Source organism: Coturnix japonica, chromosome Z, assembly GCF_054131305.1.
Source record: "Coturnix japonica strain WE chromosome Z, WE-NBRP24, whole genome shotgun sequence".
In the NCBI taxonomy this organism is placed as follows: Eukaryota; Metazoa; Chordata; class Aves; order Galliformes; family Phasianidae; genus Coturnix; species Coturnix japonica.
Genome location: NC_140702.1, coordinates 39,977,071 through 40,049,159, shown reverse-complemented (window position 1 = coordinate 40,049,159; position 72,089 = coordinate 39,977,071). Strand labels below are relative to the sequence as shown.

General features: G+C 34.9%; 1 protein-coding gene across 2 annotated transcripts; it reads right to left on the bottom strand.

Annotated features, from left to right (window-relative positions):
* Positions 1-15,612: 15,612 nt before the first annotated feature.
* On the bottom strand, positions 15,613-59,302 carry ALDH1A1 (aldehyde dehydrogenase 1 family member A1). 2 transcript variants are annotated; one of them, XM_085529713.1, is made up of 15 exons: positions 59,208-59,302; positions 46,419-46,489; positions 46,003-46,121; positions 37,856-37,960; positions 35,352-35,492; positions 31,938-32,067; positions 30,773-30,834; positions 28,720-28,848; positions 27,219-27,332; positions 25,489-25,591; positions 24,934-25,118; positions 21,901-22,065; positions 19,792-19,949; positions 17,538-17,612; positions 15,613-16,216 (listed from the first exon to the last, which is right to left on the bottom strand). In XM_085529713.1, exons 3-15 carry the CDS (start codon positions 46,090-46,092, stop codon positions 16,144-16,146), a joined length of 1,530 nt encoding a protein of 509 aa, XP_085385839.1. In that variant the 5' UTR covers positions 46,093-46,121; positions 46,419-46,489; positions 59,208-59,302; the 3' UTR covers positions 15,613-16,143. The 2 variants fall into 2 exon arrangements, with proteins under 2 accessions (XP_085385839.1, XP_015704634.2); XM_015849148.3 differs by lacking the exons at positions 46,419-46,489; positions 59,208-59,302 and having other exon boundaries at positions 46,003-46,160.
* Positions 59,303-72,089: the final 12,787 nt, after the last annotated feature.

Here is a 72,089-nt window from a genome sequence, read left to right as displayed (position 1 = left end):
TATTTATTTTATTTATAGCTGAGCATGTTCAGCTTGGAGACAATAAAGTTTCTGAAAGGCTTTGTTGCAGCCTTTCAGCATTTAAGGGGATCTTATAAACAAGGGATAATGATTATAAACTAAAATAGGAGACATACTTCCCTAAACTGCAGTGTTACACAGGAAAATCATGCATCTTTGTTAACAGAAGTATAAAAAAGATATTTTTTTGGTATGACAAAAAGTTTCTGTCTTATTGCCTAAGGCTGAGTGGTAAGAGTGATAATCATAGATTACAGATTCTATTGGCAACTTGTATCATATCTGAGTAAAAGCATTCGCTGTTGAGTGTTTATTTGTATTAGGATATTTAAAGTTCATGTAGAGAGCCAAAAGATGTCTGGCTTTAACAATAGTGATTCATGGAAAAAATAAATATCAGATCCCTAAATGCCCAGACAGAAAGCATCTGAATATCTGTGTGCTGTAATTCAATGATCTGATTAATCTATCATGTTTAGCATTATTTTTTTTTTTCTTTGTTGGAAGCCTTATTTTTTTTTTTTTTTTTAAATTTAATATAATATTGCATTTATGCACACTAAAAGAAATATTGGGGATTTAATTTGGGAGTTGCACCGGCAAAAAGAATTTCCAAACCTTGCAGTTCATTTCAATAAATAAATTACCTTAAGGTCTTTATTATCATGTGAGCATTTACATCATGTAGTAACTAATGATATTGCAATAAATTGTATTTAGCATTTATCTTTTGTCTTTTTTTTTGTCTGCCCCTCTCCAGCTCTCCATGGCTGCAAGAAGAGCTTTCAATACTTCAAAATTTAGAATCACTGTGAATAAGCATAGCATTCTCTACCTCTCTTGCCTGGAATTAGATTAGAAAAAAATAATCCAATATGTAATTTCTAGTCAATAATTGCTATAAGCCATTACTCAAATCACTAGAACAGGAATCAAAATATTTAAATTGGACAAATTTAAATTACTAAATCTTAGACCAAACAGTTTGCAGTCAATGTAAATTCTCTTCACTAAAGCTGTTAATCACATTTTTATTGTTCTCACTACAAAATTGCACCTGTGCTCATTAGAAGTGATCATCTCTGTAAACATAAGGCTATTTTTATGCAGTGAGCTAACCATAAGAGAGTCAGATGTGGAAGAAAACACCAAAGCCATGTTTTAAATCTCAAATAAGGAGCGAGTCCCTGTTTTGTTTTTTCTTTTATTAGATAAAACCTTTATAAAGATCCAGATAAACCTTGTCTTGACTATTTAAAAGAAAAAAAGAAGTGTTAACAACAAGAGACAAAATGTAATATGTTTGAGGAAATGTTTCTAAATTCCTTTCAGCAGTTCTCAAGACCTGGGGGCTAAAACAGAACAGCATAACCCATCAAGCTTTCAAGATAATATAGCAGAATCACAGGATTGTAGGGATTTGAAGGGACCTCTAGAGATCATTGACTCCAGCTCCCCTTGCAAAGCAGGCTCCCTACAGCAGGCTCCACAGATAGACGTCCAGGTGGGTCTTGAATAACTCCAGAGAGTCCACAACCTCTCTGGACAGCCTGTTCCAGTGCTCCATTACCACCTCTGTGAGGAAGTTCTTGTGTACATTTATGTGGAACTTCCTATGCTTCAGTTTGTGGCTGTTTCCTCTTGTATTGCCACACACTGATGAAAAGAGTCTGGCTATGTCCCTTTGCTTCCTGCACCTTGGATATTTGTAGACATTGATCAGATCCCCTCTCAGTCTTCTTTTCTCAGGGGTGAGCAGACACAGGTCTCTCAGCCTTTTCTCATAAGGGAGATGCTCCAGGCCCTTTACTACCTTTGTGGCTTTTCACTGGACTCTTTCCAGGAGATTTCTGCCTTTTTTGTACCAGGGATATATACACAGCATTATGATCATGATCATCACAGCAATAAAGAAACCTTCCTGGCACGAGAACCCTGTGTTGTGTTGCTGATTCACGACATACCTCAACCTGCATTGATACATGCATTTACATGATACATTCCTTGTCAGAGGGAAGACTCTACACTTGCTCTTGTTAAACCTCATCTGGTTTCTCTCTGCCCAGCTCTTCATCCTGTTCAGATCTTGCTGAATGACAGCACAGCCTTCTGGTGTGCCATCTGCTCCTTGTAGCATTTTATTATCAGCAAATTTGAAAATGTTGAACAAAACCAGACCCTGTACTGACCCCTGAGGAACACTACTAAATACAGGCCTTAAATATCTACTTTATAAAACTTAACACTTCAGTACTTACACTAATAGAATACAAAGCTCAGTTTTGTCATAATCAGCGAGAGAGTATTTTCTTAAAAGCTGCAGTAAATGAGGTATTTCAAAACCTTTACCTTTCCTTCTGCTTTTTTTTTTTTTTGCCAGTGAATGAAGCAAATATATTTTCAGTGTTCTCTCTCTCTCTCTCTTTTTTTTTTTTTTTTTTTTTTTTTTTTTTTTTTTGAGAGAGAGAGAGAAAAACATTCATTTCTGGTTTATTTTATAAAATCACTAAACAAGTGTTAAACAAACTCTGAATTCAGATACATTCAGAAAATGACATGCTTAGAATATCAGCATGCTACATTTGTTTAAAGGAATCATATTTAAAACATTAAGGACAATTTTTAAAACAGCTTGTTAGTCTTGTTTTTGCCTGCAGACAACTATTACAAAAAGACTATACAATTTCCAAAATGAACTTAAGCTTCAGTTGTAACTAGATGAAAATTATGAAAAGGAATTTTCTTGCTTGTTTGTTTGCTTTTGAAATAAGAGGTGTGCTTTTGTCATGATGATCTTCAGTCCAGGCTAGAACAACAAAGAACTGACAGCTCTGTCTGGGCTGCTGCTGCTCTCGTGTGCTGGATTAATCTCATGTGGGTGGATATCCTCAGATCATAAACTGTGCTCTCAAAAATTTTGTCTCCTAAGTGCTCCTTAGTACTTACTATTCACTGTACCTAAGTGACATCTGCTGCACAGTGGAATGCAATTATTCTCTTTCATACACATGGGAAAGTGATGTAATATATAGGAAATGAGATACTCTGGGCTTGTAATTCACAGTTTTCAGAGAAAATGATTGCTTGAATAGAGTTACTGTAATCAAAAGACAATATGTAGGATAAAATTCAGCCCCCACCCTTCCAAACCCAATCTTACAAAGTTCTGTGTTGGCTTAGAAAATGGAATTGGCCCCACAACACATTCTCATCTCTAAATTAGAGAGATGTGGATGTAAAGAATTGACTACTGAGTCAATATAAAGACTTGGGTGGATATCAAGTTGTTGTTTGCCTTTCAGCAAGCCTTTTGACACTTTCTCCCATAACATCCTCATAGGTAAACTCAGTGTGGGGCAGATAAACGGATCTTAAGTTGGATTGATAATTCGGACTGGCTGAACTGAGAGGGTTGGTGGTGCTGCAGAGGCCTGAAATTGGTGGTCTTCCCCAGAGGCTGATACTGGGTCTGATCTTGTTCAATATCTTCATCAGTGATCTGGATGAAGGGATAGAATTCACACTCAGAAAGTTTGCTGATGATTCAAAGCTGGGAAGAGTGGCTGGCACACAGATCTGGACAGTCTGGAGAGCTGGGTACAGAAAAACATTATGAGATTCAACAAAATCAATTGTAGAGTTCTACACCTGGAGAAGAATAACTACACATCCATACAGGCTAGGGCTTGACCTGCTGGAAAGGAGCTCTGTGAAGAGGGATTTGAATGTTCTGGTGGCCAACAACTTGCCCATGAGCCAGCACTGTCCCCTTGTGGCCAAGAGCAATAATGGTATTATAGGGTATATTGAAGAGAGCATGGCCATCAGATTAAGTAAAGTGACCCTTCTACCTCTGCTCTGCCCTGGTCAGGCCACATCTAGAATACTGAGTCCAGTGCTGGGTTCCCTTCTTTAAGAAAGACAGAGAACTTCTGGAGAGAGCCTATCAGAGGACTAAAAGGTTATTTGAGGCCCGGAGCATCTTTTTTTTGAAGAAAAGATGAGAGACTTGGCCTGTTTATTATGGAGGAGAAAATACTGATGGGGATCTTGTCAATGGTTATAAATATCTAAAGGATGGATATCAAGAGGATAGGGTCAGGCTATTTTTGGTGGTACTTAGGGACAGAACAAGTGACAACAGGCACAAACAGGCCAGAACACAGGAAGTTTCATCTGAACATGAGAAAGAACTTTTCTTTAGAGGGTGACAGAGCACTGAAACACGCTGCTCAGAGAATTCATGGCAGCAGTCCTGCAGAGAAGACCTTGGAAGTCTTGGTGGAAAAAAGATGGACATGAGCCAGCAATGTGCTCTTGTAGCCCAGGAAGACAACAGTATCCTGGACTGCATGAAAAGAGAGGTGACCAGTAGGATGAAGAAGCTCTGGCTTTTTAAAATACCTTATTTTTAAGATTAAAAAAGTGTTTTCTTTACCTATGATTGCGTCCAAATCATTCCCAGGAGATACAGCATTTAGTTTATGTTTTGATGAAAGGTGCAAATAGCAACAGTGATCTTGTTACTTCTCCTTTTCTGCTGTTTCAGGTTACAATTCATAGCACAAGTGAGATGAGCCAAGGCATAGAATTATAGTTATTTACTCTATGTTCAACTTTCCATTGCTTCCCATATCCAGTTCCATGGTGCAATTTTGCAGTTCCACTTGTATACACATAAAGCTGCTGGCTATAAGTATAGTTATCCAGGCAATATAGATCTATTTTTATGGTCTAAAGACAGTGTTGAAAACAATTGTAATGTTTACTGAAAATCATTAATTCTTCATATGTCATCTTATTTTTTATTAGGAGAAGCTTCAGAGTCAAACTAAATCATGCTAGCAGAATATGCTTTGTGGTTCTGTATTCCATAGTGTTTTAATTATGTGATAATTTATCTCAGTAGTTCACCAGCTTTCACTAAAGAAAGATAAATGAGTTACATTTTTATTGTCAATATCTGAGTTTAGTGAATTTGTAACATGGAATAATTCCTTGTCTTACTTTCAGCTCTCTCCTGAAATCTTGCTCTTTCGTGTTCCTTCTTGCTAGCTGTGGACTCACTTGAAGTTTAGTTCCTGCACTGTTCTCTCTGTTGCTACAGTCTGTAGCTGCACAGATCATAATCTATCCCTTAGATATGAATTTATTAAATATTTTCAGTAATTGCAGAAGGATGTATTTGCATTTTTTACTAGGTTCAATAATTGCAGAATTGAAGTTAATGTTAACTCATGAAAAAAAAAAAAAAGAAGACTATTTTATTACTTCTGGTTGCATTTGTCTCTCCATTCCCTTCACAACTATTGTATGACTCTCACAGGAGAGCTGCTGCAAAGCTTACTGGGATATTTAAGTCCTATTAAAACAAACATCTAGGTGTGGGAGTACTTAGCCATTTGTTCTGCTTATAGAACTTGCTGCAGTATCTCTTAACTAACCCTTTAATTCATATTTGCCTAAAACCAAAATGAAACAAAACCTCATGTAACTTGATCTTTCTCCAGCAGAGGTCAGAAAAGCATAACATATTGCTTTATGTGTGCTACTATCTCAGGAAAAGATCAATCAGTATCTTTTGTATCTGTAGAAGCTGACAGGAATAAGCATGCTGGTGGAGTTTTGACTCTGTGAATTTGTGGGAAGGCCAGAAATTTGCTGATGAAATATCTGGACCAATGCCAATAGCATAATCTTTTCAGTGCTGGAGTTTATTTGAAAGGAACTGAAGTAAATAATTTGATTGGCAGTCTGAAATAGGTCATGGGAAATTGGAAACTGCAAATAATTTTACCAATTTCTGGTTTTAAAAACACATTGTTGAATCATATACTCTGACCTACAGGTAGTTTACAGGCCAAAATAGTCTGTCATGACAAGAAGTAATGCTCATTCAAAGGGACAGCTGTAATCGGTATATATAGAAGCCAAACTGCAACTTCATCTGAGCTTTCAAGTCAGAAAGCTCTTATTGGAAAGGACTCACATGTTATGTGAAAAATGACTTACCAACAATTTTGTATTTTTCTTATGAAATGCAAAGGTATATGGCAATATTCATTTAACAAATTCTTATCCCAGATAATTTTGAAAATGCTTTTGCAAAGCAAAAACGTTTATTCAAACTGCAAGCTGTTGTTACTCCCCTGGTGAAAACAGCAAATGCAAAGAGTTCAGCATTATTCTGTCTTATGGACCACGTGTAACAGATAAAATATCACAATAAAGTGAGATCACAGGCAGATATATAACAGAAGAGAAAGCCATAGTTTTAATAAAATATAAAAAGAATGCAGTGGAGGAAAGGGTGATTCAGCCTCACACAAGCTGCCCCATGAAGGCAAGTCAAACACAGCTCTCAGGCTGAGAAATTGATTGCACGAGATTACAAATATCTACAGATATCTACAGGAGATAACAGGTATCTACTCCTTTTCTATATCGTGAGTGAACAGGAACCAGGAGTACATTTCTGTTCTCCGGTATCCTTCCCTCTTCAAACACAGAATGTGAGAGAAGGGTCTGGCTTCCAGTACATAGTGAAGCAGAAGTGCAGGCATTGTCCCTGTACATGAGGTAGACTTATACTCCAACCAGACTGCAGAAGACTCTGCTGTGTGGAATTGTCTTTGTAGACTAGTTTCTCTTTTCTGGCTTCACCTGTTAATGAACACATGATCATTCAAAGTGATTCAGTTGAGATCACTCTGCAGCACAGCCAAGGCATAAGTGATACAAGGAATAAGAGATACAAATTGGGGATCTGTATTCACAAAGACAGAAATTTAACTTCTACTCTAACCGATTATAGAAAGATTCTCAGATTAAAAAAATAAAATAAAATAAAAAAATCTCTTTCTGGTTTCCTTCTCAGAAGTTATCTAAAGTTTCTGTGAAACTAGCTTTTTACTAGGAAGTTACTCTGTTATGCGCAGACCTGATTAAGACATGATTGATATGACTTACAAATACCACAAATATCACCTAGCTGTCCCAGTTCCTGAATTATTTTGGAATTAACAAAGTCAGATCAAGGCTTAAATCACATCACTTTCAAGCATCTGATTGTTGTAGAGTATGACTTAGACTGTCTGAGTGGTCGGGCCAGTATTTATCCTGGAATTCTGACAGCAAATGGACTTTGTAGTGCGATACTAGTACCACATTCTTCACAGCGATTTCCTCTCTGCAAGAAGAGCTGTTATAGCAGGTTACTCAGTAGATGGCACTTTTTCCATTTCTCCAGTCCTTCTCTTGTAATAGAACTGTTCTTATGTCAAAGAATGAGACAGGATGACTCCAGACCCCAGCGGCTATAGGGCATTATCCCTGGGAATGTGGAAAGCTAATCCCAAGTATGTTCCAGGTTTAGTTGCAATACTATTCCTGACTATAATGTAATTGTTGTCTAGGTGTTTGATTTTTATTAATTTTTCACTTCTAGAGTGTTCTTATGCCTGTTAGGATACTGAGATTCCACAGTACCTTCTGAAAGTGTTCACAGGAAGAATAGTACTTTCCAGTTAGGAGCAGCAGCTCTGAGTAGGACAACAACTATTTTGCCAGTCTCCTGGGATTTCACAGATGTGTTTGTGGAGAGGTTACAGTGAAGAGTAAATGAAAATAAAGAAATAAATAAAAATTTACTTTTAAAGCTCAATTTTACACGTAATTTATATGATATTGTGGCATAAAAATTACGATTCTCTGACAGGTGAGGCAAGTTAAAGCAAAATTTTGCCATTACCTTCTTCAGGCTATGAACATTTCCCTTATATAAATCCTTCAGTAGATATCCTTTTGACAGATGATTTTTCTTTGTATATGTATACGTAAGTATTTGTTGAGGAAGTGTTTTCATTGCATTAAAGCAATGGAAATATACATTTACTGTGAAAACAAGATCTGTGACAAATGTCATAGCAGTAGAGTCAGATTTCATAGGTAAGCATTTGTTCAATTCTTTCTTGAAATCCTCATTAATATCTACATCAAAGATTCATTTCTCTAACCAGGCTACAGACATTCTCAAATACTTTTTTCTCCTTTGCTTAGTAGGGAACGTCATTGTAAATATTACAGAAGTTTAGGAGTTTCTGTCTTTTCTGCACTATGTACTTGCATTTGTCTTAAATCTACTCTTAACTACTAATTATCTGTCCATTATGCTGACTTTGTTAGAAGGAATTTTTGTTCTGAATTTTAAATTACTGCATATGCAGGTCTCTAGCATTTTGGTATGTATATTCCTTAAGTAAATACATAAAGAAGAGCCATAGAATTTAGGAACTTGGCATAATATTCTAACTTAATTTACTTCACTGTATTTTACACAATTTGGATTATTTTTTTTCTACCTCTTTAAGAAGTCCAGTATATTTTTTTTTGCCTGAAATCTATTACCTTTCATGTCTTTTCTGCTAATGGATGTTTTATATCTTTGCTCCTTTCCCCCTCCCCACTCAAATTTACGTCTTAAGTAATAACAAATATTTTGGGAAATAAAATATTTTCCATCTTACTCACCCACAAAATACCTTTCTTTGATTACTATGAACAAGATTTGACCTTGACATGTTTTTGCTAGGTAGTTGTAATCTATGTGCAAACATATACGGACATACACACTTGCAGATTTGTGCATCAGTACTTCAGAAAAGCAAGCTTTCTCATAGAGAGCACAATGACTAAAAAGTAAACATATATTTTCTGTTTAATCATGTAATGTCTTATTTATACAGTAAGAATTTTAGTTTTAAATATTTAACTTGTTTCTGGATTCTCTCAGCTGGTGTGCTCTTTTTTCTGTCTTCACATTTGTTATACATTTCCCCGGCTGAATGTCATTATTAAAACTCTCACCTTCAAAATAATTTATTCTATGCAGCATTCAAGAGAAAGATTAATACTGAAGTTGTCCATTTGATTTGCTTAAAAATTAAAGAGCTAAAATGCACCTTACAGATAAAACATACTTAGGGAATTCAAAGCAGTAATGTCATGCAAACAATCCAGAGGCGCAAAGCAACAGACCACAAGGAATAACTCATTCTTCTGTTCCGAGCATAGTAATGCTCACAGAAGATGTTTACCTGAATTATATGGATATCCGGAGCTGCCAAAAGTCACGTTAGTGATAGATGACACCCATAGAAGTCTTCAGTTTAAAAAGTCCCAACATGGATGGCAATGAAATTTTTATTAAGACAATAGAGTGTTCTGGTTGCTGTCCACTAGTCATGTGGCCAGAGTAGAATACTTGATTTAATAAGTAATGTAATTCTGCTGGATTTGGTGGTTATAGAATATTTCAGTCTGATAGGAAACACTCATTTGAAACAATATTCAGCTAGCTTCTCCTACACCAATCTTCATATGTCATGTGAATCTTTTCTTTCCACTTGTGGTGGTGACATAAAATTACTTATAAATCTGAGTCAAATGGATTCAGTCTATTCACCTCCCAGGCAGATGACTGAGAGATAGAGTAGGTACAGAATTGGTTACTGAATCTGTTCACTTGGATGGATATTGTTGGTGTGAGGGGCAAGGCATTTGTCAGGCAGATGTATTTTTATTTTTTCAGTCCAATATGTCAAGGTTTTTTAATATTCCTAGTATCACACTATGAGATAAAATTCTGTTGTGCTCTGTCTATGCAAATGTACCCCATAACACAATGAATTACTCACAAGCTAATTTTTGGATTAACACTTGAATATAGGGATTATTTATTTATTTATTTTATAAGCAAAATATTTATGTGGAAAACAAGAAAGTGACAGAGAAAGATAGGTACTAAAAATGTCAATAAGTATGCTTCATAAAAAGATATAATTTGACTAAACAAGGTTAAAAAAATGACCTCAATGAATTTACACACGAGTGAATGAAAGTTGCCGTGAATAAACCAACAGAAATTAACAATTCAGACTATACAGACATAAAGGTGGATAAAAGTGGCAGACAATATACTAAAGGTTTTGCAAGATCTTGTTCTTTAGTGGTGGTTTGTATATCACATATAATAAAGAAAGTGATACCTGAGATAGAGACTTCTACTCTGACATGATCTATTTTGTAACAATGAATAAAGTAATGTATGGGCATTCTGCCTTTTGTTAAAAGTGATTAAGACTTCTCTGAAGAGGAGTACAATGAAACAGTGGAAGATGAGGGAACATACTTTGAGCATAACACACAACCTACAGACACCTTAATCTGTTGATCACGAGGTTTGGGTTTCTAATGTAATTCCTTCAGGAGATTAACGTCTCTTTATTGTTAATGTTACCAGTTGTTTGCTCATAATTGTTTGCTGAGGTCTAGAAAAAAAAACATAAAATACCCTAACCTTCCCATCTGTATATCAGCAGAATGCAGGATATAAATGCTGTATGCATGACTGTGAAGTTTCTTTATGTCTACAGAGAGAGCTAGTTGTTTTGCTCATTCGTATAATACCACAACAAATTTCCAACACAAATAACTCTAGTGCTCTCAATCGTCTTAAAGTTATTTCTCATGGCATTCAGTATGGAAAGCTAATTTCACAGTAAACCACTTTAGAGTGGTATTAACAGAGAAAGTAGTCATGGTGCATGGGAGAATAGGTACATCAAGTAAAGGAGGTTGAAGTAGGAGTAATGTAACTACTTTTCCCTTTGCATATTTGATGAGACAGCAATAAAGAAGTGACATGTGTCTTTCTGATAAGATGGAATTTAGGTGTGTGAGCTGGCAGTGCCTCTCTACCTTCTTTCTGCTGTTTGAATTTTAATGTCTCTCCTGATTGGTAGTCATCTGAGAACAGGCAGCAGAAGCTGACATGTAGAAGGAACTTTGCACCCAAATGTTCTCTTTGCACCTGAAAGTTCTTTGTTGGTCTGTTCTTTGTTGGTATTGTGAAACATTTTATCTCTTCCACCTACATATATATATTTTTTCCTGTCCATACCTACAAACATAACAGCATTAATAGCGAGTGACTGTATCTTTATCCTCTTTCAAGCTGAATCCTGATGTGAAAACACAAGAAGTTTATTGGTCAGGACATTCAGAAATAAGTACTTTATTTTATTTTAAACAATTTTGACTTAATACATAGAGAGTATTTACCCTTGAAATTTCCCACACAGAGGAAACAATAGTAAAGAATGTTGAATATAGAGTATTTTGATACTGAATTATTTGCATTGAGTGTTTACTCATCATTATCCTATGGTGAAGAAATCTCTGTAGACATATTGTGATTTTCTTCAGCATCCAGATACACATACTGGTAATTTTTCCTTGTAGTTAAGCCTTGACCAGGGTGCTAAATGAAAGCCCAAAATTGTGAAAAAGAAAAAAAAGAGGAAAAAAAAGAAAAAGAAATAAAGAAAAAAAAAAAAAAAGTGTTACCAGTGAAGATTTATGTGAGATAACTTGTGTTGATTATCTTCCCTGAGGATTTCTGGAGACAGTGGAGTTTATAAGATCTTATGTGTTTTGAAAAGCATTGGCACAGCAGATAAGCAGTGCTGATGATTCTTTGTCTCATAGTTCTCTCTACAAAGCATGCATTTTAACGTTATGAACTGCTTGTTTGTTGTCAGTATCTGATTTTTGGTCTATCTGTACGCCAGATCTTATAATCCAAATATGATATTCACTAACACATTTCTTCTTTCACATTCTTATGAAGATTTTCTTCGTTTTTCAATAGAGGTGGTTGTGGACAGAATTGTTTGTTCTTACTCGGTTCACTTACCTGCCTGAAAGACATTCTTAATTTCCAACGACAATAAATCTCTAATCTTGTTCAAATTTTGCCAGTCTCATTCTCACTGTCAGCACATGGTGTGCAGCTCAGTCCTCATCATGGTTGCTATGTCTAATAACAAGCTTCATTCAGAAAGGGTGTAGCACCTGGTGTCACCAGCAATCTTCTAGGAGATAATACTTAAAGCCTTGATATTTTGCACTGTTTGGCAGGTGTGATAATATAAACATGCTGTCTAGGTTGCTACAGCTAGATTTCACCTATATGGTTCATACTGTTTCTTAGTGTTCTATGACAGAAGTACCCACAGCCAAGGAATTTTTCTGCAGTGACAGTGAGAGTGTGGTGCTCTGTTACAGTGGTTTATTTGGAAAGTTATCCAGAATCTGCCAAATTGGTAAGGAGCATATTAAGCTTTTTTAAAATGTCACGCAATATTGCCATTACTTAGTCACAACATTATACTCCACATAGAACAATAAGAAACATGAGGTATATAAAAATAAAGTTTTCTGAAACAACAACAAAGATCCTTTTCCTGTTACTCTTCATTCTTCTCTCTTGTCCTTTGCTTGATTCTCAATACCTCTTATTCTAATAATATTTTTATTGCAAGAGTTTCTACTTCCATTCTGCTCCCATCCAGAACAACCTTCATGCATTTTGGTAGAAACTTCCTTAACAAACACTTTTGCTAACCCAAGTCTTTCTTCATTGTCTACTAGCAATATGCAGAAGCAGCTGCGACCTCTCACTCTTGCGTAGGCTGTTTATTACACTGTTTGTTAATCATCTTTGTTGCTGCCCTTTGACCAAATTTCACAAGTCAGAATTTCAACAGTCAAATCACTCAATGCACAGTTATGCTCACTGGGTCCTTATACCCATCTTTTTTTTTTTTTTTTCATACAATGGTTGATTTATGTCCTTCCTACAAGACTACACAGCATTTTATTTGACTGAGTCTGTTTATGTTGTGCTTCCAGATATTCAGCTTTTGTTTCCAGAGCAGTATATTTGTCAAGCCACTGTTTTTCTCTCAGCATAGCAGAGGTTATAATTCAGCCCTTGAGAAGAGTCTAAAATCTCAGGCAGGCCTCCCACCAAGTTAACAAGGAACTACTATTCCCAAATTTTCAGAGACTGTTCTTTGCTTCTTTATTTTAAACTGAACCTTTCCTAATAAGGATTTCTTTTAAATATGAGTTTTCAGTAGAAGGATATATGTAAGGCAATTTTAACACCAACTCAGATGAGAACAGAAGAATCAGGCAGTGAAAACACAATCTGACAGTAAATACAGTGGCAGTGGGAGCAGTGGGGCACTTAATCTGTTAAAGCTATTCACACGAACTATTACAGACTTCTTACAGAGTTCTTACAAAACCTCAAGGGGACCCTCAGCTTTGCCCCAACTCGTTCTTGCACCCCTAATTCTGCTATTGTTCCATCCCTTTCTTCCTATTTTTCTTGCACTTGACTTTTCTGCACTCACTTTCTGTGTTCCAGACAGAATATCCTACTCTTTTCCCCCCAAACCCTTGCCAAGATCTCTCATCTTTCAAATTCCTCCTTAAAGCCTCCTTCATCAGGGAATTTTCACTCCTTATCCAAGCCAGATGCCTCTCTTGCTCTAAATATTTTTACCATATCTTCTCTTGTCTGTCTTAAGACCTGGATATCTGGCAGTCAATGATTATCAGTAATTTTCTTTCTTGAGACAGAATGAGAATTCCTTACTGTTTCATTGTTTTGACTGAAACAGCCTAAGAGTCCTTCTATCTTATGGTTGCCATTCAGTAGTTTTCCTCCTTTTTAGAAATTACTGCATTGGTATCAGACAAAGATGGGGATGCTTCTGCCATGGCAAGACTTTAAGAACCTGATTTCTAGGACTAGTTTTTCCATATGGTGTAAAATAGTAAGAAAGAGACAACATTCCAATAGGTATGCTAAAGTTAGTCCTTGGTCAGCCTTTCAGGAAAGCTGAAGGTATGCGTTCAATAGTATTAAAGGTTAGAAATTTTTATCCATGAATGAAATCATCCCATTCAATTCGATTGGGACTTTACTGTATATCTTATTTATTTATTTCTTCCTGTCCTTCTCCCCCCCCCAGGTACCCACTGATATATTAAAAAAGCACTATTTTAATCCAAACAAAAAACATATATTTAGTAATTGTTACTGACTATCAAAGCCAGCTTTTAGGATATTTAAAAGGAAGTGCAGCAAGTTCACTTCTCTTTTCAAATTTTATTCTTCGTGAAATGTTGAGCAGAACTTTGCTAGCATTATGAACAGTGTTTGTGTAGAGATCAACTATTGCTTTTCTCATGTTTCATCCTAGTAAATTTCAGTGGTGCAATGTGACAGTAATTTACGCCCAGAAAGTAAGGACTTCAATAATTACTGTGTAATATTTGAAGAGTTTAAGTCATCGTTTGTCCCTGTCCTGTTATCCCTGAATGGGGGATCACAATTTACTGTACACATGTGCATATATAATGCAATGACAGCCAAGAATGGAGTATTTAATTATGCAAGCACAATTATGAACACTCTCAGTTGTGAAAAGACTCACCGGCAAAACAAATTTATACTTTGTGTGTGTGTATATGTTCGAACTATATGTGTGCTAGTACTAATAGTGCATTACAAAGAGAAATCCACTCCTGACCTTGATTCTGCATCAGAAATGAAGTGGTTGTGGAACAAATGGGACTGAATCTCTGATATTCCAGGTACATTTTTGACATGCACCATGATCTGATTTTCTCCTGTTGGGTAAATTGGACTTATTGAGGCTTTCTCAATCACATGCCAGGTACTTTAGGCAAACACAGATAAACTGGATTCTTCAAACTTATCAGATGCCAAAAGGTGTACCTCTGCACACTGGCATCTCTTTGGAACAACTTCAGTGTATCATCAGATTAACCAAAAGATACACTTGGTTCTGATGAAAATGTTGGGTGTTTCACCTCAGTTGAATGACAGTCTTTGTTTTTGTTTGCTCTCTCTCTCTCCTTCTCACTCACACATGTGCAATGCACACATTGACACACTTCTCTGAGACAGGTTTTTTGAAAAAATGACTAATTAAGTCATTTAATGACTAAAATGACTAATACTGGATGTTATATTTTGATCACCTTGGATTATTTAGCTTGATGAAAAGAATATCTTCAATAAATAAATGAAACATTGAGCAACAATGGCTGAACCAGATTTTGAATACTGTTGAGTATTAATATTCTTGGAGATTGTAAAATATAAAACAAACATGCATGCAAGGGTAAAGTAAAAGGCATTTCCTCGATCTTTTTTTATCTCTACTTGGTTGCATTTCAAAGTCATTCTTTACTTGTGCTTGCAATAGCAGCTAGCATAGCCCTGGATCCATAGGACTGGATTTGCATGTACATGCTGCCAAAATGCCATTCTGGGATGTGAGAACCACAGTAATGCATACTGCTTAAAATTTTTTGGTGTGCTTTGTTCTTACAAGTGAACAGAACACGTACATAAGGATGCAAGTAGGGTTTCAAACTAACAAATTGACTATCAAGATGAATTGTGACTTTAGTGAAGCTTAGACAAATTATGAATCAACTAGCTGTGGGCTACACAAATCCTGCAGTTGATGTCTGCAGACATAGTTCTTCTATTCTCTGATGATTGCCAGCAGCTGCCAGAGGACAATGATGGTTGATCTAGAAGAGAATTATGGGATAGTGGAGCCATACAGATGGAGTGAGACTGTGTGTCTCACTCCAGTGCAAAATAAAAGCCCAAAGGAAAGACAGGTTTAACTTTTGAAGTTGGGTTTTATCATTCTTTAATAGTATCCAGATTACATTTGTGTAGTACTCAATATGATTTAAAAGTTCAACAGTTGTAGAAAGTCATCTAGGAGAAGTCTATTCTTTTTGAAAGACACAAAATAGTATCTACCTGCTAGTTACTCATAAGTGCTTTTGTTAAGGCCTCAAAGAAAAGACAGCTTGCCATCTAACATTCAGAAGACCACATAAATGCAAACAGGAGCTGCAAGATATAAAGGAAAAGAAACATTTCCATAACCCTATGGAGAGTTTCCACTGAAAATAAAAATAACTTTTAACACAAATATCAAAGGAGTTAGTAATTTTCCAAACATTAAATTTTCTCTTTCTCAGTTAGTTACATTAAATTTTCTACTTTATTATTTATATTGTTAATGTAAGCAAGTTTTGCTTTTACAATCGGAAAGAAAAAAGGTTAATGAAAAATTCAGGATATAAAGCATTTCAGAATTCAAATAGCTTTTTCAGGTTCACTTGAAGAAGCTAAATTTTGCACATCAAGAAGAATTATGAGTTCTTCTGTGGGATTTTGATTGTGACAGTCTTAACTTCAGTGTATTCCTGAAGGCCATATTCTCCCCTAGACAAAAGAAAGCCAAGAGCAATACAGAGGTTAATAGGTTAATACTTATATGAATTATGTCCTTGATGACAGTCTTAGTGGTGCTTTTCAATTGGGCAGACAGGCTTAATAGACATATTTTTAATGACATCTGTGCAGTTAGACTGCTTTTGGATGCTTTCCGAAAAGCTGTAATTGTTTCCTAGGAAAAGTGGGAAAGAGAGTGGTTTAATTTCTGTGCAAAAGAATGGCATTTAATCACGGTAGTACATTTCTAAACTGAGTTTCTGTGCAACAAATCAGGCATATGTTAGGTCATACTCAACAGGTCTTTTGCCAAAGCCCTCCTTCTGCTGTCAAGAGTATTTTCCAGAGTCTAAGAAATAGAAGCTGAATCTCAAGAAAATTGGAGCAATAATTAATCCTCTGTGAAATTTCCCAGATAGTGAAAAATACTTAATCTTAGTGTGATATTCTTAGCATGATCCCACCTTTAAGTATTGCATGATGAAGCTTACTTATGTGTCTAGCTTGTTGGCATTTGATGCAGAAAAGGTATTTAAACATAACTTTACTGTTTGTTTAGAACAAAAAGTTGCTGTGATGCAATGCTGTTCTGTTCCCAGAAATATCTTTCTGGATACATATGGATGCAAAACAGCAGTCTGTTTTGGTGGAATGCTATGGTGGAGCAAAAGTGTAGGTTATCATATCTTTAATGGTGTAGCATATGATATGAATTTAATGCTAGTATGAACATGAGAATGAATGTAGGTAAAAAAAAAAAGACACGAATCAATCTGAAACTGGATTAAATCTTTAGTCTGAAACAATTTGATAAACTTTTCATTTCTATAAACTGTTCCACTTCTTTTCCTGCTTCTATGGGAATAGAGCAAAACTCTGGCAACTATACAGTTATATTTGACAATACATTTGATCAAGTTGGATAATAAATTCAAGGATTTTAAAATGTCTTGTGTTCTTAAAAAAGGGAAACTTAGAGGGCATTCTACAGACTATACATGATTTCTGTGTACTTAAATGCATGTCAATGACACTTTCTATATATATGCAACAACTGTACACCATAAAAACAGTGATCAGTCTTTCATATCAATAGACTGCAAACTACTACAAGCAGTTATTGTGAAAACTGGCTTTATAAAAGAATTCTTTGTTTGACATTATGCCTGAAAACATGAGGTTTCTGAAAATTACAGAGTAGTTTGACAAAATCTCAGGCTAGGCATCCTTGCTGTCACTGTTAATAGTCGGAATTTGGAATTTCATTTTCTATTTTCTATGACTCTACAGTATTAAGTTCTTGTTTACTTACAGTTCTCTTCCATTTCCTGACATCTTAAATCCTCCAAAAGGACACTGAGCTGACAGTGCACTATAACAATTAACCCTAGAAGAAGAAGGAAAAAAAAAAAGGACTTAAGAAAGTATGAACCAGTCTTTTTCACTTCTGACAGGTCAGTGCTGTGCCATCAACTATGATTTGTCTGTGGTGATATTTGTAAAATACATATGAGTAATGCATTTGCAAGAAATATGCTACTGTGACAAAGGATCTAATTGATCAAAGTTCTTCAAGCTCAATGAAAGTCTCATCTTTCCCCTGATAGTAACAATCAATCTCCTTCCTAATTAATGAATCAGTTCTCAAACCAAAGAATAAGCACAGATGATTCTTCTACGTGCATACTTCCAATAGGTAAATTCAGATCAATTAAACATTTGTTTAGGAAGTTGTTTCTTTTTTTAATTCTCCTCAGTGTTAAGCCATTCTGTTGTGGCTGAAAACAAAATGTAAGGTAACGAGTGAGGATGGAATGGAAGTTTGTACTAGCAAGAGTTTGGGCAGAATACGCATCCTACTTCATAGCTAAAGAGCAATTTTTATTTTGCAAAATTGTCAAATCAGATATTCTCTAATTTTCACATCCTATATAATAGGATGTATTCTATATAATATATGCATATATATATGTATATATGTATATATATATGTATATATGTATATATATGTGTATATATGTATATATATATGTATATATATGTGTGTGTATATGTGTGTGTATATATATGTATTCTATATAATATATTCTATATATGTATCCTATATAATAGGATATATATATTTTTTTCCCCCACTGTCAGACTACTGTTTTATTAGGAAAAGTACTGGATATTAGGAAAAGGTTCTTTAACTAAAGGATAGTTAGGCGCTGGAGAAGACTCCCCAGGGAAGTAGCAAAACCTATTGGAGTGGCATTTGGATAATGTTCTCAGATACAGAATTTAACTTTGGGTAATCTTGTGTAAAGCCCAGAGTTAGACTCTATGATCCGACTCTATGATCCTGGTGGGTTCATTCCCACTTAGCATATTCTATAACTGAATAAAAAAAGTTCTTTTCACTGTTAATGATTCCTAGACAGATCAACAATTGCATAAAAGTGAATCACAAAGATTTTACTTTTTTTTTTTTTTTTTTTTTTTTTGTTTTTGTTTTGTTTTAAACTTTCATCCTTTTGAAGGAATGTTACCTCTTAGATCAAACTTGTTAACTTTTATAAAAGTTATGTTTTTAGGTCACACAACATCAGCAGAAATTTGTACTGATGGAAAGAACTTTTAGATAAAAAATAGTAAGTATACATGCTTTGAGTTTGAGTGAAATTAATTCCTCATTTTCTAACAGGGAAATGTGGGACCTTTTGTCAGTCATTAGATAGTCTGCTGTTCCTTAAGGTTTCTACTTCTCCTTCTCCCAGACTTTGCCTTTTTGATTCCATGTAGGTTGCCTTTTTCTTTTCCATTTCTACGCAACAGTTTTTTGTTTGTTTGTTTTTTATGTTTTTTCCTGCCTTATAGTCCCCCTTAGTATCTTTTCCTTCCTACTTGTAATAGTCCTTAGAATTATAGAAACATAGAATCCTTAGAGTTGGAAGGGATCTTTAAATACCATCTAGTCCATCTCCCCTGCAACGAACATCCACAGCTAGATTCAGGTTGCCCAGGGTCTGATCCAGCTGCACCCTGCTAGTCTCCAGGGACAGATCATCAGCCACATCTCTAGGCAAACTGTTCCAGTGCCTCACCACCCTCTCTGTAAAAGACTTTTTCCTTCTGTCCAACATAAATCTACTCTCTCAAAGCTTGAAGCCATTTCCCCTTGTTCTATCACCACAAAATCTGCTTCTTCCACCCCCTTCTGATTCTTATACTTTTTTGAATCACAGTTTAGCAATCTTTTCCTTCACAGGAAGATTTTCTGCACAGGTCAAGCAACTTCAAATAATGATCCCTGCAAACTGAGTATGTATTGAGTTATCCCCAAATCCTGAATGGAAAAGAAAGCAGCACATTCACTGTATTTCCTTTTGTTTTCTTTCCCTTTTAGTAAGTACATTTAATTTTTTCAGAATAAATTCACAGGGAATTGTGTGAACACCAAGAAGAAGTATTAGTGTAATATCTCAGTAGATATGGACAGGTAAGGGTTGAAATACAATAGCACACAAGCAAAATCAGTTTTCATCTGCATTTATGAGGGAAGATTTAAATGAGTCATGACTTACCACACTGTCCCAGCCTGAAGAGCAGCTGCAAATGTCAGTGCTTTATCAATGTCTTTGGTAAAAACTGCTGCTGCTAAGCCATAGGTAGTATTATTTGCCCTCTTGATAACTTCATCAATTGTTTTAAACTTCATGATTTGTTGAACAGGTCCAAATATCTGTTTTAGGCACATACAAACACGTGAAGTGGAGTAGTGTATCTCAATATCATGAAAAATTTATATATAATGAAAAATGTTTCTTTCAGACAGTCTTGTTCCTAAATTCATTCAGATACGGGTGTACAAGTTGAGTTCTAAAATGGATTATAAATTAATGTGGATATAAGATTTTTATAGTATGGAACAAATCAAGTTGGCCTCTTGTAAAAAAAAAAAAAGAAACATGAATAAAACAATAAATAATAAAACCACATGATGAAAGCAAATAAATAAGATGAAGAGACACCTAGTATAACAGGTACCTAGCGTGGAATCACATTTTGTTACAGATTTTTACTGGTAACCAGCCAACTGATATTTGTTCAGGAAACTCTGATTTTAAAGTTGAAAAAGATATTCAATGTATCTCTCCCCTAAAGTTTTAATTAGATTTTCATTTCTGTAGATACTGGCACAATTAAACATACACACCGAGCATATGTATTCTGCTATCTTACTGGGTTCAATGTGAGAAAATGGTCTATTAGACTTCTCTTTCTCACTGCTGTCTCTCTGGGTTCGCAGCTGTATATGAACATGACCTGCCACTTCATCCTAATACCGTGTAGAGCAGGGGGGCATTACTTCATCTAATTACTTTAGTTCCCATTGTTTATGAGAATTCCATTTGATTTTACTGGAAAATATTTACTCCTAGTTTCTAATTGGTGTTGCATGGAATTATTTACACTGATTACAAAAACAGTGAAAGTTTCTTCAGTGTTCAAGCCTGAGATTCAAAATCCAAGCATTCTGTTAAATTGTCTTTGCTCTGTGGGGTTTTGTTACTCAATAGATTCAAAATATTGCGAGAGTGTCAGTTCTTACTGTTCTGCTGAACTAAGGGAAACAAAAAAAACTGTGAGTAAACATCTCCGTGATGACTTCTACCTGTTTTACAGATCAGAAAAAACACTTCAAATTACTTTTTGGGCAGCTCCAACCTGTGTTGTTGTTGTTTTTTTAAAATTATTATTATTATTAGTAGTAGTAGTATTATTATTAGTATTATCAGTATTATTAGTATTATTAGTATTATTTTCTCCACCTTTGTAGTTAGCTGTCAGTGCTCTGGTGTTCATTTGAACTTAGCCTTTTTTAAATTTTGCTAAACATACGTGCATTAGCAGTCTTGCTAATCTAGTAACTTCTAGATTTCTAACAATTTTGAAGGAGCTTTCTAGCATGAAGAAATATAACAGACAGTAATTGCACCAGTTTTAGTCGTGTTTAATCCAGACAAATGAAAACAAAACAAAACAACACAGAGAGTGAAGAGGTCATAACTTCACTTTGAGACTGTGCTTGCAGAACAGCTCTTTGCGCTTAACCCTTTTCCTTCCAGCTCGTCATTGCTGAACCCACTTGGTTCAGTACAAGCCCTTCAACTCTGTTGTGGGTACTTCTGCAAAGGAATTTAGGTTAAGCAACCCTGCGGAGGCAAAACTTTGCTGTAACTGTCACCAAGCAAAACGCCTGTGGAATTTTGCCTCATTGCAAAATAGCTGTTTGGCGCTTATTGTGTCAAAACTGCAACTTGAGCTGCCCCTGTAGGAGTGCAGAGTTCACAAGTTATGTTTTCAAAGTTTGTTTCTCTGTTACAGTTGCCATAGCTGATATGTGAGACATGGGCAGTATGAGGTGATGTAATTAACAGACCCAGATTTAACATTTCTTATCTGCTTAAGGTGGTGCCTTTGCTGGCAGGCCAGCCTCGCACTCCTCTGAGTGACCTCTAATGGGCTGGTGAAAGGGGCATAAGGAACCAAGAAAAGGACTTTAAACACCAAGTTGGAACAACAGATTTACTTGGAACATTTTCATACAGTCACTTGACCTTCTAAGTGGATATTTTGTACACACATTTAAACAGAAAATCTCCAGTATTGACTGCCAAGAATTTATTTACCTCTTCTTTGGCGATGCGCATATCATCCGTAACATTAGAAAAAACTGTGGGCTGGATGAAGTAACCCTTGTTTCCCCATGGCCCTCCTCCACATTCCAGTTTGGCTCCTTCTTTTTTCCCACTCTCAATTAGATCCAGGATTTTTTGAAACTGCTCCTTATCAATCTAAGTGAAAAGATATGCAGGGATTAAAACAGTGTGTAACTCACAACTTAACAGTGTTCCAGCTTTGTTCAACTGCATGTGTTGGAGAACATCTGGAGAGCCCTGCAAACATTCCTGTCAATAACATCTAAAAACTATTCACATAAATCAGTAATCAGAAATTTTCACACAGAAGAATCAGTTGTACAGGGAGTGATATTATGTGTATTTTCAATATAATTGGAAGAAAATCTATAAAAAAAGTACTATTTTTAAGTACTTATGACTTGTTAGTAGAATAAATGCTCTTAGCTTTTTTGGTTTTGGAAACATAGATTGCAGTTGTTATTTATTTATTTATTTATTATTACTGGATGAAGCCAATCTCTGTCCTTCTGCCCCAGTTTCACCAATTAAGACAGCATATGCTGTCAGTCTTTACAGTTTGGCTCCATGCTACAGCAGGTTGCAGTGTCTTCGGCTAGAAAGGGAGTTTAGGATGGCTGTACAATAAAGGTTTATATTTCTCTATCCTCTTCCATTCTTTTTTTAGCTACAAAAGAGGTAAAAGCAAATATTGAAAATTGGACAAGACACAGCTCACATTTGCTTTTTTCTCTTTCCCCTTCAAATCTACTAATCGGCACTTTATGCAATAGGGAAATCATCTACAAAGTAACATTTATTTCAAGAAAAATTCAATGGTATTGCCTGTTTGATGGAGGCACCTCTATTTTTATTTATTTATTTAAATGTTTAGAGTTGTAGAATTCTTAAGAGATGGAAGAGACCTTAAAGGTCATGTAGTCTAGCTTCCCTGCAATGAACAGAGACACCCACAACTAGATCAGGCTGCTCAGATCCTGGCACAGCCTGGCCTTGACTGCTTCCAGGAACAGGGTTTCCACCACCTCTATGGGTAACCAGAGAAAAGAAATCTTTTTAACAATTTAATGACTCTTCAATCTGTCAGACTTTCAATCTCTAGCTATCGAGGACAATAAAATTACTTCTAGGGGAACCCTTGCACTGGAGTTGCTTTTCTATGTCCATACTCATCACTCAGTGAAGTAGACATGCATTTAATTCTCTTATTCATTCAATTAGAAAGGTGGCACTTCAATTAAACAACAAATACTGCTATTTCAGTTGTAGATCAACACAGCATTTTACAAGGTTTGAGGGATTCCTGGATATATATTAGACTAAACAGTTACTCAAGTAAAACTATGATAAAAGCTTATAATTTTAGGGATATTTATTTCTAAGGATATTTATAAGGAGGTGATTTTCAGTTCCATGTGCTCCCCTTGTCATTACACTTTCAAACAATTGCCTTAGTGTATGCTGAAGACATAAATTTTCTGCTACCCTGGTGGCCAAATATCTCTGGTGCATAAACATCATGAAGAGAACATGTTTAGATGACACAGCTCAATTTTCTTTTTCAGTCATTCTTTTGTTATTGTTATAATCATATTTTTTCTTAATAATCTGTGAATTAACATATGTGTGTTATTTTACATTTCAGCATGGGTTTTATATTTTCTTTCATGCCTTTTGGGCAAAGCACTACCCAAACTTGTGGCCTGAGGGAGGTGCTCTCCCAGAGTGCCTAAGAACTGCTGGAAAAATGTGGCTTTCAGTGAAGCTATGTGACACACGAATACAGTGAATCAGTTCACATTTTGAAAGAGAATTGGGCAAAGAACAGCATGGAATGTAAGACAAACAGATATTTAAAGCAACTGCCACAAAATAAATTAATCTCAACAGCTTTGATGTATTTTTTTCCATTAAAGTGGGATCAGAAGAACAAGATAGATAAAACAAGAACATATAATGTTAGCAGGAAAAACTTTACTAGCCTGTGAAAATCTTAAGAATTCTACTAAAGTTTGCTAAGAAAAAAAAGGAGATCAAGAAAGGCAAATGTATTCACTAATTCCTTTATTTCAAATAACTGTCTGCTTTTCAGTAAAAGTTTACTTTTCTTTCATATTTAAATCAACACTCTGAATTTCATACTCAGTAAACTCATGATGGTATGAAACTGGATCCCTGTTAGCTGCTAGCTTTACAACAGATAATAGACACATACACATCTGAAAGCCTGAAGTTTCCTTGTTAGAAGCTTCCTGACATTTAGATTTATTTAGCTTAGTATATTAGTTCATTAGCTAGACACTTTGCAGAATATGAAAATACCGCTTTTTACAGTTTTTGCATTCTCCAAAACTTTTATGGCTTAGAATGCAATTTTCCAATTTAATTTATTTTTCCGATTACATAAAATGACTGTGAAAAACAATGAACAACGTATAGCATTATCAAATGTGTGGGACTTTCTTTCTCTCAATCTTTTGCTTTGTCTCTATTACAGCTCCTTTGTTCTGTGATGATCTACTTTTACAGCTCTAGCACTGAAACTTTCTCAAAGCATAGAAGTTCTGTAGAATTGTCCCCTTTCCACACCAAATGGATCTGGAAAAGAAAATGAAATCGTACTCCTGTCTTACCATCTGTGATGGTAACTCACAGAATCACAGAATCACAGAATTACCCGGGTTGGAAGGGACCTCAAGGATCATGTAGTTCCAACCCCCCTGCCTAGCAGGGCCACCGAACATACGCCTTTACTAGATCAGGTTGCCCAGGGCCCTGTCCAACCTGGTCTTGAACACCTCCAAGGACAGGGCATCCACAACCTCACTGGGCAGCCTGTTCCAGGACCTAACCACACTTCTAGTAAAGAAACTCACTCCAGTTTTTCTTCCTGATTCACCAGTCTAGTCACTAGCCAGCATAAGAGCATAAGAGCAGACTTAAGAGTATATTAAAGTGTGAAATTCTGCCAAAATTAAGTGAGAGACATATCATATTACTCACTTGAGGGCCTTGCTGCACACCAGGTGACAGAGGATCCCCAAGAGTATACTTCTTTGCTCGTTCAATGCTCCGGCGAACAAACTCATCATAAATAGGCTCTTCCACAAAAATTCTGGATCCTGCTATACAACACTGTCCTTGGTGATAGAACAGACCAACATGTGCAAATTCCACAGCTTCATCCACTGCAAAGAAATGCAGAGTTCATAAGTCAAGAGCCTGAGTGGCCACCTAATAAATTACTTGTAGACTTTTGTCATGTCATCTCATTTCTCTTTTTACCACTTTTTATATCCATTGTCATTTAAAATATAAGAATTCATTTTATCAGTGTTTATCAATGATACTTTTGCATAGTTATAATAAGTAAGTGGTGGCAGACTGTCATATATTTCAGACCAGCCAAATGGCCAGCAACTGCCTGTGACAATCTACTTTAAAAGTACGGCATTACAGAAACAAACAAAAGCACACAAAAACTCTTCTTTAAGCAGATATGAGTCATTTTTTACAAAATAAAAAGTAATCAGGTTATGTAATGAAAATGCTACTAACAGTCTGCATCTGCAAATATAATGTTAGGACTTTTCCCTCCAAGTTCCAGTGTAACTCTCTTCAGATTGGTCTTCCCTGCTGCTTCTTTGATCATTTTGCCAACCTAAAAGTTAGAAAAAGGATGTTACTTTAAAATGATTAATATGACCCAGCAACATTCAGAAACTGTAACCACAATTCATAGTTGAACACCCAGTAGCTGCATAAATAATTAATTGCAGAATTAAAAATAAGAAGGAAAAATGAGAAAGTAGAATTGGAAGGGAAGTGTCGATGTGTAGAAAATGTTAATGCTAGCTGCCAAAGATATATGAAAGATATATATATTTTTTTCTTTTTTTTTTTTTTTTTGTACAAACACCCTAATGGCTTGCACCTGTAAACTGAAGTAGGTTCTATTTTGTACTTTGCTAGGCTCTCCATAAAATGAATTTCCTCTGTTTCATTTATAGGAAAGCTTTTTGATGGATAACTTGTATGAGAGAAGATGTAGATATCCACAGTGCCAAATTTTACTCATAGTTTCTCCCTTATCAGTAATAAGGAGACCTGAAAGAAGAAGAGAAAATGGGCATAGCTAGACAGAAATCCTATGCTGTTCCTTTCAACCGAAGGCATAAGTAATGCAAATTTTTCAATATGAAAATATAGTAGGGAAAATTCAGAGAGAAAATATTCTTGAAGAACTTTCAGCTTTGGCCTAAAACTGCTAGTGTGTAGCAGCCATCCCTGCTGTGACATTCTTTCTGTCTTTGGGAACAGCACTTCTTCCTGCTAAATGACACTGCCAGAATAAATGACAGGAACGAAAGTCTGGAAACATGTTCCACTGTCCACTTGACTATGGAGGTATAGTGCGCACTAGGAATTGTAACTGTAACAAATGGGATCATCTGTAGAATGTTTCTCAAATCTCTTTGCTTTGGGTTCCTTCTTGTTTCCCACAACTTTTGTGCTCAAAGTTTCTGAGTTTTCTCGGCGTGTACTGACTGTTGGTATGAGGCAGTGGTATTTATCTCTGGAATGCACATTCAAGAAGTTAAAAGACCAAGTGGCAGTATTTCCATTAAGTATCTGTAACAGATAGATAACGTAAAGTACTCAAGTAAGGATAGTCTTGTAGAGATAGCAAGGACAAATCTTCAGTCATATCAATAACTGTTCCTGGAGTAAAGGGTAGGGAAAATTAACAGTGACCTTCTTATCAATTGTTGAACTGACACACACTCGAATAAACTTCTAAGACTACTCCTGTGATCATCCATACAAAGACAAAAATGCCATTGCCTCACCTAAGTAAGTGCAGGACCAGGGATGAGATTTCTGAACTAAATACCTATTATCATGTTTTTATTAAAGACAACATCAGGACAGCTTCTTTCAGCTTTTTGCATTTTTTGAACCTATTTTTAATAAGAACTGAACAAGAAAAAATATATAAAAATGTCTTTAATGGGCAAGCCTTAAAATAGCATTAATACACTAGAACCTACTGTATGCCATGAAGTGCCTTTGTTTGAAGAGTTTTCCTGCCATACAAACACTGCTTAAATACATTTAAAGTTAATAGTAACCAACAAATCATTAAACAGACTTAGTTTAACAAACCAGCAGCCAAAAGAAAGAAAAGAAGTTAAAACAGTTACAGAAAAAATGTTAGACATTAAATCATTACTGAGAATCAGTGGGGCACAGTTCCTGCTTATATTTTCTTGCATTCGCTACAATACCTCAGTAGAGCCTGTGAAGGACACTTTGTCTACGTCCATGTGGTGAGAAATTGCTGCTCCAGCAGTGGGTCCAAAGCCTGGCACAATATTTACAACTCCAGGTGGAAATCCTGCCTGAATTAGAAGAGAGAACACCGTAAAACCAGGGAAGTGATAATGACTAGGACACTGCCTCCTACAGTCTGACTTCCATTTTCAGTTCTCAAGCCACCTTTTCCTAGTTTTACATTTTTTTTTCAGCCTTAGAGACTGAGACACATTTATTTCTTACATGACTTTCCCACCTATCCCCACAGCTTTCATTTTTTGGCCACTGAGCTTGCTCTTCTTAAAACAAACAAACAAACAAACAAACAAGCAAAAAAACAAACCCAAAAACATAAGAAAACGGTATATCATTTTATTCATTTTTGAAGACCACTGGCAAGAAATATATATTTTTTCTCCTTCAGTCAGGCATATGAAGAAAATATGCCTGACTGAGTTACATTCTATGTAAACTTGCCTTTCCACATAAATAAATTTTCTAATATTGTTACAGAATAACAGAAAGTGTGTATTAGATCTTTTATTAAGTTATCCCCCTGTCTCACTAAAAGAGTATTTTCTATGAGATACAATAAGGGCAGAGTTTAGTTTACTCTTAGTACTCATTTAGTTTGTATGAAATAGCAAACCACAGCCTGTGTGCTTTGCTGAATCATAGCTTTGAAGCAGAATAATAAAATATGCTAAGTCATTGCCACTAACATGCTGCAAGGTTACTGAGTTAGCAATGATTGAAGTCCGTGCCAACTTTTCAAACATTTTAGATTACAATTGTTGATCTTATTGGGAAACAAGATAGCTAAACTATTTAACTGCTCTTTGGGTGCTTACTGGGCCGAGTACAATAGCCAATGTTACTTTGGAGCCACAGGATAAACTACAACACTCCTTGTGTTCAGAAGCCCAAAGTGTACTCTGCCATTTTCAGTGTGAGGAGAGTTCACAAGTTTGGCATCAGTCAAGCAACACAGATTTACAGCTCTCTGTTAATTATAAACCCAGGTGGGTGAAAGGTTTGTTCAGTTAAAAAATAATAATAATTACATGTACAAACAGGTTCTTTTCTGTGATGACTATGCTAATAAAGTCCTTGCCACTCACTTCTAAATACCCCGCTCCTGACTTAATGTTTACTTTTGACTTTGAAAGGCACTGTGCAAATACATTTGACAAAGAATGGAATGCAGTTTACTAAATTTGTATTGTCTTTTTTTTTTTTTTTTTTCCCCCATACTCTGTTTGTGGATGTATTCGAGGCTGTGCATATGCACGCTTTTGCCCTGGATTTACTTAACTGGTTTACAGTAGGGTAAGTTGCATAGTACAAGGCTAGACATGTAATGAGAAGTACTTGCAAAGGAAGGCCTAGCTTATATTACCTCTATGGCATTTCAGCTGCAGTGTTCTATTACATTTCTGAGAAGGGCAAAAAGCTATGCTGTTACCAACTTACCTCTTTAATTAAGGATCCCATGTAAAGGGCACTCAGAGGTGTTTGTTCTGCTGGTTTGACAACCACTGTGTTTCCACAACAAAGTGCAGGGGCGATCTTCCAGATAAACATAACCAATGGGAAGTTCCACTAAAATACAGATGAGAATGATTACTAATATACAGCCAAAGCATCTTTGTTTTTTTCTATGATTATAGTGCAAACTGCCAACTGAATGGTTGATTTTTTTATTGAACTCTTTTCAGTGTGAAGATATTTTGAGAAGGCAACTAGCAAATCACGTTGTACAAAGACCAGTGATTTTAGTATATGTGAGTCCAGAGGACAGAAAACAATACCTCTGAAAAGCTTGACAGAAAGTTGCTGGATTAGTGGTAAAGTGGGCAGTTTTGTTATCTCGTTTCTTGAATGATTTATCATCAGTTCAGTTTTCAAAGAGAGACAAAGTAATAAAGCATAATACTGCCCCTACACTCTTTTGTGGTGGTTTCACTGACAACTCTCTGCTGTTCTTAGTTCAGCTGCAGTGCAGAGCACCTGACTCCTCTGAACCCCATATTCAACAGAGGGACAAAAAAGATGGGTGAAAGAGCTCTGCCCCTTTGAAAATAATTTCTAGTGACTTAGGATGCATTGAGCCTGTGAGACTCAGAAGAAGAGACGCAGGAGAAAGGGGAGGAAAAGGCAGTTAACAGTTACCTATTATCTCGGAAATGCTTGTAGAAATATAAATACATCTGTTCTTTATCTCTCTGGTTATCTCCTTTAATCTCACCCCACCCCCAGAAATAACAGGAGCACAAATAACTCAGAGTAAGGGATTACAAAGCTTTCTGAATCTTCGTTACTGAAGCAGAACTGAGTGAGTCGAAGGGAAATGCTGACCGGGTAAAAGTATTTTGCAGTGTTCACATATTCCTCAAAGGTTGCTTTATGTAAAGACCTTGAACATGGCTTTATATTTCAGTTCAGAGAAAACAGAGGTATACTTAGAAGTCCTTGAACATTTTGCATAGGAAAAAAGCATATGTACATACTGCCCATAGTTCTAGGCTGCAATTTTACATATAAATTTGTCTAGTTCTTTAACATGTCTTGACTTTGCTTTGTATGAAATATCTCATGCCTGACCAACAAAATAAACTAGAACAATGGTTCCTCAAGTTCTGCAAGAAGATGGATCCAGATGATGTTTTTCTGAGATGCTCTGTAAACCAATGTAGTGGTCTAAAGATACAGCAAGTCTGCCAGGTCAACAGAAAGATATCAGGAACAAGAGTGGGACTCACGTGTCTGAACAAGCCTAACAGACAACCTGACTATTTTAAAATCTAGTAAGCTGTCAAGCAGGTCAGAGCAGACTTCCCAAACCTAGCATGTACGAAGAGATGGGTGGATCAGGAGTGTCTAGTGCATGTAACCACTGTCACAGCAACTTATCAAAATTATGTAAACCTCAACAAAGAACTCGATTTCCTCAGTATTTTGGATGTTCAGACTCAGGTAGTGTTCTCAAAATTCACTTAGAACAAATAAATAAAAAACACTGAGCAAGAGCTTGGGAACTTCTGCCTTAGCACTCACCAAAGATACTCTTTGCACTGTTGCTTGTGCTGTCACCAAAGTTAGTAAGTCATAATTAAAGACTGCTGTAGTCCTGATGCTATACTAAACAGAATATTCCAGGAATATATAGATATAGGAATATATAGATATTCCAGGAACCAAAGAGCTTATTGGCTATAAATCTTACCCTCTCCACCTAGTTTATTTCCAATTCTTCCTGTTCCAACAGAACACAGTTCTGTGTTTCAAACTAATTCAGTCTTTTGAGATTGAAGTCCTCCATGATACAGGGAGGAGAGAACCAAGGCTTAGCTAGACTGACTCTACAAAACTACACATTAGAGAGTCTGAATTGTACTCAATAATAATAATCTCTACTATGGGAGTGGGAAGTTTCTCACTGGTAATGTATCCACAACCTATAAAAGTTCAAAAACATGTTCATTTACAACATCCATGTTTTTTTTCAGAAATGACTCCAACTTACAGGAATAATTTGTCCACACACACCAACAGGCTCATGTCTTGTAAATGTGAAAAAGTTTCCATCTAGAGGAAGAAGCAATAAATTAGACATTCAGTAAAAGAGTTTGTGAGAAAGAGTTAAATCAAAGGAAGATAAATTTGGATACCAAACAGTTAAATACAATTTTACTTAGAAATGATATTTTCAAAGCCTTAACTGTGCAACAACCATGAACTACACCTGGGTTCAATCTCTGCTTTCTTGATAGCTCAAGCATTTTACTCTGTCATGGCTGACTTTTTTGCAGTGATAACTCTGCTTCTCAAAGTTGTATGCACAGCATATCTTTTTTCTCTTGTCACCTTTTTCTTTTTTTTGGAAAATGCTTTCATAAAAGTTACTTGCAGTCCTAGGTACATATCATATATATATATATGTTATAATAATAATATTGTTATTATTATTATTATTATTTTTAATATTATATATTATTTTAAATGGAATCCATTAAGTAAAAGAAATTCTCTTTTATTCAAATAAGCATGTGTTCCATTAAGCCTGGTTTAGGGATCTACATCATGCCAGAATCTGGTAGTATTTATCACTGCAGTTTTCCTTAATTCCTTCTTTATTACCATTCCTGGTCCTTCTGAGAGAAATCAGCTAGAAACAATGTTATTGTAGAACTGCTTAGTTGGAGAGGAAACAGTAGGAAAATTCAGGAAAAAAAGAGAAAGTTTCCTCATTCTTATCTCTTCATACTTTTCCTAATAAACTATCTGATAACTGAAACAAATATTATTGCTTCTGCTAATCATAGCCTTAATAAGCAAAAACATGACTTCCATTACTGTACCATTGCATAAATAACCCACTGTTGCACAGAGTACCCAGTGAGGCTTTCTAGATATATATATAGGCTAAAATTTTCCTAGTCATTAACATACTTTGTAGTTGTATATAGAAAAAGAATATAACAATAGCAATTACTACAGTGAATGTTTATAATTAGCATTATGATAGATGTTAAATAAAGTTTATTAAAAACATACTAAAATATATTCCATTAATAATATATATATATATATTTTGGTACTGCACAACTTCTAGAAAAATATAGTTTTCTTTTTTGCAGGTTACACTGCTTATGTATGCTATGTTCTTTTGTTGTCTCAAAGCTACTCACCCATTGGAACAGTTCGACCATGAATTTTATCAGCCCAGCCTGCACAGTAGCGTATTGTTTTAATACAGGCACCTAAATCCATTAGGTAGGCAGTAGAAAAGAGTTTACCTCCATCAATAGCTTCCATTGTCTGTAGACAAGAACAATTACAAAGTTTATGTCAAATATTGATAAGCTTTCCTATATATGTACTTTGTCATTTAGCACATGTTTGTTAGTTCAGAGGTTTTCTGCATGAACTAGTATGTAGAAGATTAATTTCCATCTAGGAGAAAAACCCAAGTTTTAATCTACAAACAAGGAAATTTAATGATAATTTATTCTTAGTGATCTATTCAGTTATTAGGATCATTTTACATTTGAAACACTTACATGTTATGAAAAAGCATAACATTTTTCTCATCTGAAATCAGATAAAACATTATGGCTTATATTAAATTTTCTACAAGTGTAGATGGAAAAATTTACAGTCTGGAGTCTGTGGGTTAACTAATGCAAACAACGTGAGTGACCAGCACCTCTCAGCCTATGAATATTGACAACCAAGATAGATGGTACTTTCCTGGCAATGTCACATTAACTTAGGATCCTCTGATTTTTAATTACTAAGGGGCATGTTCATGCTTAATAGATGCATGAATGGCAACTTATCTAGTTTACCTCCTGTTTATTTCTATGGAAAATTCAACAGATATGAAGAGCCCAGCAACGCTTCAATGGAGCAGATTGTGAGCTATGATTCACTGTTTGCCAGTATAGTTGCCACCATCAGCTGTGCATTTCCACTAGAAATGAAAAACAGCCTGCATGCCACCGGTAAAGGTGACCCACTGTCACTGTCACCACTGTTAAAATGCACCTTGTTCAGCCTCGTTGTACTCACATCAACAGTTTGGTCTCCATAAATGTTTAGCAAATGTCAACTCATCAGATGCAATTTTTTTGCTATGTGGAGAGATTTATTTCCACACCTTTGCTTCACATGCACTTTCATGTCAGATGTCAATCTGCCAGACTGCCCCTCTGCCTCCATCTGTTGCATGGCAGCAAAATTGCCAGAATACTGGTGGAAGGTTAATCTCTATGTCCATGCCAACACTCACCTCTGATGTTGTGGGATATAATAAAATAGGAGGCATTACTTTCAGAGCAAGCCTTGTTTATGAAAAATTACACTTATAGCATGGAATACAAGCCCCAGACAAAAGGTGAGTCTCTTCATGTGCAGAGGAAAGGTTTGAGCTACTAGGAACTCAAGGGAGAATAGTTCAACACAAAAAAGAGAGAAGGCACTATTTTTGTTTGTTTCTAGCTAATGATTGTGTGAAAAAAACTGGTCTTATTTGGAGACCAGCCAACTGTCCATTCCACAGCTCTCCATGCTAGGAAAACGCACTTTTTAAACCTTTAAAATAATAGTCATTAAGCTTCCATTATTCAGTTGATTAATTTTATGATTTGATGATCACTTAGGGACACAAACACTAAATATGTCTGATATCAAATCAAGGGGGTATGGCTTGGACTAATGTAATTTTAATAGCCCTAAATTTTTTGACATTTTGTTAAAGACCACGTGAAGTCCTTAATTAATGTCAACATGCTGACGCTGATATATATATTTTTTAATCAAGTTTCCTAGTACAAAGACAGAGGGAACCTTCAGCTTTTTGAAGAATCTTATTAGCATGTTCAGGATAAAATATTCAAACAGTAGTTTCAAGAACTAATCATATCTTAGAAATATTTTCTTTTCTAAATTTGTTATTTAATTGGTCCAGAGTTTTTTCGGTCCTTTACTACTGTCTCTGTTATTAGGATAACCTGAGTGGAGAAAACTTGAGTGGAGAAAACCTCTTCATTTTGATAGTCTGGAAAGCACTTTACTCAAGTGCATCTTATCTAAAAGGGAAAAGTAGTCATTAATGTGAGAAATATGTGGAAAATAAAAACAATGTCAGTAAAATAGAAGCTTGGGAGGGAGAAAAGGTATGCTTTCATACTACACAAATGGCAAGTGGGAACAAAAACTATGCTCTGGCTTTCCTGTGGAAAAAATATTATTTCTCTATTCTCTTTGCATGTGTAATGCCTTAGGCTATATAACAAAGAAGTAAATGCCACTTTATCTGGTATTTAACTGACAAGGGGCCATACCATTCCTACTAAAAATTGTAGCTCTCTTAAAATTTACTCTCTTTCAGCTCCAAAAGATTTTGCACTATCAAGGACACAAATTCTAGCTACCCGTTTTCTCAAGGTTATCACTCCATATCAAGATGACAAGATTAATTTAGAGAAAGAGTGTTGCTGAAGAGAAGTGTAAATCTGAGAGTAGTAATCATTAGAGTTTAAGGAAATAGCCACAGCTTTTTCAAATTTTTCATTTCTCTTTTAAAAATGTGTTTGGGATGCATGCAGGTGTCTTCCTAAAAAAGGAACAATAATGATGCTAGAATGGCTAATAGATACTTCTTTGCAGGTTTTTTATATTTCGGAGGTTTGAATTTTATTAACTTGTTGTGGTTTGTAGTTAATGATCAAATACTTAAAACTGTGATTAGATCAGTCTGAGTGAAGATCCCAAGGACTGGATGTTCCTGATACTCTTTTACCCTCTTTGACACTGCAGGTACCAAAGCAGTGTTCATCTTCAGGACAATATAAACACTTAATGTGCTTAGTCTTTTATCCCAGATTGTGCTTAAACTTGGAGAGAGCATCTTGATGGTAACATCAAGCAAGCAACATCCTACACAAAACAACTGTAGGATACCACACTAACCAAATAACACCTCTATTTTAAAAATTCTTTCTTGAATTAGTACACAGCTAATAGACAGTGATAATGCTTAGTGTCTGTAGATGAGCAGAAACATGGTCAACAAACAGAAGTTACTAAAGACAGGACACCCATCACCCCTGTTCTTCCTAATGTCAGATAACATATTGTTGTCTTTGGTTCTAGCAAAGGTTTTTCACTGATTGCTAGCTGCAAACTGGAGTTAGTAATAACAAAATATATACCCGTGAAATTCAAAATTTCTTCAAGTTCTAACCTGCCCTACATATAAACTATGAGCCTGGCTTTGAGGTTAGGCCTTGATTCAGGCTTTGTTTTAGACAAGTACTGAGTATGGGTTCTGTGTTAATTCCTTAAGAATCAGCTACTGAAACTGCATGGACTGTAGGCAGCTTAAGCATTACCTTAAAGCTAATTAAATAACAAAGAACTCTGTGGGTTTGGGGTGTAAGTAGACCTGAATTTTTATATGGTCCATTTAGAACAGAGTAAAAACAGTTACTGGAACAGCCTGACTTCCCAAAGGTTTGGTTTGTTACTTTTTTCATATCTTCCTTTAAAATTTCATACACTGGCTTTTTTTCACCTTTTTGTTCACATATTATACTCACAGCCAAAGTCAGTCGATCTCGTTCAACTAAATCAGCTAGTTTATTCAAGAGCCTTCCTCGTTCTGAAGCATCCATGGTACGCCAGGGTGATCCGAGCTCAAAAGCTTTTCTAGCTGCTTTAACAGCCTTGTCTATATCTGCCTGTAAAGAAAACATAAAAACTTTTAAAATCTGTTATCCACGTTAGTTTCTAAACATGCAAGGTGCTTTGCATCCTGATCTTATTACAGTTAGTAAGTACATTAATTTTAATTAATTTCCCTTTAAACACTTCTATTATTGTTTCAGCAATGTGAAGTTTGATGAGAAACAGATGCATTTTAAAAACTTCTAAATTAAAAATAAATAAATAATTTAAAAAAATATATATATGAAGAAACTCAATCTCTAAACATTCTGTCTTTCAATATCTCTGAAGAGGGATTCATATGCAGATTGCTATAGTAATGAAATTTAATCTTTTACACACACAGACACACCTATATATATATAAAAAAAAAAAGAGATGCCAAAATATGTAAGTTAAAATTTTAGATACTCTACACTATCTAAAAATATTGGGGATGTGGTGAATACCAGCTTAGAAAAATCTGTTCCTTAAAATCTTGTGTAAGATGAACACAAATTTACTATAGAGGAATGCACAAATGCATTTGTGTCTAGGCAGTGTCTAAGCATTACACAAGCTAATGTGTCTACTCATTAATGTTTTTTATAAGATAATGTATTATTTACCATTTGTCTTTCACTGCTGTGAGATAATTTACCACAAATTTAGTGAAACTTTTGTGTGAAAATGTGTTCCAGAATACAAACATATATAAAAGAATTAAAAAGAAATATCTTGAGAAATAGCTTTCATTACTTGAAAGATTTCCATAATTTATGAATCTTGTAAAACTTTTTCCAAGAAAAATACATTTGGACCTTTTTGGACATTTGAAACTTAAACCAATTTCTAAACCAGATAACTAATTCTCCTTAGAAGGGGAAAACATAGAACCAAAATATCATCTGTTATTGAAAGACTACTGCAGGCCTACTGGACAGGAGACCCACAGAACTTGCTGGAAAGAAATCTGGGAATATGATATGATGAGAAATTTGGAAAGAAATTTGGGAATGTGATGGGAAGGATTTTACAAACAGTCATTACTGTAGAGTAGTAATGACTCATCATCTACATCAGGTAGCCAAAATCTGCAAGATTAAAAAAAGTTTAGTATTGATTTTTGTTTTGTTTTTAGAATTTTTGTAGAGGTATGTACACCTTTCATCCTACTGACCACTCTAGCTGTTTTACTAGTACTAGGGACCTTTAAGATTAGTGAAAGAGTCAACAAACTAACAGAAGAAGAGTTGCCATCTAAATGTATATTTTGTAGTTTCCTATTTTTTTTCCTTAAACACCACTTTCATAAAACATTTTGTCAATCCTTTTGTGTACACACAAATACAATTCTTACAAACTCCTAATTATCTAAAAGCTTAGGCTCTAGAGTACTATGTTCATAATAACTGTGCAGTTCACTACATTTGTACATTTTACTTGGTGAGTTAGTTAACAGCAGTTGTCATTACCCATTAGTTAGCAAAATTATTGGAGAGAAAGTATATGTGTGTGTCGAACAATATCTCTCTATTTAATGAGTTGTGGGATTGATTGTAAAGAATGAAAGCTACAAAAATTATGAATGTTAAGTAAACTGTTCCAGATCATGAGTATTGTAAATTAAGGATGTTCAAATATTAAGCCAACTTCATTTGCTATGCAATTTGATTTTCAAACACTGAATTAGAGAACAGCAAGAGTAGAATCTAACATCACAAGAATGTGTAGCGCTTGCAGTATATAATCTGGAGGTTAATGGCATGCTTACAGAATTTTTCACTTGAGGACAAAATGATCTATAAAAAATCCCAGTGACCCAGAGTACCATATGCATGTATCACGGAGAAGAAAAACAAGAACAAAGCATCTCAAGTGCCTTAATCTTTAGGGTCTATTTTAGGACTGTTTTCCTTTGTGTTCTTAACAAAAAAAAAAACAAAACCAACACATATTTTTCAAGATGATACTACCAAGAAGTCAAAATCTCAATTGAAAATGCTGTTAGCAATGAATAATTTTTCAGAGTCTGCATGGAAAAATATCAATATTTTTCCACTTTATGGTATCTCTAAAGAAAGGCTTTCAATAAATATGTAATAAACAGATTACACCATTATATAAGGAAGAGCTGGAGAAAGAACAACAGAATAACACTAAAGTTATTAGATACCACTGATCAAAGAGAGTAAAAAGAATTAGTGTTGTTGTTAACAAGAAAGTTAATAAAAAACATTTAATAGATCTTTTTTCATATCATTAAATACTTGGGCTGAAGCAGAAGGTATACAGGATAAATCTTTGAGGTACTATTTTACATCGACAGAGATGGATATTCATCTTCCTACTTCTGACATAAATTAGCTAAGAATAAAAGCATGAAAGTAAATCCTACCTTGTCACCTTCTTCAACCTCGCAGATTTTCTCTTCATTTGCAGGGTTAAAGACTTCAAATTTTTTACCGCTGACTGAATCATGCCATTCATTGTTTATAAATATCTGAAAATGAAGAAAGTGTAGTACGATTAATAACATTTATATTATTGACTCTTCTCTATATTTAAGAGTATATGCAGAGCTCTCTGATGAATTATAGCTGGACTTGACCTCTTTACGGTCTTTTCCAACCAAAAACTCTACAGCTTTGTGGATTTGTTCTTCACTGAATGTGTTTCTAATCAAGACTTGAATGTAGAAATGCAATTATCTCAATATTCTGCAGAAACACTGCATTTATTTCATTAAACAAATGTATAAGACAAAAATCAAGAGGAATTAACTATAATTGTAATGAATAATTGTATTCACCATAAGTTTACTGCTAACAGCCATAGGAGAAACCTAGACTGTTCTTTCTTTTAGCAGCCAGTACATTTCATAGTGACACTCTCTTGTAAAAACACTTAGTTGTACATACTGGAAGAAGAGCTCTGATCTTGTGACCATAACGCTGCATTCCGTTACAATCACAATAAACACTTAGCAAATGTTGCTGACAGTGCAGGTGACCATGCTGATTTGACAGGATTACAACTGATGGTTGTGAATATAAGGTTGTGAACATCTGTCTCTCCTCCCTGAAAGCCATTCAGTCCTTTCTGGTTTTGGTTTTCAGTACGTGTTGCAATTCCTACTTTTAAATAGAGAAACTACCTTGTACAACTTCAGGCTTTAGTGAGAAGGTCCTTTGGTAAAAGATTTAGTTGTCATTGCTTTACAATCAGTATGACTATCTTCTGTTTAAAATGATCCTAGTTACTTAGTGCCATTTATTTTTTAATTCAGCAATTTCTATCAATATTCTGAAATCTCCAGTTTAAAGGTTTCAGCCTCCTAGTCTTTTGTTATCCTGATGTTAGTTCCAGTTCTTCTTCTCTTCAGGTAATAGACATAAAATGCTAATGCTCCAGTTACTCTGATTATTGTCACCAATATGTCTATTTTTGTTTGAACTATGAGGGCAATTACAGAAAATTAATCCTACTTGTCCAGCTTGGTATTCTTCAACCTTCATTCCAACTTTAAAAAGCACTATAATGCCTCTACACAGATGTCTCTCAGCAGACACCACCTCTCTTCATTTTTCCACCAGGAAAAACAAATCAACAAGCTTTGCTTGTTTAGATATTTTTATCCTGACAGGGTTTTGAATGTGACTAATAACAATAAAATAACTTTCCCTCATTCTTCCTATGTTATTCTGTCTTTTTTATTTGATATCTCTCTATTTCATCTATTTCATAAAAGAACAAAATACACAATTATCAGCTAGGAATCATGTAAGACTGAAAATTGTGTAACAGCTGGCCTACATGAAAGTTAATTACAACTGATTACTCAACAGCAGTGAAAATGATATCCAAAGCTCATTTAATAATTTACAGTAACTGTGTCCCTACTCAAAGATTAAGCTTTTATAAATACTGAGTGAAATTAATATCCAAAGTTCATGCAATGAATATATGATATTTACACAGAGCCTTGTTCCAGTTTGTACCCACTGCTTTTTGTTGTGGGTTCACTCAGTAATTGCTGAATGGCAGAGAATAAAATGATCTACTAAAAATGTGCACTAATATGCAGTTTTTGAGAACTTATATAACACTATGGAGTTGTGGAAATTTATTAGACAGCTGAATGAAGACCCATGGAAGGAATGTGAGTTATCCTTGGATATGGAGTTACCTCCATTTCTATACGCAAAATAGAACATGAGTCTGATTTATAGGCCAGGCTTGTGCAGCACCAGAGCTAGACATCTTTGAATCTACACAGGTGAAATTGTCAAAAGGAGTTATCTTTTACTTTCTGATTCTGTAAGTTAGTCTTTGAAGAGAAAGGAAACATCTCTGGAAAGGCCTGATACACCACACAGTATGAAAAGAGAAAAATATGTTGCTGCACAGTGTGTCATGGAGTTACCTCTAGATCAGTCTGTGTTTGTGACAGGTAGACAGCAGGCCCACAGGCCCAAGAAAGAGAAGTGGGGAGAGAGAAGGTGCAAACGGTTTACGGGCCACTTTGGACCTGTTCTGTGACTAATGAGGCAGAGAGACCCATGAGCCCACAGCCCGGGAAAGGGGAAGGGAAAGGGGAAAAGGGAATATGAGAAATACACTCAATGCTGTGTTGCCATAAGACTTGATTCTCGTGACCTAACATGGTTTTAGGTGGTAGTACAAATAAAGAAAAGAGATTTTGCACACGCTCATCATTAAAAATGCTGCAGGTTGTGATTATACTGGGTATTTTTTGTTCAACCTCTGTCAGTTTTGAGGATCCTGGCTGACAGAAACACGTTGCTCTGCATCTATTCACTGATTATAACCATGCAGGCAGAAGCTTGAAGACCTGAGTTTAAAATCAACTGTCCAATGAACTAGTGGAAAATATGTGATTTCCATTTTCTTTCAATCAGTGTGAAGCACCCACTACTGCTTCTCACAGCGTCAGGAGTTTCTACATTTAAATATAAAACCAGGACATAATTTGGGGTAGCCAAATCAAAGCAAATGATGGTTAATGCAAGGCAGGACAGAGGTAAGGTGCTATAACTGCAGGATAAATGTGTTTTGTCTCACAGCACTGATATAAATCTTAGAAACACATATGCTATCAATACATGACAGATTTCAAGAAATGTATTTTTTGCATACTATTGACATTACTTGCATTTTTTTCTCTGGGTGATTCTTAATTTGTGAGTAGGATGCTAATACTTTTATGACTGATAAAAATATTATCTTTAAACATATAAGGTAACAATTTCCTATTACTATATTCCTATTACTATATTCCTATTACTATATCCTTTTTCTCTTTGATTATATATGATGGCATCTTCTATGCGGTCTCATCACTGCCTCTAGCCATCAGGGCAGAACACCAAACTGATATAACAGAAGCTGTCAGGGAAATTAAAATGCAGGTTCCAGAAAGTTTTGAACGATGGAAGTGATGGAGCTGACAATAGGAGTTTCCACGCAAGATGCTGGATATTATGAAAGGGCAAAGACAGCAGTTAAGTAGTTAATATGAACAAGCCATCTTTAGTTACATTACCAAGAAAAGAGACAAAGGTAAATATTAACATAACACTGCTATGATGTTACAGCATGCCAAATTCATATCTGTCTGTGAAAGGAATAATAGTAAAACATACCATTTTTGGAAGTTCTGAAAGTATTTGTTTAAAAATTGTATTTATTGCATCAACTAGTATCATCCATAATATTACTCCAGAATATTTTTCTTATTAATGTACCTAATACCATTACCATTTCAAACATAACTTCATTACTTTAAATATATACACAACACTATCAGAATTGTACAAATCAAGCTATTTAGATGTCTTTTTCAAAGTAGACAGCAGTCTTATGAAGATATGACAGACAGAACAGAGGAGGAAAACGTCAAAATTTCCATGTATGCTATGTTATATACATTGCAAGCAACTGTGTTGAAACATGCATGCAGAGATTTCCATATTCTCAGAAAACACCCAACCAACCAAAAACTTCAGCAGAAACCAACCACCACAAACAAGGTGAGGCTCTGTAAAAGCAGAGAACACTCGTACAGTCCAAAAGTAGTCTCTGTCAGCTCCCCCATCTTACAAAAAATGAATCCCTGCAAAATCAAAATTGGGATCATCTTGCAATAGGTCACACTCTTTTGTCTCTCAGGTAGAACTCCTTCAGCAGCTTTTTTTTTTTTTTTTTTTTTTTTTCCTGATGAAAACATAAAAGACCTAATTATTTTATTTTACTGTGCATGCAATGTAAAGAGAGTTGTCTGGAAAACTATTTTGTGAAGATTGATGTTTTAGAGATATAGTTGCTGTCACTTTGCTATTTAATTGGTATTTTTAGGAGGGAAAAGAGCTTTTATTTCAACAACCTGAAGAACTGATGACTTCCACATGTTGCACTGGACCTGGAAATACACATACACACTGTAACACACCTTTTCATTTAAACTAAGGCAACAGTAGCCAAAAGCCTTTGATTGGCTTTATTTCCCAATGTCAGAGTGCAATAAAATCTTGATTCACTGAAAGGAGTGATTTCAGTTCAGAGATTCAGAAGCTGCTCTAATAGTAAGAGCAGAAGTTACACAGAAGGCTTCAGTTTTTCTGTTTTGGTTTATACAGTTGATTTGACCATTCAAGTGATCTGAGCAGAGAACTGGGAGAGAGGACCTGTTCTTTGTCTGTTATCTTTTGTTTGTTTGTTTGTTTTTTGTCATCCTTGCATTTTTATTTATTTATTTATTTTTAAATTTTATTTCCATCCTTGAGTATTTTGAAATGACTGTGAGTTCATCTTATAACATAACTGTTAGAAAGGAAGTGCCATACTAGTGTCTGTACTTCATGAAGACTGAACCTGAGTCAGGACATCTTTGTCTTAAATGGACTGACCATACAATGGCTCAGTTGAAATAGCTGTTAAGAGCTGAAACGGGTCTGTTGAAAAATCTCTATGCCAGATGCCAGTACCTTATGAAATATAACTTCTTATGCATCTTCCCTGGAATGAGAAAGACCTTTTAATGGACTCTTTATTGTACAGTATCTGTGCTTCTTTCTGCAACAGTGAATTAAAAGTGCACATTAGGGAAGAAAAATGCTACAATTTTCTTGCTAAAAGTACCCCACACAGAATTCAGGATCTGCCTATAAACTTACTCTCTTCTTTAGGAAATAATTTTTATGTAATTCACTATTACTTATAAACTACACTCTGCACTACAGAGACGAAGTCAGGAAAAGTTTCCATATTTTCTAAAATGGGGACAAACCCAAACTGACATGAGGGTCAGTGAAATGTCTAAGCTGTCTTCTCTTCAGCCACTATAAACTCTTCCAAAGTTACACAGATACACGAAAAACAGCAACTTCTTCCCACAACACAAGCTCCCAGACAGCCTACAGCTCCTCCTCTGATAAAACTTTTCTTGACAATGCTCTTCAAATGAGCACAGTTACATGTTATACTGTGCTGAAAGCAATCACTCAGTTTTGAAAACTGTTCAGCTGACCACTTGCTACCTCTCTAGTGCAGACAGTAAACCATTAAATGACCCTACTAGCTTTTTGGGTGGCCAGCAATAGTGAAGAGCTGTGGCTAGGCTCCTGCTGCTTGCTGGAGGATGGAATTCAGCATCATTCAGGTGAGGTGAAATATAGTGCTGAAAAAATTTCCCCTGCTCACACATACTCTTGTAGAATATGAGTGCCAGTTAGATGAATGGCAGTAAGTTGGCACTAAGTCTTACATTCACATCCAAGTTTGGCAGAGATCTGTGGCCCAAAAACATTTAATATAAGATCTTTTTCTCATTAGAATTTTGTGTTAAAAAAATGCATGTATAAAGCAACTTTATCTTGCTGCTGTAATGATCAGAGAAGATACCTATTCTGTTCATTGTTTATTTAAACTTTTGGATGCATCAGTTAGTGCCTTTGTATTTACTAACTCATTGAAGTTTAAACAAAGAAGATTTCTATAGTTGCTTTCTTGCCAGTGGCCTCTCCCCAGGTATTCTATATCAATTTTTGCATTTTTATTCCTTGACTTTGTGAAAGTAGTAATTATACCATAAAGGATACATAGCTATGATTTTCCTCAATCAGGGTGGTTTACTCTTTCACACCATTTCACACACCATTTAGCAAAATAATCTGATGCAGTTTTCTTACACTTTTGTAATTCAACATTGTAACAATCAACTAATTTGAGCTTCTCTGATTAAAGGAATGTCATAAGGCTTGTAAATTGGAAATATTTGAAAAAATCATGGCAGAAATCTTTATTTATTTATTTTTTTTCAATCAGTGTCTAAACCCCAGTGATAACTAAGTAAAATATTTACTAGTACATTTGTAACCAACACTCATTTAGCACATTTTACTGCTAAAGTGAACAGTACAATCTGAAATGCCAACATATATATACATAGAATAGAATAGAATAAACAAATTCTTGAGGGCATTGTTCCCTGCATCTTGAACAAAAGTTATCACCCACCTCTGAAGGCAGCCTATTCCAGTCTTTGACCACACCCCTGGAAATGCTTTCTAGTTAAATAATCTGTATAAAAATCCTAAACTGATCTTTCTTGTAGAAAACAAAATAGTGTGTATTAAGTATAGAGCAAAGCCCTTGGAATAACTTCTGTAGACTTTCCTCCAAAAGCTTGTGCAATGACAGTTTTTACACTGTCATTGTTGATAAAGAGAAGTGGGAGTTTTTTGAAGAGAGGAATCTTCTGATGTCCACAGTATGTCAGGCAGAAAGTTAAATACCACAGTAGTGCTTCTCTCATTCTGACTCCTTCAAGGTACATAGTCACAGCAATCTCACACTCCATGTGCTAATTTGCATAGGAAAGGATGGATAGGAGAGGATGGGAAAGAAGGAAAGAGTACAAAGGTTGCATTAAATTCTAGGAGGACAGATGGATATAAGATAAATTTACATTATGCCATTTCCCTGCCCCTCAGTTCACTCTTATGGTTTTCAGTATTTTGTGATATTTGGAGAGAGGTGGAATGCATCACAAAAAAAAAAAAGTATGTGCTTGACTTCATCACTTGTATGCACATAGTTTTGCAAACAAGTGTATTTAATTTCTGCAGAGATATATTGCATATTGTGTTTAAGGAAATAGAATCTGTACTCTGGGGGAAAAAAAAACCACACACACAAAAAACAAAAAACCACCAAACAACAAAAACAACAAACAAAAAACACCACATGAATTTGCTACATGCCACTGTCCTTAATTAGATACTGCAGAAACCTTAAGCATACTATCTCATTAACTTCTTTTTGTGTTACTAGAATAAGGTTTTGCTCATTGATAGAAATATGTGTACATTCTCTATGTATGTACTGATATATTCCTAAATTAATCTTTTTTTTTTTCTTCTTTTTTTTTTTTCTTCTTTTTTTTTTTTCCCCCTTTGAGACAGGAAGAGCTATCACATGGCAAAGCTAGCTACATAGCTTTCCTAGGCTGTTAAATATTTACAAAGTAAGGTCCTGCATGATTTATTCAAGAAAGATATGAATTGAAATCTGGGCAGGTTTTCCGTGAAAAAACAAGATAAAATAGAATTCAAAAGGACTAATCTATATAACTGCAAAACATCCTTGTGTTAGAAAATAAGTAGCATTTCTAGGAAAGGAAATAAGTATTTATATTGCAGTGGTAATGAGAAAAAATACACCACACGAGAGAAGTCTTCTAAGAGAAGTCCTTTCTGATCAATTGCTCCACCTGAACATTTCAGTGGGCAGAGTTTCTATCTATTTCTGTGAATGATGTCTGCAAAGTTCTTGCAGATATTTGTGTACTATGACAAAAAACAACCAAAGGATCCTTCTAGCTGTGAACACAAATCTGGATTCAGACCTTCTTTGCTGGTGTGTTTCTAGCTGCATACACAAATAATCTGCCACTACAAAAATGTTTCTAAAAACATGTTCATTAAAAGTATGGTAGACTTGATCTCTTTTATCAATAGTTGCTTGCTTAATGTGAACAACTGGTTGATTTCGTCTAATAAAAACAGGTGAGCGGAGTGAACTTTAGTTTCATTTTTACATGTCCTTTTCCACAAAAACGTATTTGTCATAATTATGTATATCTGCCTGTAATAGAACGTGACATTCTAACACTTTAACTTGTTCTCCTTGTTCTGAAAAATACTGTAGCAACAGAAACCTTTCCTTTGTTAATTTATAATTTTCTTTTAGGAATTTGTAACTGCAAAATCTTGATTTTAGGAGGAAAACAACACCCACCTCACATGAATTATGAAGTGAGTCTCTGACTCTTTAACACTTCCTGAAATATTTATTGTAAAAAGATATCTAAACATTAATTACAAATATGTACAATATCAAAAACAGGACAGGATAAGCATTTTAAGTACTGAGTTCAAGTTGCTTCCATGGTACAAATAACTTGAAATGAGCAGTCATTAGTTGAATGCATAAGAAAAGTTAACAAACACAAACACTACTAACCTTAGTGTACTTAATTTTCAGATCTTTGAGTGGTTCTGGCAGAGCTGGCAGAATCGGAGCAGGGTTGCTTTGTGAGCCTTGCTTCTTCATGCTGTAAGGTGAGGAGTTTGAGTACGTTCCTGAAACACAGGTGAAACGAGGTATCAGGGAAGCACAGTGATTTTTGTCCTGCCTGAGCCCTTAGCTTTATTTGTACCTTTTTTTTTTTATCTGTACCAGCTACGGTATATTTGCATACAAGAATATGATTGGATGAAAGAATTCCTTGCAATGGGAAAACGACACTACTTATTTTTAAGACCAAAAGTCACAATCTTTTCATTCAGCTTGATATATAATTTCTGCTGAAACAATCTGCATAGCCAGGAACTCTGTGTTTCATACTGAAGAATATTTTTAAAGCCTTCTATTCTTACCTGTAAAATTACTTTCTCTCAGAAGGCAGGTCCCAGATTTTAATTGAGGTTCTTCACTTACTGGAAAGCAGCTATGAAGATAAACATACACTTATTAGCTCTGGAAAAAAACTGAGCACTTCTCACAGGACAGCTAATAAGAATAACTGCCAGACCATGACAGTGTTCATCAGGAAACAAGCCACTCCAGTTTGTGCCTTAGTATGTCCAATGTAAATTCTTGTACTTAATGTTTTCATAATTCTTGTAATTACCTATGTTTATCACATAGGTAAAGGATGATTATCTTGATAGACTGTCCTTAATGTGCTTTTCAAAAAATGTGAAAGTTGGAAAAAAAATTATCCAGAAAAATGAACAAAAAATCCCACACTTCTCTGGGTACAGCCAATCAAAATATTATTTTTCCAGGTAGTGGGATAAATTGTAAGGACAAAATTTTTATTGTAATTCCTGTCAGGAAATCAAATTTGAGTTTCTGTCTTTCTAAAATAATTATTTGACAGTCAGAAAATTCTTACCAAGGGTGGAAATTACCAGGGTATATGTGTTACATTCTGATTATTCAATGACAGTCATATCTCTGGTGCAAAGACATAAGAAACTGGCCGTTAGAAGAGTCCAAGCAATTTGTAGATATTTGAGAATCTCAGGAAAGTCTTCTCTTAGACCTGGAGGGGTCTAAGACATCCACTCTCTCTTGTGATCAAGGTAGTCCAGTTCTCTGTTATACTGCTATGATAGCTAAGATTATCAGTTAGTTTACTTTGTTTGGGATGCATCATTCAGATTTTTGACCTCAGCTGGCAGACTCAAAACATCCCATTGTAGTTTCTTCTTCTCTTTTTATTTTTATTTTTAATTTTTCATGTTTTTCATGTTTTTCACTTTTTTCACCTTTTCTTTCCTCCTTCCTTTTCCTTCTTTCCCTTTCATTAATTTCCTTCCTTCCTTTTCCTTCCCTCTTTCTTTCTTCCTTTCTTCCCTTTCTTCCCTTCCTTTCTTCCTTTCTTCCCTTTCTTCCTTTCCTTCCTTCCTTCCTTCCTTCCTTCCTTCCTTCCTTCCTTCCTTCCTTCCTTCCTTCCTTCCTTCCTTCCTTCCTTCCTTCCTTCCTTCCTTCCTTCCTTCCTTCCTTCCTTCCTTCCTTCCTTCCTTCCTTCCTTCCTTCCTTCCTTCCTTCCTTCCTTCCTTCCTTCCTTCCTTCCTTCCTTCCTTCCTTCCTTCCTTCCTTCCTTCCTTCCTTCCTTCCTTCCTTCCTTCCTTCCTTCCTTCCTTCCTTCCTTCCTTCCTTCCTTCCTTCCTTCCTTCCTTCCTTCCTTCCTTCCTTCCTTCCTTCCTTCCTTCCTTCCTTCTTTTCTTTTCTTTTCTTTTCTTTTCTTTTCTTTTCTTTTCTTTTCTTTTCTTTTCTTTTCTTTTCTTTTCTTTTCTTTTCTTTTCTTTTCTTTTCTTTTCTTTTCTTTTCTTTTCTTTTCTTTTCTTTTCTTTTCTTTTCTTTTCTTTTCTTTTCTTTTCTTTTCTTTTCTTTTCTTTTCTTTTCTTTTCTTTTCTTTTCTTTTCTTTTCTTTTCTTTTCTTTTCTTTTCTTCCTTTCTTTCTTCCTTCCTTTCCTTCCTTTCCTTCCTTTCTTTCCTTTCTTTCCTTTCTCTTTCCTTCCTTTTAAAATTTTCATGAAAAATAACTATTTGTAATCTGCTCTAGTAATCTCCCTGTCACCTTTTCTCCATTATCAATTTAACTCCCATACTAACTGTTCAGATGTAAATACCTTAAACAGAAACAAAAGCCCACTTTTGTGCCAAAACCACCTCTTCTCCCAAATAAGAATGTCCTGAATACAGTTTTATATTTAGATACCATTGTATTCCTGATTTTTTTAAATCTGTTTACAAAACAATTGTCATAAATTCTTTGAAACAATGGCTTTTATCCTCTTCCCAAATCTTTCTATCACCTGAAATCTGCTTAAATAGATTTCACAGAAACTACACTGCCTGAAAAGTTTAGATTGTTCCAAACACACCGGTCAAAATTGCTATATGTTTTCAACACCCCTCACTTATTTGACACAAGCTTTACCATGTTTTTCTTCCTTTACATTTCATTATTTTACTCTTGGATTGCATGAATCACCTTCACTACCACAGATTCTGAGAGTCCTTTCTTTTCTGTTAAATCTTCGTATGCTGTTGAAAACTTCTCATCTCTTAAAAAGATTACTTGCTATCTTGAGTTCTTTGCCTGTCTTCTCATCTGGTCTTATTTACTGAATGACATTTTCTCTAAGCATTAACATTAATATCATTAATTCCTTTAAATACTCCAAGTTCCCACATATGTAAATGGCAGACTCTTCTCCCCCATTCTATTCCCTTCCAACCTAAGATTCCCACTAAGATAGTAATTACTTCCTTTTCTTCACTTTACACAGTCTTGCTTATTGCAGTTTCTTACTTCACATGCTCTTTTTTTTTTTTTTCCTCTGGATACTGCATCATTTTTCTGACAAAATTCACCTAAATAAAGATAATAAAATGTGTATTTCAAGAACTGTATCTTTAGTGGACTGCTTTATTATTTAAAAAAATAGGTTAAGCAACACTCAGATACTAAACTTGGAAATTTACTTAGTTTTATTGCTATTTTCCTTCTAACAAGGAAAAATCAGACTTTATTTAACTGTTGTTTTTTTTTTGTTGTTTTTTTTTCCTTTTCTTTTAGTCACTGTTTTGATTGTTACTTATTGTCATCTTTACATCTTTGCCACTATAGATATTAGAGAAATAAATGGTGTATTATGTTACTATGTGATAGTGAGTCCTACATTTTAGTGCATAACTTTTCTCTTGATCAAAAACTGAGTTTCCCTACTCAATAAAGGAACAAAGAGGATCAAAGGTAAGTTAGTGGTTCATCATATAAGTTGTAATTAAGCTATGAGATACTTTGCTGAATGATATCACTGGTAATAAAGTGCAGGACTTAGGGCGACGTGGACTTTAGCTCAGTCTTAAGTGATTACATCATGTCGTTATGTATGCTGCTTAGCTGAAAGAAGCTGTAAATCATTTGTACGTGTGTTTCAAAAGTCATGGAGTTTTAAAAAATGAGTAACTAGCCAAACAAAGTGTTCCACAGAAATAAATTACCTTTCTCATCAGATGCAGTCATACAGTGAGATATCTCCAACATTGTTCTTTTGATTAGGCTCATTGCAACTTTGGTGGGCAAACTATTTGCTCTGTACTCTTAAGATTCACTGTGCCGGTGTATTCTTTATGTGAGATGCCACAGAATAGCTGGAGATTTTAGTTGGGTTTGCTGTCAATCTGACCAGAGAAGCCAGTGTATGACAAGAAGCAGCTAAGTAACATGTGACTGAATTTAGTAAACACAGTACTAGCGTAATTGGAAAAGCTCAGGAGTATACTAGCTTCCTTGAGATGACAGTCCAGAAGAGTGCTATCGATTCTGTGTCACCTTACCAATTTTTATTACTGTCATCTATACCCTCATCCAGCTCAAATGACACCAGATATCAATTTCTAAAGAAATAGCTTCACAAGAAGTGATGACTTAAGGCTTATGATTGTATTTACTATTTGTATACTAGATTATGCCAGGCTGCTACCATCTGTAAACTGTATGTTTGCTAGAGAAACTCCCCCCTCAGGTTTTGTTTTTCTTTTTTTTCTTTGTATGTTTCCATTTTAATTATAGCATAGAATATTATTCCAAGAATAGAGGTATCTGTTGGCTAGAAATTAGTTTGATCTTTAAAGGATCAGAAACTATTATGCTGGTTTTTCTGTCTCACCCCTATCTCTCGCCTTCTTAGATGATCTTCATTAAGAAACTATTATGAGGGGGAAAGAAAGTGCATTTTTTTCTTTTTTTGAATCATGGCCAAACTGTCTTCCCAATTCCAACCGTCTTAGTGTCTCCATTCCCAAGCAATAGGGGACAGGTGACTTTGTTTTTATGTTAAAACAGAGATTACAATGAGAGCAGTAAGACATTTTGGCCTTTAAGTTTCTATGGAGGAACACATTGTCCTCCAAAATGCTTAAACTTTATCATTAAAGAAATTTGACAATTGTCTTGGACTAGGAAAAAAAAACCAAACAAACAAAGCTCAGTAGATCTGACAACACTACTTTCCAGCCTCTAATGAAAACAGTGAAAGGATTCCATTGAAGCTAAACGGTCAGTAGAAGTTTTCTACTTTCAGATTTTGTCATTTGTTGTTCTGGGAATGTTCCAAATTGAGTATCTTTATCGTTTCATCTATCAAAGTTATTCCTTTGGCTGCATCAAAATTATGTCTTCTAAAAAGTTTAATTATGGTCTAAGTAAGCTGAGAAAAAAAGTGTTACTAAAATTTAAAACATGCTGAGTAATCTTTTGTAGGGATACAGGATTGTTGTCAAAACTACTGTGGAAGAGGAAATGAACAAAATCATATGCTGTACCTCACAATTTTGTTGTGGTATGGTAACACTTGTACTGACTGAAACCAGAGTTGTTAGTGCTTAAAAATATTTACATTTTATAATGTAAATTTTTATAAAACCGTGTCTTAAAAAATCACTTGAAAAATCTCTGTTGAAACAAAATGATTGTGACAACAAATCCTCAGTAGTTTAACCACTTCCAAACTCAACACACTGTGCTAAGGAATTCATGTGAAGATACTACTGGTACTGACAGAAACTGCTATTAATTTAGGAGTGGAAAGTGAGTTTCAAGAACACCAAAATAGACTAAGGAAGGGTGAAGTCACTGAGATTCTTAAAATGACTGGATCTTCAATCAGAATTCCTTTTTTTCACTCTGTTAATCTTTCTGACGACATTCCATTAATGGCTTCACAGCAGAAACAGAGGTCATCATTTAGCATGACGTGGAAACACAGCCACATCAGAATGAACTGATGTGAATGTTGCACAATCTTCCCACTTTGAACTGGAAGTCCAGGGATGGGCAATATGAAGATCTGAAAATTCTAATCATGGAAAATGAAGTATCCAAGTCAAAATGAGATGATATTCAAGACTACTGAGAAAATTCTTTTGATTTTGGACTACCACAGGTTTCTGACAATAAAAACATTCTTTTTATTTAAATAGAAGTATTTCTGAGTACAATTAATTACTCTTTAGTCATAATAGCACTCCTGTGAGGTATAAACTCATGTAGTGGGGCAGCCAACAGATACCTAAGTATTTAGTTGAGTTTGAACTCAGAGAAAAATATTTCACTTTTGCTACATGGACAATAACAGCATATGAAGAAAAGTCCCTGAAGATATTTCTCCATAATGACTCTACAGACAAGTCTGAGCACATATCTTAATACTAGCTGCTGTTTGTCTGATTCATGTAAACACCTTTGCTCCAATAATAGCCAGGTTTAACTTGCTTTGGTTCAGCACAATAAGAACAGAAGCAGAGCAAGAAGTAGAAAAACTAGTGCTACCCATTTCATCGTCACATTATCAAAAGATTCTGAATAGTATCTTGATATATGTGCATGGGTTGCTCAGGAGGATGCTGGATCTGTTTTCTGTTAAATCCATAGTGACACTTTTGGCCCAAGACACTTTCTGCAGAGATGAAAAAGACTAAGTGTGTGCTCTGCTCCTACACAAAAGCACATGTATATAGATATATTTGATGTTGTATATATATATATATATGTATGTATGTATGTATGTATGTATATATATTTTTCTTCATTCAAATAAAACCCCGCCTAATACTGGAGAATTACCATTTCTACTGTTTCCATGAACAAACCAGGAACTCTCTCCTGAACTGTATGCAGAAAGAGATTTGAAACAAATTTAATGAAAATTTTATTGCTTCATCTGAAGTACCTTCGCAACAGGCAACAAAGTATGGGAAGAGACCATGACAGAGAAGAGTATCTAGAAAGCAACACTGAAACTTGGAGGGAAAAATCCATACAAAGCATAAGCAGTGTGCAGTATTTCAGATATCCTGAGAAGATGGGGATCAAGGCTGCCCTGTGCAAATCATCTAACTTGCTGTTGAAAAACAGTAAAAATCTACATTTAGGAAAAGAAAACAAAACAAGTTTTTGGTGTTTTCTTTTGTTTGTTTGTTTGTTTGTTTTTTTCCTAATCTCTCAGGCTTTACTGGATGAAGATGATGTATTTTGATTAGCTTGATGACATGGGACATTCTTCAACAAATTTACATCACTTCTGTACAGTACAGCATTTTGCTTGTGAGCTAATTGTAGAACAACTCTTTATATACTCTGGATTCTAGTCTATCATTTATGAAAAATTGTATTACTTTTTTTTGGACAGCAAATAAAGCTTAACTATATCCTTCCTTGAAGAGCAGGCCCTCAGGAGAAGATAAACATATCCTCTCTGTTGAAGAGCCTTTGCACTTTGAAAGATTGACTGGGAGCCCAGGAATATTTATTTAAAATTTAGTTGGGTTTATCCAGTGCAAAATGTTTTATTAGAAGCATGTACATCAGTATAAACACATTCTCAGAATCCTCACCTCTCTTCCCTTTACACCTCTTCATAGTTCCTAGTTACTATATAACATATTTCTCACTGTGCATTGCTTTTATGGACAGATAGTCTTATCTTTTATGAATGGCAATTTGGTTATAAAACAATAAGTTCAATATAACCATAAAAACAACATCAAAGAAATAAAGAAAATTATTAAGGGAAATAGGTATGTTTTGGAATATTTTTTGTAATGCTGTTATTTTTATTCCAAACTAAACTCAAGAAATCTAAATAGAAGTCATTTTGCAGGTGTCAGAATGACAAAGTTACTCCTGTTGAAAATTAAACACTTTATTTCATTTCAGATTTTTTTTTTCTTTTTTTTTTTTTTTTTTTCCAAATATCCAGGTCAGATGAAAGCAAGAAATAAATAATTAAATGACTTAAAGTTTCCTCAAGTAATTGTTTATGAATAGTGAGGCAGATTTTATGCAATAGGTCACAGATAAAAGCACTTATCAGTGAACAAAATGAATTTGATTCAAATCAATAGTGTTCATGCAAGTGCAAAACTAGTCAGTTAGATCAGAATCAAATCCAACACTAGTTATTAACCTGCATTGTTAGCAACAATTGCTGCCAAGTAGTTTTCAGTTTTTTCTTCATGAACCTTTGTTTTGAGGCCAAGATTTAGACAGCTTCAATTGGTTTTGCATAATTGCTCTGTATGCTTTATAAGCCTGTGTATAGTGAATGTGTCCTTCAGTTATGAAAGTCTCACATGTGGAAATAACTCTCTACTTTTGAAGAGCTTCTTAAGAAAGCTATTGTACAGCTAAAAAAAGAAAATGGAATGGGTGCATCTAATAAAACTTTTAAATTTTGTTAAAGATAATTTTTCAAATGTATACCCCCTTATTTCCATGTATTACTTTTATTTTTCCTAATGTTTTATAATAATTACCAGTGTGACTATAATTTGCAGAGTTTCTGAAAGATTTACTCTTTCAAATCTGTTCATGTACAATTTAACAGGCTCTGGGGTTTGTATATTCGAAATGAGAAAATTCTTCTCACTTACAAGCTAGTGTATATTTTTCATACAAGTCATGGTAAACAGGTAGGTTGTAACACGAAAATTCCTATTTGAAAATGAAATCAAAAGAAAGTCTACTGATGCTTCAAATAAATTGATTTTAAACTAGTACTGAATCAGTACTTGTTTATGTACATTTCGCCCACACCAAAATTACGATTACTGCGACTATTCCCAGAAAAGTCCTTCAGATCTGTCTCAAAACCACCCATGTCAGTAGGAAATCTTGGGATCAGAACTCAAGTTTATGATGTTTGAATGAGAATGATGAATGCCAGGAGAGTGCCATACTTGCATTAGGAATACAACTAATAAAAAATAAAATTTAACTTGATATAGTGATTAATCAGTCATACAGTGTTTAAGAATTAACTGTGACACTGAACAATTTTTGTTGAATCATAACACCAATGGAGGATTCCCAGCTCCTCTATTTCCCAACTGTTTAACTTCTACAAACAAACAACTATCATGAAACAAGACCTCTCCTTGGTTACAGAGTTCAGGGAGGTTTCTCTGGATGTTGTCAGAGGGCAATGTTTCTACTGAAAACTGGACTTTAACCAGATTGCATATCTCTGCATATATATGCTCTGGGGGACTTACAATCCAAATCCCACTATAGAATAAAACCTTTGCATCACTTACTTCATAGTTGTCTCTACTTTCCTGTTACAGCCTTCTCTTCCTTTAAGATAATTAGTAAGATTGACCCCTTATCCTGTAGTTTACACCTTAATTTCAAGCTTAAGTATAGTGAGTTAACTGCATTATATTGGCATTTCTAATACTCATTTTTCCCCTAGTTTGTCATGTTTATGATCCATTTTTAATATATTTGTTTTAAGGAAGTCTGTCCAAATGTACATATGCTACTTATTACCATCACTAGTTAGTGAGAATTAACAATTAAAATCATTAAGACTATGATTTTTGGAAAGATGATGTAATTAGTTTTGCTCACTCTTAATGCTGTGGAACATCTTCTCATTGCACTTCCAAGTAACGATGTTAAATCTTGTATACAGTTTAGTTAATATTAAATATTTAATAAAAAGGGTTGTGAGGTACTTGAAAGTGTCCACAGGAAGTCAACAAATCCATTAAAAGGACTGGCATGCATACACTATGAGGAGACACTGATGATGCTTGGGTTGCCTAGTCTGGAGAAAAGGAGGCACAGAGGAAATCTCACTGATCTTTACAATTGTCTGAACAGGGAAACCATGAAGAGAAGTGCTGATGTCTTCACCATGTCACTGAGGAGAGGACAAGTGGGAGTAGCACAGACTGGTATCAGGGGAGGTTCAGATTGGATTTTAGGATAGTTTATTTACCACAAAGGTAATCTAATACCAGGATAGGTTTTCTAGAGAAGTGGTTGATTCCCCATGCTTGTCAGTGTTTAAGAATAATCTGGACAATATTCTCAATAATGTGCTTCAATTTGTCTTTAATCTTAAAGTGGTCAGGCAACTGAACAAGGTGATCCAACAAAACCATTCCATTATTAATGTCTGCATTTAAGGAGGAATTTTATTTTGGAGCAATTTTGAAGTATGTCAGCAATTTATGCAAGATTCCTTCAACTCACAAATGAAAATGATGATAACAACCTTGGACAAGAATCAGACAACATGTTCCTTGGGAACTAATTTCCTGCTTTGTTACAGAAAATGTTACAGAAGCACTTTAGCCATCAGATTTGCAAATGCATGTTCAATTAAATTATAATAAATAATACATTTTAATGTATTTGCAGCTTATTGAAGATGCAAAAAAAAATCCTTTTTTTTTTTTTTTTTTTTTTTTCTGATTGATTCAATAAATGCTTCAGGCTCCTATTGAGAAAATAACAGGCAAAAGAAAAGAAAACAGAAAACCAACCCTTTATCTACAAAATGATAAAATGTGACCCAGGAACAGTGTAGTCCAACAAAATATACTGGTACATATTTATTTTGCTGTAACTATGAGAAAAAAAAATACTGCTGTTGGTTATATTCAAATTGTTAAGTGGATTATCAGCAAACTAGGAGGAAAAAATATATATGCCCTTTTAGCTCCTTTTTTTTCTTCTTTTTTTCTGCACTTCTCTCCATATTCAGATTTAACAGTGACCCATACCTTTTAATCTCAGTGTGCATTTAATCCTTTTTGGCTTCATTTAGTTTAGGCTATTTTTCTGAAGCTGGTGTGGATCATCTGTGGATCCAGGATGCCAGAAATCTGTATAATTATGGCTGTAAATAAATTCTTTTTTTTTAACATCATTTGTGTGTAGCATCTGCTTGATGATGCCAAAGGGTCCTAAAAAGCAAACTCAAACAAATCTCTGAGAAACATACTATCTTTACAGAATTTTAAAACAAAATGAAGTCTGTTGTGGTTTGACTGCACCTTTTTATAGCTTAATAGCTATCACTTTGGGTAAAAAGATTATGAACGCTGAGAACATTAAGGTTTCTTGCACCCAAGTACAACCAACAGGTTTCTAGCACTTCAAGGCACTTTTCAACGTGCTGTTGAGGCGTCTCAAACACATGTACTTTGACTTACTGTTTCATAAGAGAGTGTTAATACTAAGCATTATGCATGATACGTGGATGATAACTCAAAGTTTTATTCTGGGTTTCTGATAACAATAGCAATAAACTGCAATTTGCCTTCAGCAGATTCTGAAGAGGCAGAAATATGTTAAATGTTAAAGGTCTTAAACAGGGACCATAAACTGAGTTACTATTTAGACCTTATAGTTTTTTTGTTTTTTTTTTTCTTTAAAAAAGAAATTGCTTGTAGCTATATATGTAAACTGGGCTTTAAATTAAAATATTGCCGTCCTTCATTGTTAATTTGCCAGACTGCATGGATATGGAAGCTCTCTGGTCTGTCAGAGACATAATCTAATATTTCACAACTAACATAATTTCACAGCATATCATTTGCATGAAAAGACTACTTTCTCATTATTCCCAAGAAAATTCTGTTACTTTGAGATTTCACTTTGACCTTTGTATTAGTTCATTATATTGAAGTATAAAAAATTTACCAAACAAGAAGTTAAAAATTAGACAGACAGTCATGGGAGTAAAAGATGAAAAATGAAAGATTATCAAACTACATGCAAGCTAAAACATAGAACACTGAAACAGATAGTTTGATAAGGTAAAGGCTCAGCTACTGTGAATTGAGATATTCATTAAAATACAAAAGAACTGTATATATAAAGGTTTTAAAGTAAACTAAGAAAACATAAGCAAAATTCATTAGAAAAGACTAGTGGGGTACTTTGGTTTCATTTACTCTGATATTTTCTTTTTATAGTTTAAGGATGGTCAAATCCTTTCAGCAAAAGCAGTGAGAACACACAGATAATTCACCTTCTCTTTTAGCATGTGTCAGTACCTTTGTGAATGGTGTAAAACTGATCAGTTGGCTGGGAGCTGAGGCACCAATTGTAGCAATCAGTGTTCTTCCATTTTCTTCTAAACTGTTAATAGCCATGGTTTATTTATCAAGACCCTTTGACCATGATTCAAATGCAATAACGATGACAGAATATGCCTTTTACTGAAGTACCTTCCAATTTACTCTTTTCTCGCAAGTCATTCTATGTACCACTGTAAGTAAACAATTGGGCCGGAGTTGGTTGTGCACCTTTACACTTTGTAGTTCATTTCTGACAATTTTCTTCCCTTTTTCATTCTTGCATCACTACCAGCTATTTTGTACTTCAGTCCACTAATAAAGAAGTACTGATAATCAAAAGAAAAAAGTAGAAAAAAAGGTATAATTTTTGTTTGTTAGCTGTGCAACACCTAATATCTCACTAGCATTTCAAGTTCTCAGAAGCCTCTTTGCCCATTCATTTCTTTGTAAAGCATTCTTTGCCAAGAATACTTAACAAATAGTGAAACAGAATACTTCCATATTTCTGAAAGGAAAGAAAAAGAAAAAGGAAAAGAAAAAGGAAAAGGAAAAGAAAGAGAAAAAGAAAAGGAAAAAGAAAAAGAAAAAGAAAAAGAAAAAGAAAAAGAAAAAGAAAAAGAAAAAGAAAAAGAAAAAGAAAAAGAAAAAGAAAAAGAAAAAGAAAAAGAAAAGGAAAAAGAAAAAGAAAAAGAAAAAGAAAAAGAAGAGGAAAAGAAAAAGAAAAGAAAAGAAAAGAAAAGAAAAAGCAAAGAAATTTGCTACTCAAGATCATTCTTAGAAAAATTGCAGAATATCTGTTCTCTGAGAGGTAATTAGATAAAATTCAAGTGCGGTAATTCACAGAGTGAAGAGGAAAGTGAGAGCAAATCTATCTAAGAATTTAATGCAAGTTTATATTAAGTGAAGCAGGACTATCAGAACATCACCTAGTATCCAAGTAAATTTATCTATATGGAAGCATAAGCAATGCAAGAAGCTCTGAAAGATGAAGTGAATGAGTTATTATGACTATATTAGGCTTAAGATTTGTTTTCCCATTTCTCCTCCTTGTGATGGTGCATAAAATAACATCATAAGAACATTTTATTACACTGTGCAATAGTACAATCTCTCTGTCTTTAATGTAAGTACAGCTGTAAAAGTAATGTGTTTACATTAAGGGAACAACAAATCTATTAACTTTTTAACGCTTGTTTATGAAAATAGAGGATAGAGAGCTACCTCACCACACTACCTATTTGGAAGCTGCAACACTGAACTTAAAAATAATGATGTTTTGATAAAACATTTCAAAACCATTCTATCATCTGTGTGATTTTCATTCCATAAATCCTCCTTGAATTGAAGTGTAGGTACAGTCAAATAATACCCACTGAAAGCACATTCTTAGGGCTGTGTATTTTTTGCATGACATTTCACTCCTTAGTTTACAAAAAGACCACAAAGAATGTATCTTAGAATGAGCCAAAGCAATTTGTTTTGGAAACAGCTGTAAAATTCCAAACATGTGAGAATGTCATAACATCACAAAAAACTCCAAATAAAAGTTCTCAGAGTTCTTTTCTATTTTTCCCCAGATCTGACCACAAAATAAGAAAAGTTTCTTCTTTGCTTGCTTCGATCAAAGGTCTCTAAACTTTCTTTACTAGTTGTAAAATAATGACTAATGCTTACGTAATTTAGAAACAAACAAACAAACAAACAACTGTAATTTATTTACTCAAATTCAGGCTTAAGTAATATGCTAACAATCAAAATAAGATACTAACCTGAGAATTATGCACAGACATTTTGTCAGATAGGTTTGTGCCTATAGCCAGTACAGAAAGTTCGGTATGAATATTCACAGCAGAAAGTGCTTTATCTGATAGGGAGCACTTGCTGAAGCAGAGACTCTATGTAATGACATGCAGTGGATTAAAAAGGGAGTGTTTGCATAAAGGGACGTTCAGATTACAAAAAAGGAATGGTTATTTCAGAGGGAGCATTCCATTACAGGAATAACCTTACTCCATTTTGCCCTAATAATTTCAGATTATTATTATTATAATTTCTGCATGATTGAATTTTAAAAGTAATCACATTTCTATTGACAAAAGATGGAAATATTTTCTTAGAAGATTTTTCGGCTGCTCTATGACGAAAGAAAAATACTGTCAGCTGAGACACAGACACCAACCAAAATTTAATGACTTAACTACATCTAGAAATGTATGGGGGTTTTTTTTTCTGTCAAAAGATATGAGTAAAATAAGACAAAAAAAAAAAAAACAAAACAACAAAAAAAAACCACACACATGCACAAAAAAAAAAAAAAAAACAACACAAAAAAGAAATTTCATAGAAAGTAAAAACAAACAGAAAAAAAATGGCATCACATATTATCAGATTTTACTTTACAGAAAAGCAAAATACAGTTCAGGAGACAGGACCATGCCTCGGGTCACTGAGAGTAAGGTAAATAGTCAACTGTTACCCTTTATCTATGGGTGTGGGTGGTTCCCTTGCCTGTAGGGACTTTGGAGTTCTGGGAGTCTTCTGTTCTGTTTGTGTCATTGTTCTCTCAGAGATTATGTAAATAATCTGTTCAGATTTAAATCCTGACAAAGTAAACACTAAGAGAGCTGGAATAACCACTGTTGAAGGAATATACCCAACTGCTGCATTATTTCAGCACACAACAAACTGTTCTGAAAGGCTTCATCCTTTGCCAGCACCCCTGTTATTATCCTGCCATCAAAGTTTTCTGCTGCATTTCAGGCCTCTGAGGAAATTAACAACCAGATTAACATTCTGTATATTCTTCAGCACATTATGAGTCTGATCATAGTTAAACTTCTGTGGTTAACATGAACAAAATCGTTGAGATCATTAATTATAACACTGCAGCTTGAACTCCATGAGCTTTTCTGCTTTCAGCTGCTTTTTCTTATGTTTCATTTATTTATTTATTTATTTTTCTGGTTTTCTTTATCCAGGTAGAAGTATTAGGTTTCTTAACACTTTTTAATGAAATGCCTATGTATATGCAATGTATTTTTAAATATTTCTTAATCTGAATTTTGGTTCTGTGGTGAATTTCATTGTATTATCAAGTGCAAAAATACCATTGTTTCAACTCTCAAAATGCCACTGTTTTCACCCTATCTGTGCAGTTTGTTTTATAGATCTATCTAGATGTCTCCACATACGGGTAAAATCAACTGCAACACAAGCATAAACATCGATGCCAGCATGCCAGAATGTAAAAATAACTTTCAGTTTTCAGTACCAAAGTTATTAATCTGCTTGAGGCAGATTATCCTAAAGGGCAATTTCTAAAATTGTTTTTATGCATTTGTAATGTTTTCAGCTACAGAAACGTTTGCCACTGACTGCCACAGTACACATGAAGATGTGCTACTTTGCATATTCTTGATTTACTTTGCATTATCTTGATTTTTTTCTTGATTCTGCAGCTGTTTATTTGATGCTTTCTGTCAGTTCCTGCATTCTCTAGCTTTGACAAGATTTCATACCCTGTGCAGGTGGAGCTCAACCTGATGTGAACCTGATTTCTCTACCCAGATTAAATTTCATGAATGACACTGAATCAAAAACATTCAGCAATGTGTATTCTTCTTTATATTACATTTATATTACATTAGACTTTCTAGTGTAATTCCATTTATGTTGTTACAATATTCTTTCCCTAGTTTGTTACATATTGAGGTGGTTCACCTATGATAGTAGCACTTTCTTGTACTCTTGCCATTCCCACATATGTTGCTGGAAGCTGGATGTTTTGTGTGCAGTACTCTGAAACATGTGCTCGTATAGGCACAGCGCATTTTTGGGGCATACCCAGTTTTACATGGGAAAAGCAATGATGAATGTCAAAAACTATGGTTCTAGCCTGCTGATTTCAGGCAGATAACTATGTTTATTCTAATAAGCCACCAGTTTATTAATTATATGTACAGTAAAATAGTAATTATTTTCTACCTTTCTTTCTACCTATTTATTGCTAGATTTCTGTTAGCAAGATGGTAGATCAACTGATTTTTATTACTTTTTCTACTATTTTGATTTCTGACTGGTTTTATGTGTGAATTTATATTTTTCTAATGACTTCTTAATGACACATCTTTAGGCATACATGTATAATTTGTACTGATATAACTTCAAACATCACAAATTAAATTATTAATATCACCTACAAGTTAATAATGTTCTGAATTTTGGTTAAATCACAAATTTATACGTTTGTTTTATGGAATTCTCACATTGTAATCACATTGTAGTTGTGGTTATATAAAAATAAATAGTCTTAATTATTTACATAACATTAGAGGTTTTACTGCAAGTTCTTTTAACTCCATGGAGATAGAAAGATATTCTTTATTTGCAGTGTGAAATAGATCAATGCATTTTGTGTTCTTATATAAGGCAGTAATCAAACAGGGTCATTATAAGGATTTTTTTTTTTTCTTTCTCACTGAATCTAATAGAGTTTGCTCATAATTGCTGCATTATTTGGCAAAGAACATAGCAAACATATTAATAGCAGTAAAAAACATAAATTTCATATGGTATCTTCGTATTTGGTCTTATGTGGATTGTGCTCAGCCAGAAACTCCCTCACAAATCCTGAAAAGAAACTGTAAGGCTGTCTTTCCCAATGGATACCTTCTTTAATAATTAAACATTCTTGTATCTTCTGTTAATCAAGCATATACTTCATCTTTCATTGCATGTTCATTTCATACGCCTTTAATCTGTGGTAGTTTTCTACAAAATAAAGAGTTGTCTTTGTAGACAGGCAATTTATTTTTTTGCACACATAACAATATTTTGTTTGCAGTACTTTCAAAATGTCCTTTTCTTTACTTTTTTTAAAAACTAAATTTCATTCTGTTTCCCAGATTTCAGAATTCAAACAAAACAAAATAAAACAAAACAAAAAAAAAACAAAACAAAACCAAAACCAACTGGAATTCTTTTATTTTGAAGTATATTTGCATTAACACAGCTAGTTGATGGTTAACCTTTTAGCAGTAATTACACATATCTTCATGTGTATGCAGAAACCTGGATACAAAATTAACAATCTTACCACTGCCCTATATCTGTTACTTGTTCATCAGGGTCATATCAGTGTCTCTGAAGACAATTTTTCTGCATTTACATCTCACATAGATGTGTATATATACACAAGCACACACAGATATTTGTTTTACACAGGCATGTATGTTTGTAGTACTTGTACAATTCTCTTTTCTGTACATGCATTTCAGCCAAACAGTACCATATGTAGTCAATCAAAAAGGCCTTACCTTTACAATCAAGGCTTGATTTCCTAGGTCTGTAATATTTCACTTCCACTGCACACTCTGCCCTAAGGTCTGCGATCAGCGCTACAGTCAGAGTACCAGTCATGACCTCTATATATACACGATTCAGTAACAGCAACAAATGAATACTTAGATTCTTACTTCAGTTCCACGTTTATCAAGTGATATTATTCACAGAAAAAGATCTTTCAAGCAAACACTTAATCAGTATTGAATTGAGAGTGATCCTGATGATATACTTTGAAAAAAAAGAGCTTATTGTACAACACAGCAGATGAAAATACCCACAGCCACTGCACGTACCACTCATTCTGTTAACCATGTAATATACATTGTCATTTTGACGTGTAGACTGTTTCTCTTCCTCTATCACCTCCATGTCAATCCAATTCACTCATTTTTGCCAATGATTAAATGAAAGAAAAGAAAAGAAAAGAAAAGAAAAGAAAAGAAAAGAAAAGAAAAGAAAAGAAAAGAAAAGAAAAGAAAAGAAAAGAAAAGAAAAGAAAAGAAAAGAAAAGAAAAGAAAAGAAAGAAAAGAAAAAAAAGAAAAGAAAGAAAAGAAAAGAAAGAAAAGAAAAAAGAAAAGGAAACACGATGGAAAGACTGTTATCCTAGATCTGCATTTGTGGAACATTTTAAAGACAGTTAGATTAACCACTGGGGAGATGTTAGCCTTGATAAGAGAATCCCCACTGGTTTTCTGTCTCCTTTAGACAATGAAATCACATAGTTGTGTCTGTGTCTCTCTGTTTTGGATTGTTCTGTTTTAACACATAACAGATTGAGGGCTGCCTACTTTTCCTAATTAACTCAAGTTAAACTAATGAGAGAGAGAGAGGGTGGAGGGAGTGCCAAAAAGAGAAAAGAGATCATGAGTTGGAAGAGATTGAATTACAACTTAAATGGGATGGAGAAAGGAAAAGAAAAATGGGGGAAGGAGAGGAAGTGCAGATACTGCTAGGCTACAAAGAAGGTGAGAAGAGAGCCCTGTGACTGGATTTGCCTTTAGTTTCCAAGAAAAGACAAAGGTTCCCTGCAGAAAAAATTGGGGAAATATACTCAATCCAATGTTGTACTGAACTTAGACTTTTGCTTTTTTTTAAGAAATACTTCAGCACCCAATGGAGAACAGCTCAGACTGCAAATGTAACTATTGCAATGCTATCAACAGCATTTTCCACAATTTATTGGTGTGGTTAATTCTGTCAGCAAAATACCATGTGAACTACTCATGGAAGAAAGTGGTTTGTTCTTTTTCTTCTTCCAGAGCTTTAAAAAAAAAAAAAAAAAAAAAAAAAAAAGTGAAGGAAACATCAGGTTTTGTTAGACTCTACTATGCAAAACCAAATGCAGTTTTCCTAGTGCTAGGAATTAGAAACACACAAAATAGGTGGAAGAGAACGATCCCAGTGTGACAGAAATGTACTACTTTCTGAACCTTAAATAATCTCTAGATTTTATGCGTGTTTACAAAGATCTTTACATCTAAATTTTCTTATTATAATTTATTTTGTGCATAGACATGTATATATTGAAGGTATTATAACAGTTTTTTGAATATTGTTTTTTGACAGAGTTTCTTTGGAAGATTCCCATGCAAAAACAAGAACTTGATGTGATCTTAAATACATTCAGTTCTGAGCTGACTCTGACCTCACTTCAAAACTACGTTTAGATTATTTGTTGGATTAGATAATACAGTGCTTAATAAAACAACAGTAAACAAATTTAACAGACCAAGGATGAAGTAAAAGCCAGGTTTAAGGTGTGTGCACAATGCAGGTAATATAGTGTTTAGGCTCTAGCTCCAGAAGACCTAGCTAACATTCCTACATTTCTGAGGTTTAGGCTCTCCTCTCTCCATTCCCAGAGATGAGAAGCACATGAGGATGGGTGTGTAGCTAAGGCTGCAGGATCCACCACAGGCAAGTTGTCCCCATTCCATATTCAGGAGAGAAGGCGGGGTGTCACAGGGAGTTGGGCCAGGGCAAAAGCGTGGTAAAGAAAATGTGCTTTCAGATGGAGTAAGGGCAGGAGGAGGAAGGAGCCAGACAGAGCCAGACCTTCACATTGGGGAAATGTGGGGAATAAAATGTGGAGAGATGGGAGAGGGTGAACACAAAGCATGACTGAGCGAGGAGGAGTTTCAGCAGGCAGCCAGGGAGCAAGCAGTGATAAGAGGGGCTGAGGCAGGGCTGTAGCCTGGCCCCAGCTACCTGTGGTTTCTTACTGAGCTCTTGCAGGGCTCCCTGCCCATTTGGCTGCATGCACAGGCTTGTGCATGCCTATGTCTATATAACCTGGCTTCAGGTTAATGAAGGCAGTGGCTGGTTTAAGAAAAGCCGAGGGGATGTGACAGGTAAGCAGTAAGGAAATTGCTGGCTCCTTTTGGCTGGCTGTAGTTGCTCCCCTCTAAAAGGCAAGCTCATCTCCAGGCTCTGTGCAAATGAAAGAAGCAATGGGCTGCAGCAGGGCAAAGGAGGCGCCACATCCTGACAGGCCGAGGTGTGACCTGACAAATCCTAACCACTGCAGACGTCCTTGGGCGCATGAAGGGAGGGCTGGTGGGAATGTGGGGTGCGAGGGAAACCAGGCCTGGGAGGGAGGGCGGGAAAGGGGAGCTCTGCAGCACCTCATTCCAGGTTGAGGGCAGAAAAGGGGGTTTAATTAGGAACCCAGCTGCTGGAATGCATATTTTCCTAAGGAGAAGGCTTGCTTGGTTCAGCTTCCCAAGGACATTTTCCAGGCCATAAAGCTTTTTAAATTCTCACATCTTCATTCTGTTATCAACAGAGATTTTTTATTTTTTATTTTTTATTTTTTATTTTTTATTTTTTATTTTTTATTTTTCTTATTTTCTTTTTCTTCAGATAGGGAGGGTGCATGCTGCTGGAGGAGATGGAAGCAATTTCCTTTCTAATGTATTTTGAGATGTGGCCAATTGCTAAACAACCTGACTACTAGGTCCTAAGTATACAAGCACTTGTATCTTGGTACTTACTTTCTAACTTCGAGCATACAAATTATTAACATACAACACTGACAGGCAAATATGGATGCAATAAATCATCACCTGAAGGTGTTTATTCTGTTTTTGCAGTTATAGGAATACTCTTTCTTTAATATCTGTATAATTTTACTGACAGAGAAACATATCTTTCTAGGAAACTTTTACAAGAGACTGTTGAAGATAACAGAAGATTTATAATAATCTTGTAAAATAATGTATAATTTTATGATTTTGATTAAAAAAAAAAACAAACAAAAAAGAGAATATGAGTTATAAATTGAAAATCATAAGTCTTGGGATTCTGAATGCCTTCATGCTATTCTCTTGAGAAGTACAAAACATCCACTGTTAGAATTTGAAAGCAAGCAAAGACAGATTGGAAGGAATACATATGCAACTATGAGATACTTGTATTTTGCTTCTCTGTGTATTGTAATTCCCCTCCCTCACCCTGAATCAAACAATAAAAATATATCTGAAAAATAATTAATTAAATAAATAAACCGCATTTGCTATTCCTGGTAATTCAAAATCAGTAGAACCCACTAAGTAGTCATAATTTTACATTCAACTCATGGTGATGTTTCAAAAACAAAAGGCTACGATGCAACATTGGGTAGGTTTAAGCTACTTAATTTTACTGTTCAAACTTCTACTAGGAATTAGTATGTTACAGAAGTTGTGTTATGATTAACATACAGTGCTGCTCGGAGGGAAAGATGGCTGGGTGCAGGATGCCAGAAAGCCATTTTACCACTTTTTTTCTGGATTACTGAGAACATAAAACATCTTTATTCTGTTTCTGCTCTGGAAAACACAAAAATTATAGCACATTTTTGCCAATAAATATTAGGAGAATACTGAAGATTTTAAACGCATATGTATGAAAAAAATCAGCCTTTCTTTTACTATATTCAGTTGAAGAACCCTATTATTCTGCACCTGTTTGTACACAAAGCTAAATGAGAAAGATAAAATCTAAGAAACTGGAAATTAGCTTCTCTCCAAATTCTGCAGTATATATTCACTTTTTTCTGATTATACATGGAGAACTTTGCATATTGCATATGACATGAAAAACGGTTTCCCTGGGAATACAGAAGGAAAATGAAAAAGTGCTAATACTTTGGCTGCAGTCCCAGCAGAAAAAGGCAAAACACTTAAGACCTGATATATATGCTATATATACACACTGTATTACATATTTACATATTTATATATTTATAGAAGTAATGCAGACAGTCTTTTCTCACATAAAGGCAGGTTGAATATCACTCCTCTTTAATACAAAGAGGCTGTGGTGCAGTTCTCAGACTGCAAGTACCATATCACAATAAGCTGCCAGCAATGTAGATACTTAAGTCCCATGAGACTTTGGAACCTTGAATGCCATGGGATTAGACACACAATGTTTGATCTCTCTAGTTGTAAGGCAGTCTGTAGGTCTGGTAGCATCTGTGTTAAGGACAGGGAGGAAAGAAGGTTGAGAACTTGTAAAGAAGGGAAGAAGGGAAAAAACCTCAGGTTATCATTCTCCATTCTAGAATAGCTTGCTTAATTAGATTTGCCTTTGCCTTCCAAAATGGCAAAATAACAAGAATGATTGCAGAAAGAAAAATCATCTTGGAGAATTAAATATTTTCCAAAATATGTAGAAGTAATAGACCAATATCACTTCAAAGAAAACAAAAGAGAAAGATCTGTACTTCTGGAAAACAGTGCAGATGGGGGGAAGAAAAAACAAAATCAAAACAAAAACAAAACAAAACAACAACAACAAAACACCCAAGTTTTCTTATTATCACTCAGTGTAAATAACATGAAACTACATTCATGCACGGGTGTATGTGGGAATCAAGTTATGCTAGCTAAACATTTCTGTCACAGTTAATATCATCACTTCTACTTCTAGCAGTCTTTCACTGCAGCTTGAATTAGAATCATAGTTTCATTTGGAAGGGACCTTAGATGCTGTCTAGTTCCAACCCCCTGCCATGGGCAAAGCTGCCCCCCAGCAGCTCAGGCTGCCCAGGGCCTCATCCAACATAGCCTAGGGCATCTCCAGGGATGGGGCACCCACATCTTCTCTGGGCAGGCTCTGCCAGTGCCTCACTGCCCTCCAAGTTAAAGTTTCTTCTAAACATTCAATCTAAATCTACTTTATTTAGGTCATAGTTTTAATTCCATTGGTTAATATAGAATTCTTCATCTCTCCATGTTAAATCAAGATGATTTTTAAAAAATGGTGTAATTAGCTTCACATTATTCACAGACTGTGTTTTGAGAAAGGTGCAGAAGCATCAGTATTATTTCCTGCAGAATTATTGTCACACATTTTTTGTGAAAATCATTAAAGAATTAGATTTTGCATTCAAAAGACAATAGATATTCTTGCTTATATTTTGTATGGAAATATGTGATAAAAAATTTCTCACAAACATCATAACCCCAAAAATTCACTCTCAGTTTGTACACTAAATCTGTGTAAGCAAAGTCCCACAGATTTTTTCATCACTCAGCAAACAAATATATGTTCTATTTCACATTTTCCCCTTTCCTTAAAAAAAGCAACGCTTGGAAAACCCTGGATTAAGAATCCTAATGAGTCTCCATAAATGGGCCACTGCTAGCAACTTCAGAGAGCATGAAAAGAAATTACTTTAAGAATTGTTTACTACCTATTTTTTTTATTTTTATTTTTTAAATAATTCTTGAGGCTATGTCAATAACATCCAATAACATCTAATTTTTAAAAATGAAGATGGTGTAGAATTAAATGTCTTTAATTTGAATTACTTATTGGATTGCAAATAATTCAATTTTATAGCATCAGGTCATATTTTGTTTTCTACCACTATGTACCAGCAAGAATTTTCTAAAGCTGTTGCTTTAAGTTCAGGGATTCCCAAAGATTTTCAAGTGAGAAGAACAGAATTGCCATACTCACAGAAAAAATGGCTTTGGAACCATTAATTCATGCAGCTCTATAGCAGCCAGCACACTGGGATCAGACTCAAGGTAACGAGCATATGTGACTTGCATGAACATGAATACCCTCTCTCCTGAGTATCCTGATGAATGCTCATGGCCAGAATGACCAGCCATCTTAGTAGGGCACTTTGAGTTATCGTTTAAGCCCTGTACTATTCTTCTAGCTGTCCTATAAATTATGCCTGTACTTGCTTACACACTGCCACAGATGCTGCTTTGCTTCTGTATGTGCCTTGATTACCTGCATGATGCTGCATTGCAATGCAGGACATTTGGCAACCCAGCAACATGCTTTAAATACATTTGTTGCACATAAGCCCTTTCTTTGTTTTCTTTCTAGCCTTGCAGCATGGCAAGCACTAAAATAGTTATCAGCACTCAATCTAGACTGATCCCTGAAGCTAATATCACACCAGCTTTATATAATTCAATGCATTTAGTCAAGTTACTGTTAAATTGCTCCAGCAGTGGAAAAAGGTCAGATATTCATAACAAGCGATGATTTACATTTTAGGCATGCTTTTTAAATTTGGTTTGCACATATTTTCATAGTTTGCAAGTATTTAACACCTTTTGTGTTTCCATTCATTCTATTATGTATTCCTGAGAAACATAAATGTGGTGTAATATTATGCTCACAAAAGCTGAATATCTCCCTGCAGACAGTAATACATTTTAAAGAAGGGAAGCAATAAATTACATATGGAGGAGTTGCCTATTACTCATCACCTTTTGACTCAGTCATTTGCAGATCAGTGGAGGATGGAGGACGACTGAGCACTTGTCCATCAATTTTAATTTTCATTCTGATGTGAAATGTGATGTCAGTCAAAAAATCAAGCTAACAGGAACTTAAGGAATTCTGACAAGTCCATCCGCTAAACGATGTCAGGCATGGCTGAAGCAACATTTGTGTCATTTATCATGGTTTTATTTCAGGCATAATTATGTGCATGGCAGTGAAGCAATGTATTTTATTTTGGAGGGGATGAAACAATGATGCAATAAAGTATAATACTGCTATTACACTTATACAGGGCTAAGCAACCTCTTGAACTGAACTCTATCTTTTGTTGCACATTTTAGTCTCATATTTCATAAGATAAAACATACATTTTATTGTGCAAAATAAAAAAATAATGTTTATTTTAAATTTATATTTGCTGGCAGTTATTTAAGTAGCAAGGATTGCTCAGGATTGCTCAGCTGTTTGTGTTTCTCTGCCACTCTGAAGTACGCTTACTAAACAGTCAGGTAATACAAATGTTTAACATATGTCCCTTTTTGTAATGCATGCCATTGAAGATGAAAAGAACTGTAAGATCAGTGAAAAAAAAAAATAAATCCAAATTCTTTGAATGTTAGATATTGAAGAAATTCAGGGTGAAGCTCCTGGAATGCAGCAGTGTTCAGACTGTAGCTGTAGTTGAGCAGAAAAGTAATCTCGGAAGTGCTTTTTGTTCTAGGATGCACAGATTTGCTCAGGACAGATGAAATGGAAGAAATTCTCTGGAATGTCTTAAAGAATCTTTGGAGTTTGTTGGTCTTTAGGTTTTCCTTTTTCTTCTTCTTCTTCTTCTGCTTCTTCTTTTTTTTTTTTTTAATTTTCTTTTTTAAATTTTATTTATTTATTTCCTTCCCCCCCCCCCCCCCCAATTAATTTATTGTTAAGGAAACATGAATTAATTGTGAAGGTAGCTTTCCGCAGTATGTATGGTTGAACTGGAGGTAACTGAGTTTTAAAGAACCTGTCACATGAAGATTTTTTTTTTTTTTTCACATGAATGAACTGTTGATTTTTGAAGGACTACCTTTTTACTACTAGCTGTAAAAGACAAACAAACAAACGAAAAAAGAACACAAATCAAACAAAAAATCAGCCTTCTTCCTCTGTTTGTTTTTTTTTTTTTTCCCCCTTGTGAATGACTACGTGAAAGACATAGAGTCATATCACAAAGCTAAAGAAGAGCTTTTACTGGACAAAAGTATTTCCTTTAAGGAGTTGTTTAGTTACTCTTTAGGGTGCATTTTTGTTACCTTTTACCTTCAAGTTTCACTGGGTTTGAGAATTTTCTAAAGATAACTGCTTCACTAGAAAAGCATTATTTGCTTTTGATCATTCAGATCAGCTGCTCTCTATATTAAAACAATTTCCATATTGAAAGATTTTTTGCTGCGCTAGGGGAACATCTGAACTAAGTTAACAAAAACTAAATAAAAAAATATTTTAAAATTATTAAAACTCTGTACTCAGCTATCATGCTTTGCTACCTGATTTGAATTTAAACATTTTATTCTTTGTAATTATATTCCAATAGAAGTACAATAGAGAATCTATAATATCATGTCATTGGTAATTGATATATCAACTACAGCAATGTTCTTGCAAGATTTTCAATAACTACATCACTGATTCTCCATATTAGTTATGTTTTCTTTCAAAATGCATTCATGAATTCCTTCAAAATTAGATTTACAAATTGTTAAAATAAATTTTTTTGCAGCCTATTTTTAATGTCAATGCATTTATTCACCAACATCTGGAAACTGAATAAAAACAAACAGAAAACTTGAATTCAAGATCTAACATTATGACTCAGCTCATGCAAATCTACTAATGTTACTTGAATGAGTCCATTAGTAAACAGTCATATAGTGTCATTTCATTACTGTTCATACTGTTAGACTGTTTGAAATATTATGCAGATGCCAGGCAGTAACCTCTATATTACAAGGGAAACAAACTGTGAGGGCTTAGCTGAAAGTAATATATCCTATTCTGTTATGTTGGTCCACAAGATCAGAGGCTGATGTTGGAGTTATGGCAGAAGGAGATTAACTTACTACCAATATTCCATTACATTTTGTTACCGTGTGACAAATGGCACGTGGACAAATGGACAAGATGGCAGCAGAAAGGCAATCTGACAAAATGGCATCTGACCTAGAAGTGTGTATGAAGCAAGGGCGTGTCCTTTAATTCCTCCATGTAGTAAAAATAGCACCCACTAATGTTCACTGATGCTTGCTGAACATTTCTGGAGACTAAGCAGTGGATGTGAGAATAGTGAGACAGTGGATGGTATGTTTCAGCAGTGGTGACAGCAATATGAAATAAAAGGCATGTTCTGGATGGCCTTGCAGATTTTTATGAGCATAGAATGTAGACTCTTGTTCTTTTCTGGTGAAAATGCATGCCTAATCTTGGTGAATATGTTGACAAATAAAGACTGTAGCTGAGAATTTGTCCCATCAAATAGTCCTATTATGCTCTCTGAATCCATTCTAGTTTCTATGGAAACAAACAAACAGAC

Excerpts from the sequence above, each read along its gene's own strand:
- ALDH1A1 (XM_085529713.1), bottom strand. The coding sequence starts at position 46,092 with ATGAAGAAGCAAGGCTCACAAAGCAACCCTGCTCCGATTCTGCCAGCT. Across the intron at positions 22,066-24,933 it reads GTGTGCAGCAAGGCCCTCAA|ATTGATAAGGAGCAGTTTCA; the intron begins GTGAGTAATATG and ends CTTTTCACTTAG. Across the intron at positions 19,950-21,900 it reads TGCGCATCGCCAAAGAAGAG|ATATTTGGACCTGTTCAACA; the intron begins GTAAATAAATTC and ends TGCCTAAAACAG.